This window comes from Rhincodon typus, chromosome 7 (genome assembly GCF_021869965.1).
Source record: "Rhincodon typus isolate 14 chromosome 7, sRhiTyp1.1, whole genome shotgun sequence".
Classification (NCBI taxonomy): domain Eukaryota; kingdom Metazoa; phylum Chordata; class Chondrichthyes; order Orectolobiformes; family Rhincodontidae; genus Rhincodon; species Rhincodon typus.
The window spans coordinates 31,897,830-31,969,918 of NC_063338.1; the positions used below are offsets into that span (position 1 = coordinate 31,897,830).

Below are 72,089 nucleotides of genomic sequence, written 5' to 3' on the forward strand. Positions count from 1 at the left end.
TACGGGATGATCTAAATTCTAGACAATAAAGGCCTAATTATTTAATCTCTCTTCCTAATTTAACCCTGAAGTCTAGGTATCATCCTTGTACACTTGTGTTGAACACCTTCTAGGGCCAAAACATCCTTCCTAAGGTGTGGTGCCGAGATCTGCTCACTGGGGTCTAACTAGGGTTTTGTATAACTGCAGCATAATGTCCCTATATACCAGTTCTTTAGATATAAAGGCCAGCATTCTATTAGCCTTCTTGACTATTTTCTGCACCTGTTGATGGCATTTTAAAGGGCTACACACCTGAACACCCAAATCTTGTTGGACATCCACTGTACTTAACTTGGTGCCTTCGAAAAAATAACCCGATCCATCCCTTTTCAGTCTGAAATGGATAACCTCAGACAAGCTTACATTAAAATCCATCTGCCACAGATTTGCCCATTCACCTAATGTATCAACATCCTGTTGTAATTTTATGCTGTTGTCAACACTGTCTACAATGATGCCCAAATCTGTGTCATTGATTTGGATATTTGATGTTTTTTTTATCGTTATCCAAGTAATTAATGAATATTGTGAATAATTGAGGCCCCAACTCTCATCCCTGCGGGACACCACTGGTCATGTCTTACCGATTTGAGTACTTCCCCATTAATTCAACTCTCTGTTTCCTACCATTCAACCAATTTTCTATCTATTTCAATAATTTGCCCTCAATTCCATGGGTTTCTGCCTTAATTCACAGTCTCTTGTGTCGGATTTTATCAAAAGCCTTCTGAAAGTCCATATAAACAGTCTCCATCGACTTACTGCTGTCTATCACCTTTGTCACCGTTTCCAAAAACTCTGAAGTTTGTCAGGCATAACCTATCCTTTATGAATCCATGCTGCCTCTCCCTGATGAACCAAAACTTTTCAAGATGATCAGTACCCGATCCTTGATTATGGACTCCAACAACTTCGCCACCACAAATGTTATTCTAACTGGTCTGTAATTCCCTGGTTTCCCTCTTGTCGTAGCAGAGTGACATAAGCAAGTTGCCAATCCAGAAACACAGCTCCTGAATCCAGGAACTCTAAAAGATTATGGTTAGGATATCGACAATGTGCTCCCCTACCTACGTTAGCACATGTGAATGGAACCTTACAGGTCCTGTGGATTTGTCACTCTTCAGTTCCATTAATTTCCCCCTTACTGATGATTTATTTAAGCTAATTTTATTTAGACCATGTCACTGATCGTATTTTAATTTCTTTGGGACTTGCAGCAAGCTATCCTCCTTTTCTGCTGTGAATACTAAAGCAAAATAATTTTGCAGGCCCATCATTTCCCCATGGTCATTGACAATATCCCCTCTATCAGCCTTCAGTAGACCAATAGTACTCTTAACCAGCTGCTTTCCCTTTATATAACTGTAAAATCTCTTCTTATTGTCTTTCATGTCCATTGCAAATTTACTTTCATAATCCTTTTTAGCTGCTCTTACAAGCTGCTTTGTGGCCCTTTGTTGCTCTTTGTATTTGTCCCATTCTGTGGGATTTATACTGTTCTTTGCATTTTTATAAGGCCTTTTAATTTTATGCTGTCCCTTATGATGTCCTTTTATTTGTGAGGTGGAACTTCTCTTTCTCATTAGGTACTAACTTCTTCTGAATATTCTGTTCCTACTCACGCCCCATCCCAACTCACTTGTCCTGTGCTGGATTTCTGTTCACTTCTTTGAAGTGGCAATGAAAATTGTCCAAAGAAGTCGGTCTTGCCGTTTGACTGGAATAGTGTGATGACATTAGGTGTTTAATTTTCCAATCCTTTATGAAGGAGCTGAATTATCCATTTGTGAACTGAGAGCTATTGCCACTCATCACAATATCTGGAATGCTGTAATAACCAAAGTGTGTTTTCAAGCATTCTACAATCTCACCAAGTCATTGCAGTCAGCTAGTCTAATTCAGAGTAGATAGAATAGTGATCTATGATATCAAGATAATCCATTCCTTTGAGAGTGGAGAGGTCTACTCCCAATTTCATCCATGGTCCATCTGGACATCAATGTCATTTGACCACAAGCCATAAGAGCATAAGTAGGACCTTCAACCCATCAAGTGTGCTCTACCATTCAATAAAATCAAGACTGATCTAATAATCCTTAACTCTGTTTTCTTGCCTTTCCCCCAAAACCTTTAATTCCCTTACTGCATAAAAAGCTGTCTATCTCAGCCTTGAATATACTTAATGACACAGCCTTTATAGCCTTCTGTGGTAAATAAGTCCACAGATTCAGCACCCTCAGAGAGTAGAAATTTCTCTATCCCTGTCTTAAGTAGGCAATTCCTTACTCTGAGAGAATCCCCTAGATTCTCTCAGAAAGAGCAGCAGCTGTCAGAATCTACTCTGTCAAAGCCACTAAGAATGTTACTTGCCTCAATAATGCCCTCTCATTCTTTGACACTCTAATGAATACAGATCCAGCTACTCAACCTGTGATAAGAAAATCCCTTCACACCCAGCAACAAAAACAGGAGTTGTTGTAAAAGCTCAGTAGGTCTGGGAGCATCTGTGGAGGGTGCAGTGACCCTTCCTCAGAGCTCATACACAGGATCAACTGAGTGAACCTTCCGCAATGGGACTGTCTCCAATGCAAGGATAACTTGCATCTGGTAAAAGTCCAAAAATTTTCACAGCAATCAAGGTGTGAGTTAGCAAGGATTAGTAAGATTTCCCTGTTTTTATATTCCATTCCCTTTGCATAAAGGCTTGATTATTTTCCTAAACACAAGTAATCCATTATAAATTTTTCTATTATCTGGTGCAATTTGTGAATCCTACTCAAATAGGCACAAAGATGTTTAATTATGAAATGCAGTTCCCTAATTAATTTAATATCCTCTGCTAACTTATCTACTGTTACCTTAAACCTCTCATTAACATAAGAATATGCATAAAGAAGATGTAACTAAAATAAAAATGCATACGATCAAAGCCAAATTATTCACCTGTGATGGAAGACAACAAATAGGTAACGTAGTCAAGCACAGTATCCAATTTGTTCATAGCAAACTCTCAGAATTAACAATGGATAAATGATGGATTTTGTCTTGGAGTTGTTAGTTGGCAGATAAAAACTGCTCAGGGAAACTTGCTCTTCAAATCAAACCACAGAAATTTTCATGAGCACATGAGCAGCTAGGTGGAGTAAGTCTCAGCCAATCACCTCATCTGAAAAGCAACTCCTTCAGCCATGTCACACTCCTGTGGCACAGCATTTATCTCAATTGTTGGGCTGAATATTCCCATCTTTTTGACGTTTTGATTTTTTTTTGAGTGAGATTCATGGTGCCAGTTCTAAGTCACATGTTGATATTTTTCATTAAATCTTCCACTCTTCATCTGACAAATTATTCTATCCGTCTCTGGCACCTATCCCGTAGAAGGCAGGAGAGTCACTGTAATGCTCACTGCTGCCGGGACTTTGCAACATCTGTGCTGCTGATGCCGTATTTTAAAAACCTATGCCATAGCAATTTAGGTACTGCAAGCCACAAGCTGCGCTTCTGGAACTCCATCATCATTACCAAAGACATGGCTCACAAAGAGACATGGGCATCTAGCTAGGCCACCAAGAATTTTGAGGTGCTGCAATGTGGAGAGGAGGGCCAGCTTCCTGCTGATTGGCAAAGTAGGCAATGCCACCTGATTCAGACAGCCTGGGTTGTGATAGCGGGTCAGTAAGGTGTCTCAGGTGAAATGGAACAGCCAATAGCACAGGAAGAAGATTCATGATCTTGTGTCCTCCACAAGGATAAGCACCACCATTCTTTCTCTGCTACCTCACACTTCAAGAGTCACCCCTCACTCTAACTGATCCACTGTACATGCCTCTCATTAAGGCTCATGGAGTGTAACTCTCACTATTCCATGCAGCATGTCCACATGGGCTCTCACCCAACTTATCCTCCCAAACTACTAATCCTTCCTGCTCTCTGTCCTTCGTACTCACTGACAGGGGATACTTCACCAGCTCTCCTGCTCCTACATCACTACCTACAGCAATTCCATTCAGTTCCATCATGCTTAACCCTCCTTTATCTCATTCCAATAAAAGAAATCTCACAATAAGGCCTAGATGGCCATGACCAGCAAGAGAGTGGAAGACATAAGGCTCCGCACACTATAGAGTCACCATAGAGTCATACAGCATGGAAACAGACTCTCAGGTCCAACTTGTCCACACCAACCAGACACCCCAATCTGACCTGGTCCCATTTACGAGCATTTGGCCCATATCCCTCTGAATCCTTCCTATTCATATACCCATCCAGATGCCTTTTACATCTGGTAATTGTACCAGCCTCTATCACTTCCTCTGGCAGCTCATTCCATACACGCACCACACTCTGCACGAAAAAGTTACCCCTCGGGTCCTTTTTAAATGTTTTCCCCTCTCACCTTAAACATGCCCTCTAGCATGACCTACCCACCCCAGGAAAAAGACCTTGGCCGTTCACCCTATCTGTGTATACGAGGAGAAAATGCTTGATTTGGCTGGAGAAGAGTATGACAATTCATGTGGGGACAAGGAGACCTTCGTGGCCAAACAACCCAGTTATAGAGACGTAGAGTCATACAGCATGGAAACAGACCATTCAGTCCAACCAGTCCACGCTGAACATAATCCCAAACTAAACTAGTCCCACCTGCCTGCTAATGGCCCGTATCCCTCCAAACCATGCCTATTCGTGTACTTATCTAAGTGTCTTTTAAATGTTGTAACTGTGCCCACATCCACCAGTTCCTCTGGAAGTTCATTCTACACATGAACCACATTCTGCGTAAAACAAAAATCACTGCTGATGTCTTTTTAAATCTCTCTCTTCTCACCTTACAAATTTTTAAAAAATTAAAAATAAGTTAGCTTCATTGTGCTGTGCCTCACTGCTTTCCCATTAATGCCAGTGCTATCTCAATCTTAACCTTACACAAAGCTTTATCCCTTTTACACTTCTGTCCTTGTACAGCACTCAGCAAATCTCTGCCAAGAAGAGGGAAACAGCAGGGATCCTCAGCTCCATCTCCACCACTGAGGATAAAGTCACTCAACTTGCAGTCACAAGAACAGCAGGCAGAGACAGTCAGTAAACTGGAGTGAAAGATGGAGGAGACCACCAACATTATTAGTGCCATGCTGGCTCTGACAGGTATGCACCTGGCAGTTTCCATGGACAGGCCAGCTGCTGCCCTGGAGACTCAGGTCCAGCATGCTTAGTCCCTGTCCAATATGCACACAAACCTACATTCCATCGTTGTAGCCATCAGGTGCTCAGTATCAATGGCAAGATGAGGTGAGTCAGGGACCTCAACCTTACTTCAGGCACACTTACCTCAGGAAGACAGGATGGTTCCAGCAGGTACCCATAAGTAGAAGAAGACACAGACATGGCCATCTCAAGCTTCCTCTCAATACACTCCAGAGTCATCTGGCCACTCCACTGCCAAGCTACCTGGGATACCAAAGGCTGCAGAAGTCCAAGTCAATCTGGGTTCATCTTCATCTGGGCAGAACATTGAGCTTGGATTTCTAGGCCTGAGTGGCTCTGGGGATCATCACCTAAGACTTCCAGGCAAACAGGACCAAACATAGAGCAGTATCCCTGCACCCCAGCTGTGGAATTTGGGACTGCACTTTGACTAGTTGGAGGGAAAGGAAGAAAAAACTTACTGAGGGCACACACGTGGGATGGGTGACACCTCATTGGCAATAATCCTGCACTTTTCTAAATTTATGTTCCCCTGCATTGTTAAAAAAAATCTGCTCTTGTATCTTCGTCACTGTCAGACCTGCTGAAGTCTCACCCATTTGAGAGATGAGCGTCCTCTTCAGATATCGCAAGAATGAAAGAAGTTGTAATGGCCAAGTATTGCTCATCTGTAACAAACAACTCCTTGACTGTAGGTAGCTTCAGATGTTGAACTGTGATGTCAATAACTGCAGCCAAGTCTTTGCACATTAATGTGGACAACACTAGGACTAAAAAGAATGTGCAGGGTTTGTGGTAGGGCCTTTCTTGAACAAAGCATTCACACACCTTGTAAATGACAGCACAGAATCTGTCATGATTCCACACCCCGCTGGAGGCAAGGATTTATTCCATCTTTCAGCTTTTCAAGGGAGCACACTGCATTCAAGGCTGGGATATCTACAATGGGATGTTCATATTTCCGCTCTTATATTGCATTGGCCTGTCAAGAGAAGTTGCACAAAGCCCTGCTTGTTTCAGGTTAAATGCTCTCGTCTAGAATGTTCAGGTAATTCAGGGCAATTTAGAAGCTTATGTGAACTCTGGAGCATTGAAGGCTAACTGATGATGGAAGGCTGATTAGTGATTGCTCCCACCCCACTGCCTATCACGAGCAATGGCACTGCATAATATGCATATCATGTGCTGACAGAAGTCTTAAGATATCTAACTTCAGTTTTACACAAAATTACTCCCTTGTTTCACTGAATGCTGCTTTTTCCTTTCATGGCAAGGCAATCCTGACAAAAGCATGGGAGTTATAACTGAATTCCAAAGTGGTGTTCTGAAGGACTGAAGTGGTATATGGTATGGTCCAAAAGCAGCCATGATGATACAGTGAGCCTGGTGGTTTTGTGATGCCCCCTTGCGTGGATGGAGGTTGGAAGAAGGGTGGCATCCATGGAGCCTGCAGGGGATTGTGGCAAATGTGGACCTGTCCGAAGGCCTGGAAAAGCAAATGGTGAGGTATCATGTCTGACTTTCATGTTGGGAATTGGAATCATCTAGTTTCTCAGGGAATGAGGGGAGATTTAGGAGCTGCATAGAAATGAGGGGAGTTTAGCCAATAATGAGATTCACATGCATGAAAATAAAGTAGTCATTGCTCATTAGAAAGATTCAGAATTTGCCATTTAAACCCTATGAGTTAAAACAGAACTTCACAACATCGAGAATCTGATTCTTTTCCACCTTCCTCATGTTGTAGAAAATGCTCAAGGAAGTGGGAAAGTCAGCCCATAGTTCAAGCAGTAACACAATGTCGTGAAATGGGACTTGAACTTACAAATTTTTGATGTAGGGAGAAGTGCTTCCCAAACAGTACCACAAAACAACAAAAACATTGCCAGAAAGAGTGATAACTTGATACCATAGGAAATTGCTTTAACAGTTCATTTTAAGCATTGGTTAGAGCTGCTAAATAATCAACAACATCATTATCTTTGTTTTTGTGAATTGGTTTTATCACAGAAAGTGAAACCATAGCTTTAAGTAAGCAGCAGAAAGAATCTGAAATGTAAATTTTAGCAGCACAGGAAATGAAAGATAGAGGAAGAATGACAGAAAACAATACAAAAGAGCACTAAAACAATAGCAGTAGAGTAAATTAAGAGGAAAATATGAGATAGAAAGGAATACATAAAATGTGAAAAGAGAAGCAAAAATTGAAATAGCAGGGTGGGGGGGGGGGTGACAAAAACTAAACAATTAAAAATGGATAGAAGCTTACAGTCAGAAATGGAGGAACTTATAATGGCGAACAAAGAAATGACCGATGAACTAAATTTATACTTTGTTTCTGTCTTCGCAAAACGACGACACAAATCACATACCAGAAATGATGGGGAACACAAGGCTAAGTGAGAGGGAGGAACTGAAGCAAATCCATATTGGTGGAGAAATACTGTTAGAGAAATTGATGGGATTGAAGGCTGATAAATCCCTAGGGCCTGATATTCTACAACCCAGAGTATTTAAGAAAGTGGCCCAAGAAATAGTGGATGCATTGGTGGTAATCTTCCAAGATTCTTTAGACTTTGTAACAGTTCCTACTGATTGAATGGTAAATAACGTAACCCCAGTATTTAAAAAAGGAGGTAGAGAGAAACAAATTATAGACTAGTAATTCTGACAACGGTAGTGGGAGAAAAGCTAGAGTCCAATATCAAGGATTTTATAGCAGAACAGGAAGAAAACAGTGGTGGAATCATAACTAATCAGCAGGCCTGATGTATGAGGAGAGATTGAGTCAGTTGGGATTGTATGCACTGGAATTCGGAAGAATAAGAAGTATCTCACAGAAACCTATAAAATTCTAACTGGATTAGACAGGGTAGATGCAGGAAGGATGTACCCAATGGTGGCAGAGTCCACAACCAGGGCTCATATTTAAGGCTAATGGGTAAAACTTTTAGGACTGAAATCACACGACACCAGGTTACCGTCCAACAGGTTTATTTGAAGACACAAGCTTTTGGAGTGTTGCTCCTTCTTCAGGTGTCAGTGAGAGAAGTGGCATCAGACACAGAATTTATAAGCAAAAGCTCAAAGGGTCACAGAACTGATGTGAATGTGTTGAACAAACCTAACATGGCTGTTAAATCTTTAATCAGCTAGTACGGATTAATATGCAAATTCCAGAATTTCTTTCAAGTCACTGTCCTGAGATAACTAAAGGTTTTATCAGTTCCCTCAGTACAACAGAGGTGATATCCCAGGACAGACAATGCATTTTAGGTGTGAGGCCTTGTTTAGAATCTGGCTGTGTATCAATTTGGTTTTATTTCCAAAACAGGAATTTATAAAATGCCACACTGACTATCTACAAATTGTGTGCTTTTTGAACAAAGTAGAGTGCATCTGCCATTACAAATCTGCAAATGCAAGTTCACTCCATAGATTTTGTGTATGTGTGTGTGTATGTGTGTGTGCATGTAGAGAGTGTGTTTGTGTGTGTGAGAGAGAGAGAGTGTGTGTCTGTGAGAGAGTGTGTGTATATGAGAGAGGGTCTGTGTGAGTGTGTGCTTATATGAGTGCGAGTATGTTTGTGTGAGAGATTGTTTGTCTATGTGTGCGTGTGTGAGAGTGTATAGAATGGAGGGGTCACCTGTAATGTGACATGAACCCAAGATCCCAGTTGAGGCCATCCTCATGGATATTGAATTTGGCTATCAGCCTCTGCTTGCCGATTCTGCGTTGTTGTGTATGCCGAAGTCCACCTTGGAGGACATCTACCTGAAGATCTGAGGCCGAATGTCCTTGACCACTGAAGTGTTCCCCCACTGGGAGGGAACATCCCTGTCTGGTGACTGTTGTGCGGTGTCCATTCATCTGTTGTCTTAGCACCTTCATGGTCTCGCCAATACTCTATGCCTCGGAGCATTCTTGTCCGCAGCATATGAGATAAATAACTTTGGCTGAGTCATATGAGTATCTGCCATGCATGTGATGGGTGCTGTTCCCACTTGTGATGGTAGGATCCATGTCGATGATCTGACATGTCTTGCAGAGGTTGCCATGGCAGGGTTGTGTGGTGTTGTGGTCGATGTTGCCCTGAAGGCTGGGTAGTTTGCTGTGAACAATGCTCTGTTTAAGGTTCAGCATTTGTTTGATGGCGAGAAGTGAAGGCATAGGGAAGATCTTGGTGAGGTGCTCATTGTCATCGATGATGTGTTGAAGGTTGTAAAGAACACGACATAGTTTCTCTGCTCCCAGGAAGTACTGGATGACGACAGGTACCCTATCAGTTGTATCCCGTGTCTATCTTCTGAGGAGGTTACAGTTTTTCGGTGTGTCACATCAGAACTGGCGATCGATGAATTGAGCATCGTATTCCGTTCTTGTGAGGGCATCCCTTGGCACCTTCAGTTGTCCATTGCATTCCTCCTCATCTGAACAAATCCTGTGTATGCACAGGACTTGTCCGTAAGGGGTGACTTTTTTTAATGTGTTTAGGATGGAAGCTAGAGAAGTGCAGCGTCAAGAGGTTATCCATGGGCTTGCGGTAGAGTGAGATGTTCAGATGTTCATCCTTGATGGAGATGCGTGTGTCCAAGAATGAGACTGATTCTGAAGAGTTGACCATGGTAAATCTGATGGTGGGATGCAACTTGTTGATATCGCTATGCAGGTGTTTCAGTGATTCCTCGCCATGAGTCCTAAGGAAGAAAATGTTGTCACTGTATCTGGTGTATAGAGTTGGTTGGAGGTCGTGTGCAGCAAAGAAGTCTTACTTGAACTTGTGCATGAAAATGTTGGCATTTTGGGTGCAAATCTGGTTCCCATGGCTGTTCCATGTGTCTGGAAGCAGAACTGGCTGTCGCAGGTGAAGATGTTGTAGTCGAGGATGAAGCGGAATGGCCTTTTACTGCTCCAATCTTCAATGTTATGTTAAAGACAAAATATCAGTGGTTCAATATCTACAATTTCATTGCAGACTTCCGTTGTTCAAGCAAAAAATAAACTGGCAATGAAGCTCTACAATTGGACTCAGTTGCTTTGGGCTAAGAACAGGAAAAGTTATAAGGGTTCCTGCTCCTCACTATTATCCAATTATTGCTCTTGGAAAATGTGCATATTTGACTGACATGACTGTACTTCATTGTTATGCCTTTTATTCATTTTATCCTATCCCATTAGCTCTTCATTCTAAATTTAATATCACTTTTTTAAGGGCAATTAGGAACAGGACAGTGACACACACCACATGAACAATTAGAGGAAGTGTAAACTTCTTTTGGACACTTGCAACCAGAGTTCTCTAAAGTAATGTAAATGTGTATATGTGAATCTCCACTTTGTTAGGCACTAAAAAACAGTGCAATACTTATGATATAGCTCAGTTCTTACAGCTCCAGATTATCAATTTGTTATAAAACAGAGAATTATTTTTATATCTCAGCTCATTGAATTCAGATTTCCTCTGGAATCCATGAGGGCTAATATTATCAAATCCAATTCCTTTTCCTGGTTGGCACACTGTAGATTCTGTTTTCACAGAAGGCATTAGTGCATGGCTACTATTATGTTTGAACCCATTTAAAACAATGTGATAGAAAAGACAAACAATAAACTGTGCTAGAAGTCAAGATCCAAAAGCGAAACGGAAAGTCGTATAATTACTCAGCTGGTGAAGCAATATTTTCTGTTTGTTTCTAAGATTAATGTAATAATAGGACAATTATAATTATGCATCAAAAATGTTGAATTCATGTTAGAAAGTGTAATGACGTAAAACCACAAGCAACTGCTTATGTAGTTTGCTTTAAAGCTTTGTCTAATCTGCTCAATAGTGCTGCTCTGGCAGAGTCTGTGGAGATTGAAACAAAGGTTATGTTTCAAGTCCAGTCTGACTCTTGTTCAGAAGAATATGAAACTTGGAAAACCCCCAGCAAAGCAAGTGACGTGCAAGAGCGATTAGGAACAATATAAGATATTGAAACTTTGGAGGAAAAGATAGAATTCAGGAAAAGATGCTGGAAGAGAACAATGAGTATGAGAAAGAATAGTGGGATCATAGTGCTTGGTATATTATTAAAAACTGAACCCCACGTTTCAACTTTAAAATGGAGAATTCTGTCTGATTTTTATGGATTCACATGAATGTTCGATGCCAAATGTAGATGACAAACAGCACATACATCCAATAGCATGTTTTCCTGTCACTAACTCAGTACAAATAAGATCATAAGACATAGGAGCATAAGTTAGGCCATTCAGCCCATCAAGTCTGCTCTGCCATTCAATCATGGCTGATAAGTTTCTCAACCCCATTCTCCCACTTTCTCCTCGTAACCCTTGATCACCTTGACAATCAAGAACTTATCTGTCTCTGTCTTAAATATACCCAATGACCTGACCTCCACAGCCTTCTGTGGCAGTGAATTCCATAGATTCACCACTCTCTGACTGAAGAAGTTACTCCTTATCTCTGTTCTAATAGGTCTTCCCTTTAGACTAAGGCTGTGCCCTCAGGTCCTAAGTCTTTCCTATGAATGGAAACATCTTCCAACATCCAATCTGCCCAGGTCATTCAGTATTCTGTAAGTTTTAATTAGATCCCCCCTCATCCTTCTAAACTCCATTGTGTATAGACCCAGAGTCCACAAACGTTCCTCATATGTTAAGCTTTTCATTCCTGGGACCATTCTCGTGAACTTCCTCTGAACCCGCTCCAGGGCCAGTACATCTTTCCTGAGATATGGGGCCCAAAACTGTGCACAATTCTCCAAATGTGGCCTGACCAGAGCCTTACTGAGCCTCAGAAGTATATCCCTGCTTTTATATTCAAGTCCTCTCAAAATAAATGCCAAAGTTGCATTTGCCTTCCTAACTACTGACTCAACCTGCAAGTTTACACTGAGAGAATCCTAGACTTCACAATATACTTGAGCTTAATCTTTGCAATGTGTGGGTAACTTATATGCTCAAGTAACAAGCTACAGGAATACTTGTGAAGAATAACTGTCCAAATGATTTGGCATTTTAAACTAAACTACCATGGCAGGAGTTTGAAAGAACTTAAAAAGATGTATGCTATTAAAACAAAAGTATACTAATTTGTACTATACCAGGGATACAAAGACCATCACAGTTAAGTAATTTTGCCATAAAATTCATGCAAGTCAAATGCGATTCTACATTGTTTAATCCATCATGGCTGTGTTCTCTCTTTATTTCAAAACACAAAACATGTTGTCTACATTGATAATTTGCTTTAATTTGCCAAGTTATACACAGAAACAGTTTAAACTGAGTTCAAACTGTTTTGTATTTTATACTTTATATTCTACCACAAGTATTTGTCAGAAATGATTGTAATTTAATTTTGAATTGAATGTCAAACCTGAAGCAAGATGTATCTTTAAGCTACTAAATTGCTGCAGCACAACCAAACTTATTTTTAAAAAAATCATTCATACTAATCAATTCCCAAAGATTTTTCAGTGCCAATAACTAAGCAAGTATTTCTGGGCTGTGCTTTATCTGTGCCTTTATTTAGTTTTGCACTATATTTTTTTTGTTGTGGTGCTCAAATTATGAAATAAAATCTCCTTCTAATTTTTTTTTGAAGTTTCCAATTCTTTTCAGAGACACTATTAGTGTTAAAACTAAAGAAAAATGGAACTTAACATTAGAATTAAAATAGTTTTGAGTAATTCTAAGCATGAAATATTTAGTGATTACTGAGATAGTCAAAAAATGTTTATTATCAACCATTTTGGAGGAGAGATAACTTCAATAACAGGCATTTAAATTTTGACATTTTAACCAATCTTTCTCTCAATGACTTATCAGATAGGTTTGCACACCCAATATTTAAAAATAATGTCTTTTTTAATTCATTCATGGTATGTGGGCATTGCTAGCTGGCAAGTATTCATTGCCTGTCCCTAGTTGAAACTAGAGAAAATGGCAGTGATAACAAGGTGTAGAGCTGGATGAACACAGCAGGCCAGGCAGCATCAGAAGAGCAGGAAAGCTGATGTTTCGGGTCTGGATCCTTCTTCAGAAAAATTTCAGAAAAAGCTTTCCTGCTCCTCTGATGCTGCCTGGCCTGCTGTGTTCATCCAGCTCTACACCTTGTTATCTCAGACTCCAGCATCGGCAGTTCCTACTATCTCAAAATGGCGGTGAACTGCTTTCTTGAACCGCTGCAGTCCACTTTTTGTAGGTTGACCCACAGTGCTCTTAGGGAGGGAATTCCAGGATTTTGACACAGCGACAGTGAAGGAATGGTGATATATTTCCAAGTCAGGATAGTGAGTGGCTTGGGGGGTACTTGCAAGTGATGGTGTTCCCATATATCTGTTGCACTTGTTTTTCTAGATGGAAGTGGTCATGGTTTTGGAAGGTTTTACCTAAGACTCATGGGTGAATTTCTGTAGTGTATCTTGTAGATAGTGCTACTGAGCATCGATAGTAGAGGGAGTGGATGCTTGTGGATGTGATGCCAATCAAGCAGGCAGCTTTGTTCTGAATGATGTCAAGCTTCTTCAGTATTGTTGGAGCTACAGCCATCCAGGAAAGTGGGGAGCAGAAGCCTACTTTACTCAATGTCTTTTGCAGACCAAAACCAAAACATGGCAGTTACTTTCTACCAATGTCCTTATAATTTAAATGTGAAATCTACTGATTATCATGCATAAATTCCTCCAATAAGAAAAGCAAAGTACTGCAGATGCTGGAAGAAACTCAGTAGGTCTGTGTGTGAGCGAGAAACAGTTAGTGCTTCATTCCATCTGTCTTTCTGGATTGTGCTGCCAGATCTGCTGAATTTCTTCAGCATTCTCTGTGTTTGTTTATAAAATCAACATACTAAGTGCAAATCATTTAAATTTACACCGTTGTTTTGAAGATGGAGTAATGTAAAATATAAATTTTCCTTTCTGCTAAGTTATATCAATATACTTTCAGGAATTGCAGTTTTCTTTTGAAATCTGAACAGATTGTGGGACATTGTTACCTCCCCGCAGAAATTCCCCTCATCAGAGAAGATAGACAACCTGAAGGAATTGCCGCTTCAGAACGTGCAGTTCCAGTTTTGGGGGGTTGGTGTCAGGAAGATTGCAGACAGGAAGGATTCAGTGATGTTAGCGATGGCGTTTGTTTAACGGATTGAATGTCATGAGTAGCATTGGATGCTTGGCACCTTGTCTAAAATGTGTATAAATACTGGGGCTAAAAAAAACACCAGAAGAAGGGTCCCAAGCCAAACTGTCAACTTTCCTGCTCCTCTGATGCTGCCTGGCCTACTGTGTTCCTCCAGCTCCATACCGTGTTGTCACCTTTAATCCCAACTCTCCCTCATGAAGAACCTCATGTGTAGGACAATCCTATCCTGCCAGGTGGAATTTTTCGTTAACAAATGTCTCTGAGAGCTCGGCTGGGAACATATAGGACACAACTTAAACAGTGTCATTCCATCCTGTGGAATCTCCAATCCCTCAACTTCCATACAGACACCTCTAGGTATTCTGCATGCTGATCTTTGCTCATCCAGTTAAGAGAGGTGATTTTTTTCTGTACATCTACCTCTAGCCCTGTGAAAGATGATTAATAACATACTCAGGATGGGCACAGCCAAGACAGAGAGTCACTGTGACTGCTTGAACCTTTTCGCGATTGAATCCATCCTCAGGCGGATCTGGAGAGGGAGTACTCAGTCTCAAATTGTACCTTCGGACGTCCATGAATACTGGGCAACACAAGGTGCAGACTTGAATTGTTAACTTTTTGTTCCCCTCTCCACAGTACAGGTACTGCCTGCACCTGCTGAGTACTTCCAGCACATTCTGCTTTTTAACTTACAAGGGATAGACACCAAAACGAAAATCTTACTTAAACGACACTTAGATGAGCGGATTATCACATTAGTCAGAAATTTGTTTTGCTGGTGCTAGACTCGTGCCAACCTTACAGGAAAAATGAAAAGATATTAATATGCAACACGTCGTTAAGTTGTAATCTTTACAGCCCCATGCCACCTAGCCCTCCCTTAAGAACTTATTCCATCTTCCATATAGCACAGATAAAAAGAATAAAGTTGACCCAAGGGGAAGAAAAGATGTATGAGTGGTAATGAACAATCTATTCTGGGTGTGTTAGAACTATCTCTGCTCGAACCAGCTGCGCCTTGTGCAATGACTAACATTAGCTACCTTCTTCTGCCCAGCAACTTTGCTATTCCTCCAGCGCCGTCAGTGCATTAGTTTCGATTCTCGCTTTCCTGCCACCAATGTAGCGCTTCTCGCTCAATCACTTCTCGGAAACCACGTGCCGCTCTTCCGTGCACCCTCCCTCCCCTCTCACCTCTCTCCGGAGGGTGGCCAGTGCCCGAGCCGGAACAGCCGGCCACGCCCACTGCCCCTTTGGCTGAACCCCCGCCCACCGTCACCGAAGCGGCCGGCGATTGGCGGAGGGTCGCGTTCATCAGTGTGACCGTCCGCGGGTAGGCGGGGCTACCCCGGGGCCCGCCCGCCCTCTCTGCGTGCTGGCGACTCCGCCCACCTCCTGGTCGCCAGGCTTCTCCGATTCTGATGGGAAGCGAGTAGTTTGCTGCCGGAGTGTGATCTGGTGCTTTTGCAGGCGGACGGGTTCCCTGGGCTTCGCTGTTTGGGTTTGCAGCTGCTGGATTTGTAGCCTCCTTTGTCGTGCAGGTGAGTGTGGAGCTCAGGTGGGCCTCAAGCAGTGTTCCGGACCCGGAACATTAACTCTGCTAAGTCTCCGCAGGGGCACCACCCCTGTGTCACAAGGTGCCCCTTCAAATTTTTAAAGCGATTTCTATTTTTGTTTTGGTTCGCGATCACTTCGCTCTTTGGGGCTCGGGGGGTACAGAGACAGCGGTTAGTATGTGGAATGAACTTCCAAATGAAGTAGTGGATGTGGGTACATTTACAACGTTTAGAAGACATTTGGATGGAAATATGAATAGGGAAGGTTTGGAGGGATATGGGCCAGGAGCAGGCAGATGGGACTAATTTAGTTTGGGATTGTGTTTGGCATGGACTGGTTGGAACGAAAGGTCTGTTTCCGTGCTGTATGATTCTATAACTCTTGGTCTGGAAGCATCTGTGGAAAGAGAAACAGTGTTCAGTATGATTCTTCTTCAGAGCAGTTCTTAAGAGTCATGCTGGACTCGAAACGTTAACTCTGTTTCACTTTTCACAGATGCAGCCAGACCTGCTGAGTTTCTGTAGCACTTTCTGTATTTATTTCAGGTTTGCAGCATCTCCCAGTTTGTCAGCTCAGACAGCTTGAGGAACCAAAATAAAGGGGGACACATCCCACAGTGCACAGACGTAATTGGAGTACTGAGTTTTCCCTGATGATCAGCTAGGCTTTAGTGTGATGGAGTTGGTGGGAGTGATTCACTAAATTAAATAATTTTTGCAGTACAGAAGGAGACCATTCAGCCAGTTAAGTGTGTGCAGGCTCTCTGACTCCCAATTCCTGGACCTCAACCTTCTTCCCAAAGCCAAAAATGAATAGTCACCACCATCCTTTCAGGCAGTATATTCGAGATCAGAGCTACTTGCCTTGTGTCACCTTTGTTTCTTTCAGCAATCTCTTTAAATTTATAATGTTTGGTGTTGGACTGTTCCAAACACATGAATAGTTTCTTCATATTGACTATGTCTAGACACCATTGTTTTGAACACCTTTATCTTTCTCAAACCAGATTGTATTTTAGGAAATTTGTGGATTGTTTAAAATAAAATGTGAAGCTTTATCTGACCTTGGTTTTTTTTAGATGTTTGTGGGATGTGGTCTTCATTGGCTGGGTCAGTAATTATTGTTCATTCCCAATTGCCCAAGTGAAGATGGTGACGGATTGCCTTCTTGAGGCACTGCAGTCCTTGAGATGCAGAAATGGCAGGTGTTGTTAGGAAGGGAGCATCAGGACTTTGGCCCAGTGATGCTGAAGGAGCAATGATGTAGTTCCAAGTAAGGATGGTATGTGGCTTGGGAATGTGTGCTTAAAATTGTTGAAAATATGATATTTGTATATTCTCTTAGTGAGCTAACCTCTGTTTGCAACAGGGCATGATGAAAAACAAGACAGTCAATTTTCATGTGATGGACTTCTTGGGAATTAGCGATGGACTTCTTGGGAAAACAGTACTGACCATTCAGTGTATTTTCTACGTAAGATCAATAAACTGATATTCAAAATGGTGAATTTTAGATAACCCAAGAGTTATAGATGATGTCAAGCTTCTTGAATGTTGTTAGAGCTGTACTCATCCAGGCAAGTGGGGCTCATTCCATGACAGTCCTGATTGGTGCCTTGTAGATGGTAGGCAGGTTTTGAGGAGTCAAGAGGTAAATTATTTCCAGTTCTTATAGCCACAGTATTTACAGTGTATGGCTCATGTTTCTGGTTAATTGTAACTCCTCAGGATGTCGCTAAGAGCAGGATTCAGTAGTGGTAATGCCATTAAATGTCATGAAGCAATGGTTGCATCCTGTTATTGGAGATGGTCATTGCCAGGCACTTGTGTTGCACAAATATTACTTGTAGCTTATAACCAAAGCTTGAATGTTGTCCACGTCTTGCTGCATATTGACATGGACTGCTTCAGTGGTTAATAAGACAGGAACGCTACTGAACATTGTGCGCTCGTCAGTAAACATCCCCAACTCATCCTACGATGAAGGGAACGTCAGTGATGAAGCAAATGAAGATGGATGGTCTGGGACACTACCATATGCATCTCAATTCCTTTAGAGACATGGGTACTGAAGGGGATACAGTGCTTTATTTCCCCTTCCAATCGACCCCTCCTGCTCTCTCTAACGCCCTCCCTTCACTTTTGAAGGTTTGCATTGTCCTTGATGGACTTTGGTTATAAATATCCAATTGGCAATGCAGGTGATTTACTGGTGGTGACTAGTTGTTTAATTAAAAAAAAACCATGAGCCTCTCTGCAGTAATGTTCAGTGGCTGAGATGATTGTCTCCCAGCAATCTCAAATATCTTTGTTTTGTGTGAGTGTGACTCGAACTGGAGAGCGATTATTCCCCTCCCCCCAACACTGTTTGAAGAGTTCCCATTGACTCCAGTTTTGTTAGGAGAGCATTCATTGGACATTTCAGAGTCATTGGGCTCCTTTTGTTGAAGAATCTATCACATCTGTTTGCAACATCTGTCAGAAGTGGCATAAAGCCCCATCCACCCCTGTAAGTTTCTGCTGGCTCACCTGCAAGCAAATGAGAAGTGCCTCCTCATCAGGTTCAGGTTGGTTGGCCTCCCCTGTTCCTCCACATTCTTGGCATTCTGTGCAATTTTAGCCTGTTTGAGCACTGTATAGCAGGAGGAGTTGCTGCGACTATGGCTTCTGTCATTAACTCCCATACTTCCTTCATTATCAACATTGTCTCTAGAACAACTGGGTTGTTCTCCTGCTAGTTATCAGTAGTCTTGATAACCTGACAGTTCAGCTGACATCAATAGTGGCTTTACTAGTTCCTGATCACTCCTGATACATTGGCTGAAGCTTAGCAAGTGATGTGGTGGGTAAACATGTCAGCTTGACACTGTTTTGATGCCAGTGATGTTAGGGTGCGCAGGGCTATAATATCTATGAGTTTTCTTTCACTGGTACATTTTGTCCAGATACTTCATCCATGCTTCCAAAAATACTGGAGGACATTCTGGCTGTGCTTTTTTTTTTGCCTTATACTAAACATTTCTAAACATTTGCCAAGTAACAAGACTTACTATCACAGGCCGAAATCATTTTGGTCCTAAACTGGCACAGACCGCAGCAGTGACACATTCCTTGCTCTGCTTTTCACCATTACATAGTTCATCTATTAGAAACAAAGAGCAGTATGACAAGAGAGTAAAATGGTCTTGCTTATGTGCTAAAAATGTGTCTTGTCGTACTCATTCAGATTTTGGAGCAAGTCATTGTACTGCCACTGTAAACGTTATGTCTTCACCATTCCTCATGGCCCATTATATTGCATCTGTTGTAAGGGGAATTTGGATGAGGTGATGTTTGCATGTAAATACCAACTTAGTCCTTCTGGGTGGTAAACATAGAGTCATAGAAAATAGGAGCAGAAGTAGGCCATCTGGCTGTTCGAATCTGCTCCACTCACTAAATAATCATAGCTGCTCATCCAACTCAGTACCATATGGCTGCTTTCTGCATACTTTTTGATCCCTTTAGGCCCAAGAGCTATATTAACACCCTGTTGTTGAAAGCATTCAATGTGTTGGCTTCAACTGCTTTCTGCAGCAGAGAAGGACTCTCCAGGTGAAGAAATTTATCCTCATCCCTGTCCTAAAATGCCTACCTGTAGCTTTAGACTGTGATCCCCGGTTCTGGAAACCCCAGTCATTGAGAACGTCCTCCCTGCATTTACCCAGTCTAGCCTTGTTAGAATATTATAGGCTTCTACAACATTAACTCCTTTCTGTTGTGAATATAGTCCCAAGTAAGGTAGTCTCTTTTTATACATCTTCAAAGACGGAACTAAAGTCTAGGCCCAAAGCGTCAGCTTTCCTGCTCCTCTGATGCTGCTTGGCCTGCTGTGTTCATCCAGCTCTACACCTTGTTATCTCAGATTCTCCAGCATCTGCAGTTCCTACTATCTCTAAAGTGTATATTTATTTGGTGTGCTGTTTATTTGTTCTGCTGCTTGTGGGTAATGTAGAGTTTTGGGGTTGGAAGGTGCTGTTGAAGAACTTTGGTGAGTCGTTGTCCTCACCACATTTTGCAGACAATTTACACAATTCTTATGTGCCTATGATGGAAGGAATGTATATTTAAGTTAATGGATAGGATGACATTTTTGACTATGCCCTAGAATGTCAATCAACATTATCTCTTTGAATTCTAAAGTGTGACCCGAATGCAGAACCTAGTAAGCTGTAGATGACATCCTGATTAAGCCTGACACTTGGCCATCTTTTAATACCATACATGTAAGGGGTTTGGCTGAGCAGCTGTTTTGCGATGCAGAGTGACACCAACAATATGGACCTAATTTCTTAACCAGCTGAGGTCACCACGAAAGTCCAGCCTTCTCAACCTTGCCCCTCACCTGAGTAGGGGTGACACTCGAGTTACACTACCCACCAGCCATCTCTCTCCATTGAGAGCGGCACTATGGACATCTGGGACCAAGGCAACTTTATCTTTACCTTTACTATACACTTCAGTTTTAGGATTCATATATATTTTGTTTAGATCAAGATGTAGTTGTCTTTATATATTCTGAATTTACACAATTTACACTATTGGCAGAAATTTTAAGACTGCTGCAAACGTCTTTCTGAAGGAACACGGGGATTAGGGTGTGGGGAGGAAAGCATGCATTGAACAGGAGGTAGACAAATGTGCCATGTTACTCTAATTAATAAACAGTCTGATTTGTTGTTGAGAGAGATAGTAGGAACTGCAGATGCTGGAGAATCCGAGACAACAAGGTGCAGGGCTGGATGAACACAGCAGGCCAAGCAGCATCATAGGAGCAGAGAGGCTGACGTTTCGGGCCTAGACCCTTCATCAGAAAAGGGGGAGGGGAAGGGGGTTTTGAAATAAATAGGGAGAGAGTGGGAGGCGGATAGAAGAGGGATAGAGGAGAGGATAGGTGGAGAGGAAACAAACAGGTCGAAGAGGCGGGGATGGGGCCAGGAAAGGTGAGTGTAGGTAGGGAGTTAGGAAGGGATGCAGGGTTCCCAAGCGGAATATGAGTTGCTGTTCCTGCAACCTTCGGGTGGCATCGTTGTGGCACTGCAGGAGGCCCAGGATGGACATGTCATCTGAGGAATGGGAGGGGTAGTTGAAATGGTTCGCGACTGGGAGGTGCAGTTGTTTGTTGCAAACCGAGCGTAGGTGTTCTGCAAAGCGGTCCCCGAGTCTCCGCTTGGTTTCCCCGATGTAGAGGAAGCCACACCGGGTACAGCGGATGCAGTATACCACATTGGCAGATGTGCAGGTGAACATCTGCTTGATGTGGAAAGTCTTCTTGGGGCCTGGGATGGGGGTGAGGGAGGAGGTATGGGGGCAGGTGTAGCACTTCCTGCGGTTGCAGGGAAAAGTGCCAGGTGTGGTGGAGCTGGAGGGGAGTGTGGAGCGGACAAGGGAGTCACGGAAACCTCATCCCGCCCCCTTGACCTGTCCGTCCTCCCTGGACTGACCTATCCCCTTCCTAACTCCCTACCTACACTCACCTTTCCTGGCCCCATCCCCGCCTCTTCGACTTGTTTGTTTCCTCTCCACCTATCCTCTCCTCTATCCCTCTTCTATCCGCCTCCCACTCTCTCCCTATTTATTTCAAAACCCCCTTCCCCTCCCCCTTTTCTGATGAAGGGTCTAGGCCCGAAACGTCAGCCTCTCTGCTCCTATGATGCTGTTTGGCCTGATTTGTTGTTGAGCTGTCTGCTAGCTATGTAGGTGGTGATATCCAGATTTCTTTCCAATGCATTAGTTTATTGCATAGCAACTTCTGAGGTAAATTATTTTCCATTAATATATGGCAGGGTGGCATAGTGCCACAGTGGTTAATGCTGCTGCCTCACAGCGCCAGGTACCCAGGTTCGATTCCAGCCTTGGGCGACTACGTGGAGTTTGCACGTTCTCCTTTTCTGTGTGGGTTTCCTCTGGGTGCTCTGATTTCTTCCCACATTTAGGGATGAATGATTATTTCTGCCTCAGCTTTGAGGTTTTCAGGAGCATTGTAAAGGCAGTGAGAGAAGTGGAGAGTTTAAGGAGAGTATTTTAGACCTTGGGACTAAGAGCACTGATAGTAGATCTACCAATGATGAGTGGTTAAATAGGGGATAGAAAAGGCTGGAATTGGAGCAGCACAGAAATCTTAGCAGCAGGTGTTGAAGGTATAGGAAGTATTGAAGTCAGGCAAGGATATTTCTGCTAATGTTTTTCCACTTTATACTTGAAGTGTGGTTATTGTTATAAAATATTTCAAATCTATGTTGCATGTATATATTTCATGAATTTAATATAAATGTAAGTGACTTTGCTTAAAATATTTGTGCAATTTCTTTGCAGAATGTCACAGTGGTACCAGCTACAACAGTTAGACTCCAAATTTCTGGAGCAAGTAGATCAGCTCTATGATGATAACTTTCCAATGGAAATCAGGCAGTACCTTGGACAATGGCTGGAGACTAAAGACTGGTAAGAATTCCTTCAATTCTAATTTAGAAAGCTAATTGAAGATTAACACTAAGATTGGAGTCAGGGAATGAAGTTGATATTTGATAACCGTGCAAAACAGATGATTGCAAATTGACCCAATTTGTAGTTCTCTCATTTCTTTTGCAATAGATAATGGGCTGCAGAGGTCTTAAGACTACTTGTGTGCTATTGACTATTTTGAGTTATTACTGAAATGCAATTTCATTCTCTCTTCTTCATCCCTCCTGCCCCATCCAAATACACCTGCAAATCACTGTTGGCTACACAAGCTGAGATGTTTGATCTTTCACTTACTGTTTGTGTTGGTTAGGGACCATGCTGCCATCAATGATTCATTGGCCATAGTCTTGTTCCATGAACTTCTGGTGCAGTTAGATGACCAATACAGTCGGTTTTCTCTGGAGAACAACTTTCTGCTTCAGCACAACATCAGAAAAATCAAACGCAACCTTCAGGTATGAATACGAGATTCCACACATGAATACATGTGGGAATGAATCGGTTTCTTAACCCAGATGCTTAAGTACACCTCCCATCAGGACTGAAGTAAAAGGCAAATTATCCAAGTTAAAATCAATCCTTTTGATTATTGTTTCTAGCGTTCATGAATTATCCTCCATATTTTGAAGTACCTGTATGTATAATGTATGATGTGGAGATGTCGGTGTTGGACTGGGGTGGACAAAGTCAGAAGTCACATGACACCAGGTTATAGTCCAGCAGGTTTATTCAAGAGCACAAGCTTTTGGATTGCTGCCCATTTGTCAGGTGAAGTGGATATATATATTCTGTGCCTGTGCACCTCCCTCCACTTCACCTGATGGACTCTAAAATAATGTGTGGAGTAAGTTTTTTTTTATATACTGACCTCCACACTAACGTTTACTAAAGAATAAATCAGATGTTTACTGAGCCAATTCAGTAAATCTAGATGTAATGCAGTTAAGTAATTCAGTTTTTGTTTCTAGGACTTAAATGATAAGTTTGAGATTTAAAAAATCCTCAACACATATTGAGTCTATAAGCCGATTCTTACATTTGACAGACTAACTTACATTGTAAAATATACACTAAATTTAGTATATGCTTTATATGTAAACATTCTGCTGAAGTGATTGCCATGTAACTTCAACATGTTAGATAATAGGCAGTAAATTCAGGTGTAAGTTGACAGTTGGAGGGCTATTTTAGCAGTAGGAGGAATTATTATGGGGGGACATTTCAGACATGTAAATTTTAATATAATAAGCTTTAAGTGATTTTGTGAGAGAGACTGACTTAAAGTCAAATTGTTCATGCAAACATTTATTGGGTTTACATTTGTAAAGCACATTGTAATTGATTAAAGATTATTCTGAGAACTTACCACATATGCTTGTGTAAGAGTCAAATCTCGAAGACTACTTTTTTTTGGTTAGAAAGTAAGAGGTTGACTTTTACATGAGTAACAATTTAAAGTGGTTGAAATCCACCCTCTTCCATCATTGTGCCATCACAAAACTACTCGGATTGGGACTGTTCCCATCCCAAAAATAGCTTAAAAGGAGCCAAAAAGTATTCTTATTGTTAGATTTAATAGCAGCCTGCAATGGTGTGAGATTTTATAATGAGTAAGTTTGAATTAGGTTGAGTTTGTACTTGGCACCCATTCACCACTAAAGTAGGAGTTCAGATTTCTTGGCTAAAAGTCAGGGTGGGGTTATAGTGAAATTGACAACTGCTCTGGTATATAGACAGATTACAGTATACTAACTACTTCTAGAATGTTTGGTAGAAATTTACTTTTCAAGTATAAGCATTTTTAAGTACGCTTCTTCAATTTGTAGCTATCTCTTTTATTTGTATAGGTTAACTTCCAGGAAGATCCTACTTTTATGGCACTCACAATATCTAAATGCCTGAAGGAAGAAAAGAAAATCCTGGAAAATGCACTAAAAGCTGAACAGGTATTTTTTTTCATTCATTTTATTTCAATTCATTCTTAAAACAATTTTTTCACCTTTATGCGAAGTGAATATTCCGGCTTCTTAGGATCTAAAGCTAGTAATGACCTGCAGTAGTCCACATTGAAAATACAATTTTGCTGGTTTATTATGCACTTCTATCTCTTCAAAAGGAAACACAATTACGTCAGATTTGTATGGAGTTGGGTAGCTGGAGAGCCACTCTGGTATGAATTTCAAAAAGAAATGTTTGCTTATTCAAGCAACTAGAAACAATAGGTGAGCATTTTCTCCCAGCTCTGCTGAAAGAACAGGGAATAAGACTTTGTGAGGCCCAGCTCTTTGGAACTAGTTATCGTTATTGGGAAGTCCTGATCGTTATTGCATGGAGTTTTGTGACTGTCATCAGGCGGTTACTTCCATTCCACTTTGCACATTATCTGCATTCCACTGTCTTCCCTACCGATTGTGGACCAGTCAGAAACTTGCATCTGATCTCTCACAGAGGAAGTTCAGATAACTGACACGTAGACTCTGTGTTTCACAACTAAAAGATTAATGGAACGGAGTAAACTGGAGCTTTGAGAGAGTCCATTGTCATCTTGCACTTTTTGTTGCAGATCAGTAGGAACACTGAGACCCAGTTCCCAAGATATCAGCAGGAAATGATTGCCTCTTTTAGACATCAAGTAATATCCATCATGGTGTCAGCTGAAGGCACACAGTTTTGGCAGAAACCAAGATCTTGCAGCCCAGCCTCCTGAGTGTAACCACCCAGAAGTCATTGCCAGACTATCTCCAGTTTCCACACATGAGAAGCAACAACCTTCACCCAGTGTCCCTGAGGCTGCCAAGACAGCAATTGAGAAATAATTGAGTTAGGCAGGAACATTTTAAGGAAAAGGTTAATTACTTAGTTAAATGGAAAGTGTAAATGATAATTACTGTTAAATGCAATAAAACAGATTGACTTGATATTTTTGTTTATGGTTAAACAGAAGCTTTGAGTCTGCATTGTTAATATTGTCATTAACCGAGAGTAAGCTCATGGGAAACATACAAACTGTAAAAATTATGTGAAGATAAAATGATTAGTTAAAGCAAATGTTTTAAAGTCAGGAAACAGGGGAAGTCATAATAGGGAACAAGAAGATGGCAGACCAAACAAATAAATATTTTGATTCTGTCTTGACAATGGAGGACAGGAATACTATTTCAAAAATGTTTGGGAACACAGAATCTAGAGAGAGGGAGGAATGGAAGGAAATCAGTATTTAGTAGGGAAATGCTGTAGGGGACATTGATGGGATTAAAGGTCAATAAATCCCCAGGCCCTGATAATCCATATCCCAGAGCAAGGAAGGAAGTGGGAAGCAACAGATGGATTTGTGGTCAACTTCCAAGATTCTGGAACAATTCCTTTGGGTTGGAGGGTAGCTAACATAACCCCACTCCTTTAAAAAAGGAGGTTGAGTGAAAACATGGAATTAAGGACTGGTTGGCCTGATATTGGTTGTGGGGAAAATACTAGAGTTCATAATAAAAGATTTAGTAACAGAGCACTTATAAAATCATGACAGAATCACATAGAATTAGCATGGATTTACAAAAGGGGAAACATGCCTGATAAATCTATCAAAATATTTTAAAATGCAACTAGTAGAGTTGCAGAGGTGGAGCCAGTGGATGTGATTTACTTGACTTTTGAGAAGGCTTTCAAAAGGCCCCACATAAGAGATTAGCATTGTAAAATTAAAATGCATGGGATTAGGGTTGTGTCCTAACATGAATAGAGAGCTGGTTGGCTGACAGGAATAACTGGGTCTTTTTCCGAGAAACAGGCACTGAGTAATGAGGTACCAAGCTTAGAACCCAGATATTCACAATACATTTTAATGAGTTAGATGAGGGAGCTAAATGTAATATCTTTGAAGTTTGAAGATGACACAAAGCTGGGTGGGAGAGTGAAGCATAAAGACAATGCAGAGATGCTTCTGTCTGATTATGACAAGTTGAGTGAGTGGGCAAATGCTTGGCAGATGTGGATAAAGGTGAAGTTATTTACTTGGTAGCAAAAACAAGGAGGCAAATTGTTATCTGAGTGGTGTTAGATTGGGAAAGGGGGAGGTGCAATGACACCTGGGTGTCCTTGTACGCCAGTTTTTGTTATTTGTTTGTGGGACGTGGGCTTTGCTGGTTTGCCAGCATTTATTGCCCATCCCTAGTGGCCCTTGAGAAGGTGGTAGTAGAACCAGTTGCTGAAATTAAGCATGCAGGTACAGCAGGCAGTGAGAAGACAAATAGTATTTTGGCCTTCAAAGTAAGAACATTTGAGTAGAGGTGCAGGGATGTCATGCTGGGTTAGTGCAGCACCTGAGTGAGACCACTTTTGGAATATTGTGTGCAGCTTTGGTGCTCTTATCTGAGGAAGGATGTCTGACTGTGGATAGAGTGCAACAAAGGTTACCAGATGGATTCCTGGGATGGCAGGACTGATGTGTGCGGAGAGACTAGCCTGGTTAGGACTATACTCGCTGGAGTTTAGAAATACGAGAGGGAATTTCACAGAAGCTTCTAAAATTGTAGCAGAACTAGACAGAGTAAATGCAGGAAGGATGTGACTAATGTAGGGTAGGACTGAGATGAGGAGAAATTTCTTCACCCAGAGGAGGGAGCCTGTGGAATTTTCTGCGGCAGAAAGTGGTTGAGGCCAAAACATTGAATGTATTTAAGAAGACATTAGATATAGTTCTTGAGGCTAAAGGGATCAAAGGCAATGTGGAGAAAGCAGGAGCAGGGTAATGATTTGCATGATCAGCCACCATCTTATGAAATGACTGGGGGCAGCGTGGTGATTTGGTGAGAGGGTGTCTAAATGGGTGCCTAAGCAGTTTAGCAGAATAGTTAGAAGCTAGCCTTGGATCTTGATTGAAGTTTTGAGAGAGCCCTCCTTCTGCTTCTCCTCTGTTATCTAGTCAGTCTTGTCCCAGGTGGAATACTGCTGCTGCTTTTCCACTTCTAAGTTCATTTGCGATGTCACGCTTGTCATGGGGAACATTTGAAGAAGTGTCCTGAAATGTTTAAGTGAACTGAACCCTTTATCAATATTGTTATGGTGTGTTCTACAATAATACTTGTTGTCCCATCTGTTCAAATTTGTGCTGCTCAAATGCAGTGGGTTTGTGCACGTGTCATGAATGATGTAAGACACTCATTTTTGCTGAACATCAGCAGCCATCCTGTCCCCTCCTTCATGAGGTTGAAATTTGGGGCGAGGTTGTAGGTGGTGGACTGTCTTGTTATAATTGTATTGTGGCAGCATTCTGGTTTTCTGTTCTTGGCTGATTTTCCTGAGATGACATCTCTCCTGAATTTAAAAATAAAATCATCACTAAATATTCAGGAATGGCTTGATACATACCTAGTCAAGGTCTTTATGAGTTGTTTCTGCTGGTGGATTTGATTTACATTTGTACCTTCTGATTTAAAATCTGTTACATGATCTGATGGACTTAGAAAGAAGACACAGTTCCTCTCCAGTATAGAAATGTAGGATTCACACACACCGTGCCCCTTATCTTTTATCTAGAGACGGTTTTCCAATCCCAGCTAACATTTTCTTTCTGACTTAGCTCTGAGTTAGTGCTACAGTTCCACTAGCGGAAGCATAAGTTTGGAAAATGAGTCAGAGAAACCACAGGAAGGAGAAGTTAAATCTGATTTGTGGAGCTGGTTATCTCAAATAAGTCACTAGGAGAGCAGTAGCTATTAACATTTTTGCTCATTTTCAAATTTGCCAAAGGACTTATTGTCAGCAGTAGTTTTTGTGATCCTGAAATTTTCAACTCTGCACTTTCGCTGGCAGAACTGTAGCACTGACTCAGAAACCTGACCTAATATCAGAATTGTGGAAATCACTCGAATATTTGAGTTAGTTGCACTTTTGTTTTAATTTGTAGAATCATGTTGGTCCTGTCCAGAACACTGTAATTCAGGATAAGCAGAAACAGCTGGATCAGAAAGTGAAGAACATAAAGAGCAATGTTCAAGTATGTATTGTAGTCACAACTGAATAGCTTTCTTACTTTTATCTACCACTGTGATACAGTAGAATGCATGTTAAGTTGAAATGTGGCATTCTTCCGAATCTACTTTTGAATTGCTTGTGAAGTTTGTGCAGAAATAAACAAAATCTAGGTTGGCGGGTACTTGGAAATGCAGGGGAACCCCTTGGTTGGATCATTTGCAGCCGTTCTTTATTGTAGCCCTGCTGGTTCCCAAAGATGGAGCCTCAGCCTCCGATGAACCATCAACCTATGGTAGGGAAATCCTTCATTGAGCTGTCAGGCTCTGCATGTTGTGTGGGGATGTCTTTACTGGTGGCAAAATGTCAGCATGGCCATCTATTCAAACCTATATAAGGCATTAACAAAGCTAACTGATTGCCCACTTCCCTGGAGCAGGCAACAGATCCGATTCCCAGCCTGTTCTCTGGAAGAATTCCTTGATGATCATAATGGTTTAGGAACTGTCCTGAAGCAGTCTTACCCCTACCTCTAAGCCCACAGTCAAATGGCTGAGAAATTTCAGCCCATAATTATCTCAGGTTTACCTGGGGATCAGACTGGAAGGAAATTAAATAAACAAGATGGATAGAGGACCCAAAAAGGCCCAGAATTCTAAGGTTATTAAGAGATGATGATTTAGGATCATTATCATATTCTGCATTCGGATATAGAACTTTAATATGAAGTTGCTTAATATCCAAATCTTTGTAAAATACCTATGATGATTCTTTTAGAATTGTTTGCTTCAAATGTCAACGTTTTACACTTCAGGAGCTTTTCTGCATCTCTAATTCAGTTCCTAATTGTGAATGTTGGAAGCTGTGTTGTGTGCATCGTACTTTATTACAGTTTTAAATGGAAACTGAGAGAATTAAAGACATGTAAAATCTAATCATCCAAGGTTATTTTGTGAATGAATAACCTGTATTTATTACATTGGATGGGGCTATCACCTACAACAAACTTTGATAAATAGTTCATTTGCAACATAAAAGAAGTTCACAATTTTTCAATCATTCTTTGATCCATGCCAAATGTTGGGTAGGGTGAGTCCCACTGTAGCTTGAATGTTAGATGGTCACTACTTCAAGCTTTTTTCCAGTGGGCTGAGAAATGGCAAATGGATTTTAATATAGATAAGTGTGAGGTGTTGCATTTTGGAAAGTCAAATCAAGGTAGAATTTTCACGGTGAATAGAACATAGAACATAGAACATAACAGCGCAGTACAGGCCCTTCGGTCCTTGATGTTGCGCCGACCTGTGAAACCAATCTGAAGCCCATCTAACCTAAACTATTCCATTATCATCCATATGTTTATCCAATGACCATTTAAATGCCCTTAAAGTTGGCGAGTCTACTACTTTTGCAGGCAGGGCATTCCACACCCTTACTACTCTCTGAGTAAAGAACCTACCTCTGACATCTGTCCTATATCTATCACCCCTCAATTTAAAGCTATGTCCCCTCGTGCTAGCCGTCACCATCGGAGGAAAAAGGCTCCCACTGTCCACCCTATCTAATCCTCTGATCATCTTGTATATCTCTATTAAGTCACCTCTTAACCTCCTTCTCTCTAACGAAAACAGCCTCAAGTCCCTCAGCCTTTCCTCATAAGACCTTCCCTCCATACCAGGCAACATCCTGGTAAATCTCCTCTGCACCCTTTCCAATGCTTCCATATCCTTCCTATAATGCGGTGACCAGAACTGTACGCAATACTCCAAGTGCGGCCGCACCAGAGTTTTGTACAGCTGCAACATGACCTCATGGCTCCGAAACTCAATCCGTCTACCAATAAAACCTAACAGACCGTACGCCTTCTTAACAACGCTATCAACCTGGGTGGCAACTTTCAGTGATCTATGCACATGGACACTGAGATCTCTCTGCTCATCCACACTACCAAGAATCTTACCATTAGCCCAGTACTCTGTATTCCTGTTACTCCTTCCAAAGTGAATCACTTCACACTTTTCTGCATTAAACTCCATTTGCCACCTCTCAGCCCAGCTCTGCAGCTTATCTATGTCCCTCTGTAACCTGCAACATCCTTCCGCACTATCCACAACTCCACCGACTTTGGTGTCATCCGCAAGTTTACTAACCCATCCTTCTACGCCCTCATCCAGGTCATTTATAAAAATGACAAACAGCAGTGGCCCCAAAACAAATCCTTAAGGTACACCACTAGTAACTGAACTCCAGGATGAACATTTCCCATCAACTACCACCCTCTGTCTTCTTACAGCTAGCCTTCTGATCCAAACCGCTAAATCACCCTCAATCCCATGCCTCCATATTTTCTGCAATAGCCTACCATGGGGAACCTTATCAAACGCTTTACTGAAGTCCATATACACCACATCAACCGCTTTTACCCTCATCCACCTGTTTGGTCACCTTCTCGAAGAACTCAATAAGGTTTGTGAGGCATGACCTACCCTTCACAAAACCGTGTTGACTATCCCTAATCAAATTATTCCTTTCTAGATGATTATAAATCCTATCTCTTATAATCCTTTCCAACACTTTACCCACAACCGAAGTAAGGCTCACTGGTCTATAATTACCAGGGTTGTCTCTACTCCCCTTCTTGAACAAGGGGACAACATTTGCTATTCTCCAGTCTTCTGGCACTATTCCTGTAGACAATGACGACATAAAGATCAAAGCCAAAGGCTCTGCAATCTCCTCTCTAGCTTCCCAGAGAATCCTAGGATAAATCCCATCCGGCCCAGGAGACTTATCTATTTTCACACCTTCCAGAATTGCTAACACCTCCTCCTTATGAACCTCAATCCCGTCTAGTCTAATAGCCTGTATCTCAGTATTCTCCTCGACAACATTGTCTTTTTCCTGTGTGAATAAGGTAGGACCTTAAGGAGTGTAGTGGAACAGAGGGACCTTGGAGTTCAGGTGCACGGTTCTCTGAAAGTGAAGTGACAGGTTGGCAGGTCAGCGAAGAAGGCTTTCAGCACACTGGCCTTTATCAGTCTGTGTATTGAGTATAGAAGTTGGGAAGTTGTGTTGCAGTTGTACAGTACATTGATGAGGCTGCAGTTGGAGTATTGTGTTCAGTTTTGGTCACCTTGCTATAGGAAGGATGCTATTAAACTGGAAAGAGTGCAGAAGAAATTTACAAGGATTTTGCCAGGAATCGAGGGACTGAGTTCTCGGGACAGTTTGGACTGGCTAGGACCTTTCTCTTTAGAGCTTAGGAGACTGAGGGGGTAATCTTATAGAAGTGTATAAGATCCTGAGAGGCATGGATAGGGTAAATGACTCAGGCTTTTTCCCAGGGTTGGGGAATTGAGGACTAGAGGGCATCAGTTTAAGGTAATGAGGGGAAAGCGCACATGGGCAGTTGAGGGGCAATTTTTTTACACAGGGTGGTAGGCATATGGAATGAGCTGCCAGCGGAAGTGGTTGACGCAGGTACATTAACAACGTTTAAAAGGCATTTGGACAAATTCATTGATAGGAAAGCGTTAGAAGGATATGGGCCATGCAGGAAAATGGGGTTAGCATGGATGGACATTTTAGTTGGCATTGACCAGTTTGGGCCGAAGGGCCTGTCTCTATGCTGTAGGACTCTGACTCTGTGACTAGAAGACACAATCTAGATTATTTTGAGGAAGTACTGCATGATCTGAAATGACATCATTTGGATGAGTTATTAAACTTTGTCCAACTGAATACAAGCAATCCTGTTTTTAGAGTCGTAGAGAAACAGACCCTTTGGTCCAGCTCGTCCATGCTGACCAGGTTTCCCAAACTAAACTAGTCCTATTTGCCTGTTTGTGTTCCATATCCCTCTTAAACCTTTCCTATTCATGTACCTGTCCAAATGTGTTTTAAATAATCTAACTGTACCAGCATCTACCACTTCCTCTAGTGGTTCATTCCGTAAACCCCCCTGTGAAAATGTTGTCCTTCAGGTCCCTTTTAAATCTTTCTCTTCTCACCTTAAAATTATGCCCTGTGGTTTTGAACTTCCTCACCCTCGGGAAAAGACATTGGCTATTGACCTATTAATGCCCCTCATGATTTTATAAACCTCTATAAGGTCACCCCTCAACCTCGTGCAATTCCAGGGAGAAAAGACCCAGCTATCCAACTTCTTTTAACTCAAACCCTCCAGTCCCAGTAACGTCCTTGTAAATCTTTTCTGCATCCTTTCCAATTTAATAATATCCTTCCTATAGCAGGGTGACCAGAACTGTATGCAGTATTCCAAAAGTGCTCTCACCAACATCCTATACAACTGCAACAGGGAATTCTCTCGCATAACATCATCCCCGATCAAAATAACTGAAACAAAGCTGATGATTTGTTTTTTTAGGATTATACTGTGTGCAAATTAACTAGCCTTCCCCACCCCTATATAAATGATGACTACACTTCAAAATGTAGTTCATTTTTGTTGAAACATTTTGGGACATGAGGTTATGAAAAGCACCATATGTAACAAAATAAAACAAAGAACTGCGGATGCTGGAGATCTGAAACAAAAACGGAAATTGTGGGTGAAACTCAGCAGATCTGGCAGCATATGTGGGGGGAAAGCAGAGTTAACATTTTGAGTCTGGACTCAACGTTAACTCTTTCTCATCACAGATACCATATAATGTACTTTTGTTCTACTTGATATTTGTTTTGTGATTATAGGAGATTGAACAGGAAATCAAGTCTCTTGAAGATCTTCAAGATGAATTTGATTTCCGATCTAAAACTTTGCAAAGTCGAGGTAAGAAGTACATTTTATATTCGTGTATACCCTGAGGATGCTGGTGAAATAAGTTGTGTAAATTGCTATTCTTTTACTGTACTTTGCAGTCATATGAAGGATTTGTTATCTTACAAATTAACTGTTTGGTGTTTTATATTCCATTCTCATTTTGTATTTAGAACATGAAGTGAATGGTTTGGCTCAAAATGAAATTAAACAAGAAAAAGTCCTTCTTCACAATATGATGCTCAAGTTGGATTTGAAACGAAAGGTAAACAATGTTTAAGGTGCTTAGGCTATTGCCAATGCATTATTAATTGCCATCATATTATGCTTATAGGTAGCCATCTGATTCACAGCTTTTATATTTCCAAATCCAAAATTTAAGATGAAACCGAAATTTATCATAAGCAAAAACATATCGAACGGTGAGGGGCCAAATGGCCTACTCCTGCTCGAGGATCAGTCCACAATTGTGACATTCTGATTTGAACCTTTTGAAATACAGGCTTGGATTGTTTATTTTGATGAATGTTCAAACTTGATTGCATTCTAAAACAACCATATATTCAATTCATTGAAAAAATTTAATCTTTTAAATGGGCATTTGTGTATTTTAGATACATTGTCATGTGTACATGTGCACATGCTCTAGAACGAGGTATTATATGACTTTCTTGCACACTTTGTAGATATAGAATTCACTAACACACTGAGCTGTTGTTTGTAGGATGTAATCAATAAAACTGCTTCCCTGCTGAATGAAACAGAGAAAATTGAGGGAATTTTGATCAATGAAGAGTTGGTGGAATGGAAACGGAGACAACAGATTGCATGCATTGGTGGACCACCAAACACCTGTCTTGACCAGCTGCAACAATGGTTAGTAGGCTTTTTCTTTTCATCAAGTTGTCGCATCTTTCTCTGAGATTTGCTGATAGTACAGACTATTGATTTTAACATCCAGGGAATACCAAGAAGTCAGTTGAGTGACATGGTCATTTAGAAGCTGTGATTATATCAAACACTGATAATTATAACCCAATAAAGAAATATTAATAAGAGGGCAGCTAACCAATCCCAGAGCCCTTGTCAACAGAGAGTTTGGAAAGTCACCTTATTTCTTTCTGTCCTCTCCATTCTGCCAACTTTCCAGGCAGTATTGGGTGCTTGTAAAGGGTAACTTGAACCATCTTCCATCCTCCCTTCAACAATCCATTTGTCTTGCAGTATTACCCAATCTATTAGTCACATTTAACAGTAGTTTCAGATACTGTAAAAACTATAAATTAGGGATTTCAAAATGGTCTTTATTTGTACTGTAAATAGGATAAACCAAATATTTGGGAATTAGCTATATCTCCTGATGTGTTCCATACTTGTGTCATCACCTGGGATCATGCCTAATTCACCAGCCTGTCAGGAGTGTTTTCAGTTCATTTTCTGTTTGCTGGGTCTACTTTGGATTCCCATTCCAGAGTGTTTTTTCCCTTCCCCGTTGAAAGTGGGATGTTCTTCTTTTGAATCTACTACAATTGTAGCTCGCACAGGACAAGGTGGTTTCTGTCGGGGCCAAGTATTTTGGAGAATTTGGCCACATTGTCTGGGCTCGAGTGGCTTGGGGCACTTGATGTCCAACATACTGGGCCCCTTTTTTCCATGTGTTGTTAGTACAATACTTCCCAAACATTTTTTTCCACTGTGACCAGATTTTGAGGCTTAAAAATTGTTGTGACCCATTCTGGGACTTGGGACTGGGAAGGTCTATGAGAACAGGGGCCTGGAGACAGGACCCCTGAGAGTGAAGAGGAAGGGGCCAGGCCAAATGCCAGCCATTGGTGCCTCTGACCTCGCAACTCCAAAATTTCAACTTTGTGTCCTGACCCCACTCTGGAAAGTCCTGCATTTGCAGCTTATCAGTACATTGACACAGCAGTGGAGTAGACCTGCTGCATGCATCTGGCTCTGAGTCATGGCATCTGGTGTGATATTGCATAACTTCCATAAATGATATTGGGTAAATGTTATAAAGATGGAGTCTGTTGCAGCTGTTGAATCTTTATTTTTGGTTTTATGCCTACAACTGAGAAGTTCTAAGAATCAAGGCCACCTAAAACCAGGAAATAAAGGGTACAGAAAGGAACATGTTCTCTATCACCTACTGTGAGGTAGTTAGGAACGTGCAACAAATGCTGGCTATGCCAGCGATACTCAGCTCCCACGAAAGAAAAAAAATACTTGAAGGCTGTCTGTAGTTCGCAATATCTATAGTTTAAAGGGGCAGTTTGTATCTATTGTAGTGCAATTTGTTCGGGTCTGAAGCAAGTTTACAGGTTTCAGTTTGCGCTGGGTACACCGTTGTTTATTGGGAAAATATGTTAATTGAAAATGTTAAATTTTAAGATTATATAGTTTCATTGGAAAATGAAAAAAATAAGTGAGAGCTGTAACTTCTGGATAGTTTCATTGATGGTTGTACTTTCAGGTTCACGTTGCTGGCTGAGAGTTTGCAGCAGGTTCGGCAACAGTTAAAGAAATTAGAAGAGCTTGAGCAGAAATATTCATATGATGGAGACCCCATTACTCACAACAAGCAATTTCTGGAGGAAAGGAACAACAATTTGTTTTGCAATCTTATTAAAAGGTAACAATCTTTCAAAGAAAGCTTGAAGAAACATGACTTTAATAAAAAAAAATTAATCTGAATTCCCTCCAATTTAAACCTTGTAAGAGCCATTTCTCTCCTTTCTGATGTTCCACAGCCCCAAACAAAATGGAAAATAGGACCCGGAGATTGCTAAATTGCTGTGAGCTTATTTCACACTAGTGACAAAGATCAATTTATGCCTATTGATCTTTCCTAGAGTTCAGTTCCATAAGTGTTGGCAATGATCTAGTAATGTGGCACATGGCCTTTGTTCAGCTATCACCTGAGATGGTGTGTTTTAACTGTGACCTTGCCGAAAAAATTAAGCAAAATCAAACTTACCATTACTATTTGTCCCCAATAATCACTTTTCAACAATGTAGACATTTTGCAGAAATAGTTATTTGTACACTGTATACTTCTGTAGACTTTCCCAGTATCTGACCTAAAAGAGCTTGGTTAAAGTGAAAATAAACTTGTTTCTTCCTCTAATTTGAGAGGCACCTTCAACTCGGCCAACATCTTCACTGATGTTTGTGCATACTCTTCCATGTGAATAATCGCTAAATTCTTTTCAGATCATCAACTCATTAACCTTGGTTACCCTTCAGACTGTCTCTGGGTATATTGTATTGCCTTTCTTTTAAAAGGAATACTTCATTTGATGATTTACATTAAACTGAATGTATTTATGTTCCACTCTGTACTCCAGTTCCTTTGTGGTGGAGAGACAACCTTGCATGCCAACTCATCCTCAGAGACCAATGGTCCTCAAAACTGGTGTGCAGTTTACTGTTAAGTTAAGGTTAGTGATTTTTTTTTTAAACCTTTGAGTAGAAGTAACCTCCATACTGGAAAATATTAAGTCTTGGGGTTGGTGTGGTATAAGACCATGGATTGATGGTTTTGATTGATGGTTTTCTCAAAACCGTCTAGTTGTCTACAGCTAAATTAGCCTTGTCCCTGAACTTAAATCTCATTTCTTATCAGATCGATTTGAATGAGCTTTTGGGAAGCTTTATGATATGTTATTATTTTGATTGCTCCGAATAGGCCCCAACATTTTATTAAGTAAGAGCTTAAGACCATGCAGTCTATAATGAGAAACTGAAGGCATTAAACAGACTGAAGTAGCTGTAGACTGTAGCTGGAAAGTGTGATGTTTTAAAGGAATAATTTTTCATCATAGCACTTAATGATTACTCTGCAGATATTACTCTGCAGTATTGTTGATGTGACAATGTTTTATAACATTCAAAAAAAAAACTGTGTTAAGGTTCACAAAAAGCAATGGTAAGATGTGTGTCTTAATAAAATAGCATCCATCATTTTTATAAATGAAAATTAATTTGTAGCCTTGTAGCCCTTTTCAGTCATGATGCATTGTGTGATGAACATCAGACTTTACACAGAAATTTCTGTTTCTGAATAGAATGGTTTTGAGTCCATCTATTTCCTTTCACTATCAAAGATGGTGATTTCTTGTCTGTGGAGGGTTATTTGTTATGCATTCCAGCATGGCCGTGGAGACCAACTTGCAGACTGTATGACTTCCACAATGTAGGCAAGGATGAATTTTTTTTTTATTTTTCAGGTTTAACAGTCATTCTAATTCTAGCTTGCTTCTTCCTGTATCCTTCCTTTTTTGAAGGAAGCAAAATAACTACTGGAAATTGCTCCCCAGGTTGTTCATTCTTGTCCACTTTTTTTGTCTCAATCTGCACTGGGCAAGCTTTCAAGGCGTCCTGAACTTTAATCTCAGTTTACCTTGCAGGTGATGTCCAGGCTTAAGTAGTGAATATATGACTCCCTTAATAATTTTATCATTCATCAAACATCCACGCTATCTGAGCTAAGCTCTGATTTGTGCTTCAATTTCAGACATTTCTGCTCTTTGAAGTACTTTGACATTAAGGATCAAGTGAGAGGATAAAATGCCTGTGATGAACTAGATGTATCTTAAGTGGAACCTGTCCAACTGCTTAATACATCTGAGTTGGTGGACCTTCTCTTAGGATAAAGCTGGGGACTACCAAGGGTTTGAGCATTGCAGATTTTGTTGCAAATTTGATGCATCAACTGCTACAGAGTCTCTATGTGAATGGGCAAATTTGCTCTGACATTTCTCTTTCCCACCTCTATGTCAAAGCATACTTTTCTGACATTGTCTTTCCAAAATCAGTGCCATTACCTATAACTTTCAGAGTTGTGTTATTGATGGTTTTAGAGGGTAGATTGTAGTCAGTCACTTTAGAAAATTGTTACCACTCATTCAGTAATCGTCAGCAACCCTGTTCGTAATTCCGTTGTGAAACTGCTGTGTTGGATTTATAGCTCTATCAAGAACACCAGTGTTTGGCTCTGTCTTTCCACGAGCACCCTCTATTTACTGTCAAAGGCGTTTGACAGGATGGCAATGGCACAGTGAGTCCCGTTAATGCAGCATTTCACTCATACTTGCTGAAAGGGTTGCAAACATTTGTAAATTTCTCTTGGGACCCCATCTGAGCTTGGAACCACTCTTGAAATTGACTATCTGACAGCTTTGTTGACTTCCACAGGCTTGCTGTCAAGTTTTCTATTTTTGGGTCAGCCTTTAAAACCTGTCTATAGCTGCCCTGTTTATGTTGGCTGAACAGTTGAGCATGTCCATTAGGCGTTCATTTCATGCTTTTCGATAATGCTCTGTCCATCAGGAGAGATTCCTTGCAGGCATGATGAAATAGTGAGTCATGTGAGAAAGGACAATATTCCAGCTTCATGGCTTTATAGAAGTTCCTCGCTTCGTGCTGATCAGTTTAGGATGAAGCTTGTGTTCTATGCAGCATCTCTTGGCGGTTCCTTTAGCTGTCCTGGAGTAATATCTTAGGGGCAGATGTATGTTTGATTCCCAGCCATGCTGCATTTTTCTCCTGTAACAGTGCCTTAATTTGATCATCGTTTTCATCAAACCAATCTTGGTGGACTCTTTGCTGTTCTCAGGATAGCATTAGCAGCCTCCTGAATTATTGATTTGAAATTTGACTATACCACTTCAGAAAAAACCCAAATGATGATTTAGAGGACAAGTCTGAGCCCTCGTCTGAACCTGAATTGTTCACAGGACTTTCTAGCCACTAGTTTCTCACATCTCACTTACTTAGTGTTTTAATGCATGTAGGTCATCTTTTTGGTGATGGTGAATTTCATCTTGAGTGGAACATCCACTCTTCTCGTAACCTTGGTGGTCATAACATCTTTTGTGTTGCTCTGTTTTTGTATTTTGCCTGCTGTCTAAAAACGGTGTTACTGATTGATGTTTTCCTGTGACCGCAAAGGCCAGCAGGAGTACATTTGCTGCTACATTTTCCCGTACCTTGATGCCCTAAGACATTTTACCTTAACCTTCATAGTGAAGTCTTTATACAGTAAATGTCTCGTTGTATGAAGTATTTGCGGTAGCTTTATCCAGGTCCTCATAGAGTTTATCCTTGATACCATTATTGGGACATTTGTATGGATGATTGTTGCAAACTTGTTGACGCGAGGTAGGTGTACCCAGGGAAAGTATGTTGTTGCACAGTCCGACTTGATAGCATCACTCACATCTAGCTCTCATGCTTAGTTTTAAGCCTATAGATCACCAAAATAGGGATTAAGAGTGGAAGCGGCAAATGGGAAGAATTGGAACCACTGCTAATTAATAACAATAAAATGTTATTATTTGTCACAAGGCTGTGATTTTCTGTTTAATCAGCTATAGGGTGCCTCTTTCTTACTTTTTTCCAATTTTGTTACAGGCTCCTGGTAAGGCTACCAGAACTAAATTACCAATTGCGTGTAAAAGCATCCTTTGACAAGTATGTAACATTATAATACTTGTATGTGTGTTTTGTTGCAAATTGTAAGAGTCACCTTATTTGCAAAAGTAATAATTTAACATTAAGGCCAGTTAATATTCATTGTATACAACCATGAGTCAATATGTCTAGTTCAGATCCATATTGGTTTCATAGTAGGATTAGAAAATATAATAATGCATCCTAATTTCTCAGTTGATTTTTAAGACAGTTGCTATTTCGTCATTAAATCTGCTATTTTAAGGGTTTTGCATTAGAAATAGGATTTAATACTGTAATTTATTTTCAGAGATGTAGCTGAAAAGTGTGCGATAAAGGGGTAAGTACGGCCAATTATTTTCTGATTTTTTTTTTTATAATTTTGCCTTTTCTCATGCATGCGATTTACTTTATCCCTTATTTTCTCGTAGATTTCGAAAATTCAATATACTAGGAACTAACACAAAAGTGATGAACATGGAGGAGTCAACAAATGGAAGTTTAGCTGCTGAATTCAGGCATCTGGTAGGCAGCTGAAAATCAAACACTTGGTTGAGTTCAGTCACCAACTATTTCACTGGAATTGTTCATAGTTCAGTTCAGTAGTGAAATTTACAAAACAGTACATATTTTTAAACTTAATGTAATTTCCAATATATGGTCTGTTCCTATATTATAGCAACTGAAGGAACAGAAGAATGCAGGGAGCCGAACAACAGAAGTAAGCGTTATGATATGATTACCCCTAAGCTCAACTTCTCCTTCAACATCTCCTCTTTAAGTTTCAAATCACCAATTCCTGCTTGCCTATCATTCTAGTTATTGCTGACCACCTCACCTCTCACCACTGATACATTGAAAGCATAATCTTTTTGGCAGAGTTGCTTTTTTTCAAACTACTTTTGTATTGTTTTAAAACCAAAATTAGTATTCTAATCTGCTGTAACAGGGTCCTCTTATTGTGACTGAGGAACTTCACTCCATCAGCTTCGAAACTCAGTGCTGTCACCAAAATCTGATAATTGATCTAGAGGTGAGTTTTCAGTACAAAAAAAAACATTTCTATAAATTAATGTGGAATCTTGGAGCAATTTTAAGTCAAATTCCATGCTTTTGTGGGTTCAAAATGTAAATCTTGGGACGCAAGTATCCCTGGCAAGTCTGGCATCAATTGTCAATTACTCGTTACTGAGACAATGGTGATGGGATCATCATCTTTAAACAAAGTAAGTTTAATATAGTTGAATTTGAAACTAAATCTCATGACTTTTGTTTTTAGTGCCTGTTTGTTTATTTTTACAAAATTAAGAGAGATTAAGTAGATTAATAGCCTCTTCAATGGAACTTTCACTACTTACATCTCACAGTATTAAGAGTGAGTTTTGAATTCTTTGAAATCTTTAACTATTTGATATGCTTCTGACTTCTCTTTTCTCCTCCAATTGTGCAGACTACATCTTTACCATTGGTGGTGATATCCAATGTTAGCCAGCTCCCCAGTGGCTGGGCTTCTATTTTGTGGTACAACATGCTCGTAAGCGAGACTAAGGTACACTTTCTGTCATATTTTGACTGGCATTGTTGGATAACTTTGCAAAGGGTCACTTTTTGTGTAGGTTGAGGCTATAATGTGTTTACATTATTGGGATACCTCTCCAACTTTCCATTTAAGTATGATAAGTCTTGCCAGTTAATTGTGCATATCAGAAGTTTAGATGCTGTGATAAATGTCAAATTTTAACGTATGCAATGTGGACAATGCTCCTTACCAAGAGCAGTGTACAGAAAGTTATTATGCATTAATTTTATAGATTCTTCCAGGGACTTAATACTAAATAATTAAATTATCTCAGGCACCACCTTAAATATTCACTCCTTCCATCACTTAGCACAGATAGGGACCAACTATAAATTGCACTGCAGAAACTCTTCAAGACTCATTTGACAGTATGTTGCAAACTTGCAGTCTGTACCACCTAGAAGAATAAAGACAATAGCTAGATGGAAACATGATTATCTGTTAGTTCTCCTTCAAGTGACACAACACTTCAGACATGTTCCTCACTCTGGCTGCAGGTATACATACACCACACAGACTGCAGCAGTTCAGGAAGGTAGCTCATTACCACCTTTACAAGGACATTAGAGATTGACATTAAATTCTGACCTCGCTAATAACACCTAAATCCCATGAATGAGTTTTTCTCTATTTTTAAATTACTGATGTTTATCTGTGCTTATTTATTTGCATGGTTTTAACTATTAAAATGCCCAAAGTGGAGTTATTAGATACTTGAATATTCGATAATCTGTTTCATAGTTTTCTGAATGGAGATTTACTTTTCAATAAGTTACTGTTGTGCAAACTTTGGAACTTATTCCTGTTTCACCAACCATGAGTTGATTCTCCAGTATATTGACATGCAAACTCTGTACCAGTGAAAAGATGGTATCTCTTAGATAATCACCTGCAACTTAACTATATTTGTGAAATTTGGAAAAACAACTTGAGGCAAGATTTGCAACATGTAATCATGTGTAGGATTTAAACAGTCCAGTGTATTTTAGTTGAGCAATCCTAAAGTATGTTGTTTATTTTAAACAAGGTTTTTTTCCCCTCTCTCTTCAGACCTTGGCTTTTTTCTCCAATCCCCCAGCTGCCAAGTGGTGTCACCTGTCTGAGGTACTGAGTTGGCAATTTTCCTCTATCACCAAACGAGGCCTTAATGCTGAACAGCTCAGCATGCTGGGAGAGAAGTTACTAGGTAGGATCTTGGAAAAATCAAAAACCTGTTTAGTTGAAAAGGAAAAGTGCTGCAGTTCTCATTGTATGTTACATTTGGAGTTAGTCCCAGGAAAAATGCACCCTGGTTGTCCTCAAAAGCTTTGAAAGGGACATCATTTAACTGGAGAGTTGTTCTTGTGTATTGAATCCACATGTAATGTATTTTGTTTAACCTATTTTTCCTTTGAATGAGTGAGCCAGAACATGGGTTGCTGAGAGCAAACCTTTGTGGTCCCCCTTAGAGTTCAATTATTTCAATATGAATGTTTGGTATTTACAGCTCCTCCCAGTGAGTGCATGGTTGAAGCACTTTTTAATGACATTTTGTCTAAAGAATTTTAATATTTAATTTTTCAGTTGATATGTAATACCATACTTATTGTTGATATGCTTTATAATATATGCACTGACTGTCCATACAAAACATGCAAATGTATGTCATTTTCCATTTTAAAATTCTGCAAAACTATTTGAACATAATGGTCATCAAGAAACATGCATGCAGCTGAGAAAGTTATTTACCTGTTTTTCTCTCTATATGACGTGTTGATGATTCTTAATGTTGTGGGATAAGATCAATGTTTTAAAAGAAAGCAATTCCCCCTGAAAGAGCTCTGTTATAATTTTGAAGAATGCATGTTCCGTAGAGCAAAATAAATGATGGCTCATGCACCTTCATCAAAGTGACACACTATATACTACACAAAAAACAAGAATTGTTACCAGTAGAAGAATTGGAACTTTTCAAATGTACCTGCTTCTGAAAAATGCATTTTTTAAAAAAAAAACCTGTTAGTGAGAATCATTTGGTAAAATGTGAAAACTGTTGAACTTACAAAATTTGATCTATCTTTATATAGGTACAAATAACTGCTTCAATGACAGTACCATTCCATGGACACGATTCTGCAAGGTAACTAGTTAATTCTAAATCAGTGTTATTGCTAAAAGTCTAATTTTAAACTTGAATATTTTGTTTGATTATGCTTTACAATATTGCAGGAGAACCTGAACGAAAAGCCTTTCTCATTCTGGCTGTGGATCGAAGGGATTTTGGAGTTGATCAAAAAGCATCTCCTGCCTCTCTGGAATGATGGGTAGGTAACATAACATTCAGCATAATAACCATGTAAATTAATGCAGTAGATGTTCATCCGTATCTCTGATTTTAGCAACATTAATTTACAAATGTGAGGAAACTAACACAAGTTTGATCTGTTTCAGGTGGATCATGGGATTTGTGAGTAAGGAAAAAGAACGTGCTTTGCTGAAGGGTAGGCAGCCAGGTACATTTTTACTGAGGTTCAGCGAGAGCAGTCGAGAAGGTGCCATTACTTTTACCTGGGTGGAAATATCTCCAAGTGGTAAGTGGCTTGAATTCTTCGGTATACAAGTCTCTTGGTTGGTTAGCAATATAAATTGGTCAGAATTTATTAGTTCTTGAAAGGCAGATTTTATTTTTTAAAAAATGCAAATTGTGCTTTTCTGTTGGGGGTCAAGATTTTTAAAGGCAAATTATTAATCATTATCCCAATAAATCAAGAACAAAATATCCATCTAAACAAGGCTTCCTAAATTTATCACATTTTTGAAGATGGAGGTGATTAACAACCTGAATATGCAGATTTACATAAAAATATATAAATTAATAGCATATTGAGTTTTTTTGTTGTGCCATTAACTGAATAGTAATGTGCTTAATGAGCTGCATGTCATGCTGGGACCCAGTTACTCAATATCAAGATTTCTGTTGGGCCCTGTTGGGGGGTGGGGTTGGCCTTCATTCACCTCACTTGATAAGAAGAGGGACACCTATTCCCTCCCAGATAGCGGTAACCTACCTTCCATCCAAACAGTATCCTGCACTGCTGGGCTGGCAGTACTTGCAAAAGCAGTCCCATACTGGTGTGTAATTTTAAACATCTGACATACAAACATTTCCTGTACTTATGAATGACTGCTTTATATTGTCCTGCATTGTGCTCTGACTAGTGTACACATTGTGTTCTATTTGCAATTCAGGGATCACCTGTACATTTTAATGGGATTTTAAAAGAAAATGCTAGTTTTTAAAGAAACCTCACTTATGTGTCACAGTCCATTGTGTTGAGAATGTCCCTTTAGTGGCATATCACTTGCTAGTGCCAGCACCACATCAGGCACATCTAGGGTGCAAATAACTTTTTTTTATTTTCATAGCTGAAATTGAACTTCTTTATTCCCCTCCTTCAGATGAATCTCAATTTCACTCAGTGGAGCCATACACAAAGCATCAACTGTCAGCAGTAACTTTCCCAGATATCATCCGCAATTACAAAGTTATGGCAGCTGAAAATATTCCAGAAAATCCATTGAAGTATTTGTATCCCGAGGTCCCAAAAGATCAGGCATTTGGAAAGTATTACTCCAGGCCAAAAGATCGTAAGTATAGCTGCTAATGAAGTAAGATTTTCTGTTTGTAAGTTTAAATAATGATTGGTGCAATAGAATTAGACATCTTGATTAGACTTATTGAGAAGGTTAAAGCACATGGAATTGAGGGAAACTTGGTGAGATGGATCAGAAACTGGTTCAGTAATAGAACACAAAGGGTAGTGATAGAAGGCTGTTTGAGTGACTGGAGGCTGGTATCCAGTGGTGTACTAGAAGGATCAATTTTAGGACCCTTATTGTTTGTTATATACATAAATGACAATATTCTCTCCACATTGTCATCTATAAGCAAATTTGCAAACGACACCAAGGTTGTTAGACTGGTTAATAGCGAAGAAGATGCTTGTAGGTTATAGAAAGATATAGATGGGTTGGTCAGAAGAGCAGAAGTGGCAGATAACCCTGATAAGAGCAACATGATGGACTTTGGAAGAAGAAACAAGATGGACTTTGTAATGAATGGCATGACACTGGGTAGCTGAAAGAAATAGAGGGATCTTGGGGTGAGTATTCAGATCTCTAAAGTCTGCAGAGCAAGTGAATAGGATAATTAAGAAGGCATATGGGACACATGCTTTCATCAGTCGTGGCATAGAGTACAAGGACAAGGAGGTAGTGTTGGGGTTATACAGAGCATTGGTCAGGCCACAACTGGAGTGCTGGTCACCTCACTATAGGAAGGATGTGATGGCACTAGAGGGGTACAGAGGAAGTTCAGCAGGATGTTGCCTGGGATGAAATTGAGCTATAAGGAGAGACTAGATACATTTGGATTGTTTTCTTTAGAGCAAAGAAGACCGAGGAGGGACATGATTGAGGTGTATAAGATTGAGGGATATGGAAGGGGTGAATAGAGAGCAGCTATTCCCCTTGGTTGAGGGGATCAATCATGTGAGGACATAGTTTTGGGGTAAAGGGCAGGAGATTCAGAGGGGATTTGGGGGAAAAAAAAACTTTTCCCACTCAGTGGGTGTGGGAATCTGGAATGCATTGTCTGATAAGATAGTGGAGGCAAGATATCTAACAATGCTTAAAAATATTTGGATGAGTACTTCAAACATCATAACACTGAAGGTAATGGGACAAATGCAGGAAATTGGGATTAGCACACTTTTAGTGGTAGTTATGTAGGTACAGCCTCGATGGACTTGAAGGGCCTTTTCTAGCTGTATGGATTTGGTTCGATTTAATTTGATTTATTATTGTCACATGTACCTAGGTGCAGTGAAAAGTTTTGTTTTGCGTGCAGTGCAGGCAGATCATGCCTTCCAATTGCATAGGGTAATAGAGCAGAGTGAGGAATACAATATTACAGCTGCAGAGAAGGTGCACAGAGAGCAAGGTCAACATTAACTGTAAAATTTGAGAGGTCCAATCAGAGTTCTAATAATAGTAGGGGAAAAGCTGTGCTTGAATCTTTTTGTACATGTAGACAAACTTTTATATCTTCTGCCCAATGGTAGAGTGTGGAAGAGAGTATAACCAGGGTGGGAGGGATCTTTTATTATGGTGGTTGCTTTCTCCAGGCAGTGGGAAGTGTAGATGGAGTCAATTGATGGAAGGTTGGTTTGTGATGGACTGGGCTGAATCTATGAATCTTGAAGATCTGAGAAGTTAAATGAATACAGTATAGTTAAAATGGTTGTGACTTTGCACCCATTTGAATGTTGTTGTTACAGTTCCATCATTCTTTATATTTACAAAAACTTGTACGTTGTGACGTCTTTGAAAATTAAACCTCTTATTTTATCATTAAAATGGGTGAATATTTTTAACGAAAAGGTGAACTGTTAACAGAAGTTCTTTGACCCAAAGTTCTTTTGTGGTTTGAAGTGTTAGGCTGGTTGTAACCAAGGTCTTTTTGGGGATGGGGTGGATGATGAATTCTGGAACGTGTTTGGAAAAATAAACATCTCCCAAATATCCCAGTTTCTTTTCAGCTCAACAATTGCTCAATTTCACCACAAAGTGGGGAAAAAAATTCAGATTTGAAAATAGTACGTGACGTTTTGTGAGAATCTCCTGTTCCTTTCCATTTCTCGTTTTTGTTTTTCCACAAATTTGTGTGGTTGAGCAGAACTGTTCATTTCTTAAGAGCGTGAGTATGAGGGAGAGAGTAAGTAGCTAAGACTCTTCTGCTAGAAGGAGCCCCCAACAGGCTTATTAGTCAGACTGCAGCTAAGGTGATTTTGAATGCACCCTGGTATTACAAGATTTCTCTGGTGTATTAATAGGGATGTGTGAATAGGCTATTCGGCTCATCAAGCTTTATTGCTAATCAATATCATCATGACTGATCCTCTATCTCAAAACCACTGTCTCCCTGCTCTAATTCCCTTGTCATCTAGCACTTCTAGAAGTCTATTTCTATTTCTTTCTTGTATATAATCAGTGACTTCCTTTCCACAGCTTTGTGGGGGAACAGCACGGAGACTCCATGGTTAGCACTGCTATCTCACAGTACCAGTTCCTGGGTTCGGTTCCAGCCTCGGGCTGTCTGTATGGTGTTTGCACATGCTCCTCTTGTCTGCATGGGTTTCCTCCCACAGTCCAAAGATGTGCAGGTTAGGTAAATTGGCCATGCTAAATTGCCCTGTAGTGTCCAGGGATGTGCAGGGTTACAGGGTGGGGGCAGGGTTTGGGCGGGATGCTCTTCAGAGGATTGTTGTGAACTTGATAGGCTGAATGGCCTACTTTCCACATTCTAGGGATTCTGTTCTATGAATTCTATAGGTTCACCAGCCCCGTGAAGAAATCTCTCCTCCTCCTAGTCTGACATGGTCAAGCACATGTACTGAGACTGTAACCCCCCCTTGTCTGGGCTCTCAACCAGGGGAAACATCATCCCTACATTCAATTTGTCCAGCTCTGTCAGAATTTTATACATTTCAGTGACATCCCATTATCCCTCATTCTTCATTCTTGTAACTGCCAGTGAATACAGGCTTGGTCAACCCCCCATGTTACAAATCACAGGAGTTGGTTTAATGAACCTTTGCAATTTTTTGCTCTAGGGCAAGTATGTCTTTTCTTTGATAAGAAGCCCACAACATGTCTCAACACTCCAGGTATAGGCTCAGCAAAACCCTGTACAGCTGCAACAAGTTTTCCTTGCTATTATATTCATATCCTCTTAGAAGAGGGCCAACATCATTTGCCTTCCTTCCTAACTGCTTGTTGCACCTGTATGCTTGCTTTCAGTGACCATTGCACAAGAACATGTAAGCCCTTTGTAAATAAATAGTTCCCAATCTATCATCATTAAATAATTTGACATTATTTTCCTACTGAAGTAGATAACTTCACATTTGTCCACACTTTACTGCATTTGCCACACATTTTCTGCTGTATCAACTCATCTAAATTTGCTCTGAAGGCCCTCTCTTCATCACTCCCACCCTAGTTTTGTGTTGACAGCAAACATGGAAATATTACATTTGATTTCCTTGTCCTCAGTAGTTGAAAGTTCCATAACCACCTGTTAGTTATTTTGCTATCTCGATGCTTTATTTAGCTGCATCTCTGATGTTTAATATTAAACAGTACAATTTCTCCTTTGCCTTTGGAACCGCTATTTGTCGGCCAGAGGTGCTATCCAATCAGGGACCACATTCCGTTCTGATTTAGGTCATTTGGTACAGTTTGACGCTGATGACCATGCTGTCCCGAAGTATGTTAAACTGGTATAGTTGGAGTGGTCCACATGACTTGGCCTGACTATGTATGTAACTTGACAGTCTCTTATCACCAGCAAGTATAAAGTAAAGTAAAGATCATTGTTCCTTCTCTCCTTTAGCTTCAGAGCCTATGGATGTAGATGACTCCAAGACTAGTGGTTATATAAAGACTGAACTGATCTCCGTGTCTGAAGTGTAAGTAAGCTCTTAAGTCATCTTTTCCTCAAAATTGTTTTAATATATGCATATGTATATTTTCTTTATTGCCTTTCCTATACAAGACCACAAGACAGGATTATAATTAGGCCATTTGAACATGGTTGATATGATTCTCAACTCCATTCTCCTGCCTTCTATCTGTAACCCTTGATTCCCTTACTAATCAAGAACTTATCTATTTCTGCCTTTAATACACTCAATGACTTGGCCCTTACAGCATTCTGAGTGGGTGAGTTCCACAGATTCACCAACTTATGACTGAAGAAATTCCTTCTCATCTCAAATCTAAAGTTACCTACACTCTGAGGCTGTCCCCTCAATTCTTAGTCTGTCCCACTGGTGGAAACATCTTCTCCATGTCCACCGTATTAGGCCCCTCAGTGTACTGTAAGTTTTAATCAGATTCTCTAATTCTTAACTCCATCGAGAACAGACCCAGAGTCCTCAAGAACTCATGTGACAAACCCTTCATCTCTGGAATCTTTGGTGTGAACCTGTCTGGACACACTCTACTCCAAGAAAATCCTTCCTTCGATATGGGGCCCAAAGGTGCCCACAATATTCTAAACGCGGTCTGGCCAGAGCCTTCTACAGCCACAGCAGTACACTTCTGATTTTGTATTATAGCTTCCTTGAAATTAATGCTAACATTTCATTTGCCTTCCTAACTGCCAACTGAACTTGCATGTTAACCTTAAGAGAATCCTGAACTAGGACTCCCAAGTCCCTTTATGTTTCAGATTTCCGAAGCCTTCCCCCATTTGGAAAATAATCTATGCATCTATTCTTCCTACCACAGTGCATAACCTCACATTTTCCCACACTGTATTCCATCTGACACTTTTTTGCTCACTGTCTTAGCCTGTCCAAGTCCTACTGCAGCCTCCCTACTTACTGAACACTTCCTGTGCTTTCATCTGTTTTTGTGTCATCTGCAAACTTGGTAACAATGCGCTACATTTCTTTGTCCAGATCATTAATGTATTAATATGAATAGTTGTGATCCTGACACTGACCCCTGCAGAACTCCACCACTGATTGGCTGCCATTCTGAAAAAAACCCCTTTTTCCCTACTCTCTTTCCGTCAGCCAGTCCCATGTGGGCCTAACATGTGGGCTTTTGTTTAGCAGCCTCCTATGTGCCACCTTGTCAAAGGCCTCTATAAATCCAAACAAATCACGTCTAAACTGCTCATTTAATCCTCAAAGAATTCTAACATTTGTCAGGCATGGCCTCCCCTTAACAAAGCCATGCTGACTCTGCCCTATTTTACTATGCGTTTCCTAATACTCTACAATTTCATCCTTAATTGCAGACTAAAATCTTACCGGTTAGTCAGGCTAACCTGCCTATAGTTTCCTTCTGCCTCCTTGCCTTTAATAGAGGTGTTACGTTATCCATTTTCCAGTCCTCTGGGACCCTCTTTAATTAGTGTTTCCTGAAAGATCACCACCAATGCCTCTACAATATCCTCAGCTATCTCCTTCAGAACCCTGGGGTACATCTGGTCCACCTTCAGTCTTTTCAGCTTCCCAGCACCTTCTCTTTAGTGATGGTCAGCACATTCACCTCTACCGCCTGACTCTCTCCGAAATTCTGTTATGCTGCTGGTGTCTTCCACTGTGAAAACTGATGCAAAGTACCAGTTCAGTTCCTCTGCCATTTCTTTGTTTTCCATTACTACTTCGCCAGCCTCATCTTCCAGTGGTCCGATGTCCACTTTTGTCCCTATTACCTTTTAAATATCTAAAAAATTCTTGTAATCTTCTTTCATATTACTAGCTATCTTACTGTCACATTTCATCATCTCTTTCCCCTCCCCCACCCCCACTGCTTTAGTTATTCTCTGCTGGCTTTTAAAGGCTACCCACATCTAATGCTGCATCTTTTGTTTTTATCCTATCCCTGACTTCCCTTGTCAGCCATAGTTGCCTCATCCTCCCGATAGCATGTTTCTTCTTCCCTGGGAAGACTTTCTGCTTTTCCTCCTGAATTATCCTCAAAAGCTCCTGCCATTGCTGCTGTATGTCTTCCCTGTTAGGCTTCCCTTCCAGTCAACTCTGGCCAATTCATCCCTAATGTCTTCGTAGTTACCTTTTACTCAATTGTAATACCGTTACATCTGATTCCAGCTTCTCCCTTTCAAACTGCAGGGTGAATTCTATAAAATTATGGTCACTGCCCCTCTAAGAGTTCCTTCACTTTAAGCTCCCTAATTAAGTTTGCAAATACACAAATTTTATAATAATTCTAAAGTGCAAGTTCTTGGAGCAATATAAAAAACTAAAATTGGTGGCCCTGTGATTTTTTTTTTTAGGAAAATCAGATGGTGGTTGTTCAATTTTTAAACTAGCTCTTTGTTGGTCATTTAGAACAAAGTAATTAACGGTGGAGGAAGTGAAACATTTAATTGAATGGATGCCTTAGATCTTTTGCAATTATGTGTACGAAGATTCTCATTCACAGGCATGAATTTTCTTTTTGTTGCATTCTACCAATTCTCATGGTACATTTACAAAATAAAGGATAATTTTCTAAAGTAACCAGCCTAGTTAGACATTTCATTGCTACTAAGTAGTGGATGTAATCAAATACTTAGATTTTCTAATAACAATTGTATTAATATCTAATGAGTCACTCCCTATTACTAATTGAGCTGCCAGCACAAAGTGATTTCAAATTACACCGATTAAAAATCTGCATATTTTATATTTCTTACTGGCCTATCTTTTAAATCATACTTGGTGTTTTGTACTCAACAAGTTACCTTATCATGGGTAAAGTTAATTGTATAATAACAAAAAAAATGATGCTCAAAGTCGGGTAACAGTTGTGGAGAGAAGAATCGTTTTGAATTGTCAACCTTTTTAAAAAAAAAAAATGTCAGAACCAGAAGTTAGAGGTGAAAAGTCTTTTAAATCAATTCAGAAGCAAGGAAAGATGGAAGGATAGACTAAAAGGAAAGGTCTATGAGTAGAAAAAGTCCAAAAGTTTTGTAATTTGTTTTCTTTGTAATTTCATTAAATGTGGGCATGACTAGAAAGGGGTTCCATTTCATTTGTTGTAAAAACCATGATTTGATCTGAAGTTTTTGAAATTAAAATTGTGTCTGGAAGGTTGGAACATACCGATTTAAAAGATGAGTAGAGTTTTCTGAACTTCATTAGAATAGTGTGTGATATTGAGGACAGAAGGGCTGAGAAATAGTGTTCAGCACAGCTCAGGGTCAATCTTGTGGACTAAATGGAGTTGTTTAGCAAAACGTTTGGTTACACAGAGGTAGTGGAGACCAGATTGTGAGCAGAATATAGTATATTAAATTGAAAGCCATACAAGTAAATTGCTTGTTTCAGTGTTTGCAGTTGAAATGCAGGAGGTGAAGGAGACGGTATCATCCCATCTTCTCTGCTTGCTCAGAAGGCCCTGTGGAAGATTGAAAGGGTATCATAGAGGGAACTGTCCCTTTAAAATGCTAAAATGGGAAAGGATGATGCATTTGCACTGGAGGATGATTCGTTGAACGTGGAGGACGAGGTATGGTCTGGTATGGAGCCAGAAATAGTGAGGATGTAGTTGAAGGCCTGTTGGTCACTGGGACAAGGAATCCTTGATTGAGAAAAAAGAAAAATATAGGAAGAGGATAATAATATTATTACACTTCCTATAACAATTGAAATCTAGTAATCAAACTTCAACCTTGCCTTATTTTAATCCTTTCACTGTAGGTGGTGCTATTGTACAAGTCACTGGTTGAGTGTTCTGTATTAGCTACATGCAGAGCTACATCTGCCCACGCTGCAGCTAGAAGTCAATGACAACCAAGTTTCTTTTGTATACTGGTCTTAGAATATTAAGGTTGGGAGCAATAGTGATAGTTTTGTATAAAAGATTTGACATTTTTCCTCTATAGATTTGAATTCAAGAAGGGTGTTGATATTAATAATTTAGAATTTCCAATGACTCACTGGTTAAACCTCAAGAATTTTATTTGTGTAAATTTTTGATAATAAGATATTGTTATGTTTTATAAACCATGTTTATATTTTACAAAACAATATGACTTTGCAAATTAGGACAGCTGGGTATGTTTAGGTAAAAGGCAGAAAGGATTTTAGGAAGAAATTCCAGAGCCAAGGGCCTAGCCAGCTGAAGACATAGCAACAAAGGAAAGAACAATTGCAATTATAGATGCTCAAGTGGCCGGAATTAGAAAAGCAGAAATGTCTTGAGGATTGAGATAAGAAAAGTACTGGGCACTCAGCAGGTGTGGCAGCATCTGCAGTACTTGTCTTTAATTTAGATGTCTGAAGGTTGTTGGATTGAAGGATATTAGAGATGGTGGAAGAGTCAGCATGTGGATGGATTTGAAAACAAGGATAAGAATTTATAATCAGACTTGTTTTATAATCAGACTTGTTTTATAATCAGACTTGTTTTATAATCAACACAGGTGATGGGTGAATTGGATTTGGTTTGAATTAGGACACAGACAGTGGAGTTTTAGATGGCCTCAAGTTTACAGAGGTTAGAGTATGGGATTGTTAACTCTATAAAGGTACCAAAAGTATGGATGAGGGCTTGAGCAGCAGATCAAATCAGTCAAGGGCAGAGTTGGGTGAAGTTAAAGTGATTAAAAATGTGTGGTCTTTTAACAATAAACAGCATAACAGGTCCTTCAGCCCATGAATAGTGTACCAAACAAATGACGCCTTTCTAAACAAAACAAAAATGCCTCTCTATGTTCCATACTTCCCCAATAATATCTATTAAGATGCCTGTTAAATGTTGTTATTGTATCTGCCTCTGCCTCTACCACTTCCTCTGGCAGTGCATTCCAGGTATTTAATGTGCTCTGTGTGTAATAAAAACTTGCCTCTCATGTGTCCTTTAAACTTACCCCCTTTTACCTTAAACATGTATCTCCCAGTAATTGACATTTCTACTCTTGGGGAAAAAAAGACACCGACTATGTATTCTATCCATGCTTCATAATTTTGGTAGTTTCTACCAGGAGTCTATGAAAGGGTTGTAAACCATGGGTAACCTTGTGTAGAAATGCTGCTGGATATTTAAGTAAAACACCTGCTCAGTAATTTATAAATCCCAGGAGGTTTAGAAAAAGAACTTGGTTGTTTTTGTATATACCATGTTTTGCTGTTCCATTTTATTTTAAATGTGATTTTAAAAAAATGCTTGACTTAAGTCTGCTGGTGATCCTGAATTTTTAGTACATTGACATTTTGCTTTTCACATTTATGATGATTATTTAGTCTTATAGCTCTACCTGAGCAAGAAGGTAGAGAGCGAGATGGATATTACAATAGCAATGATTTTTGTTTTTGCGATGAACATAATGGATAAAGTTTTGGCAAAGATCTGTAGCTCGGGTTGTGGATGAGGTTGTTGACTTGCTCGCCGAGCTGGCTTGTTTTTGTTTACACGTTTCATCACGATGCTAGGCGACATAATCAGTGGAGCCTCCGATGAAGCCTTCATCAGAGGCTCCACTGATGGTGTCACCTAGCATGGTGACGAAACGTCTGAACAAAAGCAAGTCAGTTCGGGGAGCAAGTCAACAACCTCAAATATATGGGATTCTGTGTCAGGAGAGAAGCAGGGGCTGCAGTAAGAAAAGTGGCCAAAAGAGACTGAAGTTGTGCTTCTGGTCTGAATGATAACAACCAGGAAGGGCGAGAAGAGATCAGTGCATTCATACAGATGTTGTTTGTACTCTTTCAAATAGTTTACATTACAAAATGAATAAAGAAAAATATTTTCATAATCACTGTGGCTGTAATATGCTGACAAACTGAATTTTAAAAAAAATTATAAAAGGATTTAGGACAATACAACAGGGGAAACTATTAGCTACAGAGTCCTGACGGTGGAATATCCTCTTTCCAGAGATTCCTTCACCACTTTGGAACAGGTTAAGGAAATTAGTTTTTTTTTAAAAATGGAAAAGATTTTGTAAAGTCAGAAATTTGGTATGGTAACAGTTTTTCCTTGTTCGAAACCTTCCATTAGTGCACATGCATCTGTCCACAACAATATTGGTACTGTCTTTAGTGAGAATACGCTCTGTAGTGCCACACAACACAACCACCATAGCGACTGGGCATCCATGAGATGTTAGGAGCCATTAACAGTAGCAGAATTATATTCTAGCACAATCTGCAACCTCATGGCCCAGCATATCCTCCACTCAACCGTTACCATCAAGCCAGGGGATCAACCCTGGTTCAGTGTACAGTGCAGGAGGGCATACCTGAAGATGAGCTATCACCCTGGTGAAACCACCAAAACAGGACTATTTGCACACCAAACAGCATTAGCAGCAAGTGATAAACAGAGCTAAGTGATCCCACAGCCAAAGGATCAGATCTAAGCTCTGCAGTCCTGCCACATCCAGTCGTGAATGGTGGTGGACGATTAAGCAACTCACTGAAGGAGAATGTTCTACAAATATTCCCATCCTTAATGATGGGGGAGCCCAACACATCAGAGCAAAAGATGAGGCTGAAGCATTCACAGCAATCTTCAGCCAGAAGTACCACGTGGATGATCCATCTCAGTGTCCTTCAGTGGCCCCCACTATCACAATACTAGTCTTCAGCCAATTCAGTTCCCTCCACATGATATCAAGAAACAGTTGGAGGCACTGGATATTGCATTAAATATTTCCTTTCCCTCTTAAGATGCACCTTTTGAGTGAAAATAATTATCTATATTGGTGTTTCCAGTCATCCCTCAAGACTGCAGTCAACAGAAAATCTTCTGCCTATGTCTGTGGAGGATTTTGGTGAATTGGAGCGCCACTTAAGTCCCTCAGAAATTGACACAGTGGTAAGTTAGTTTAGAATCCAAGTGCTTATAACTTCCACTTTGTAAAAATTGTTAGAATTGTTGATGCATATTATTGAATGCAACAAGTTTACTGTACATCTATCATGTGTCCTTAATCACTACTGTTATATAGTAAATGCAAGCAGAACTTGTCACCTAATTTTCTACAAATGGAACTTGTACACTTATGTTAATGATTTTAAAGTGTGTGGAACAGTGATAGAAAAGTGAAGTAACTTAATAGGGGGCCAATAGTGATTTGTGTTTGTCTAGACTCCATAGTAATCATCACCATTATGCATTCCACAAGTTGATGGGGGTTGGGAAGAACGTTTCCAAGAACAATCCTGAAAGTAGCCTTTGTCTCCATGTTCTGCTTTTGCAGGGTGAAGAAATTCCAGTTTCCATTCTTTTCCATCCCCTTAATCTCACATGCTTCAAAAAGATCATTTCTCAACAAGCTCTCTCTAGGGTATACTCGGGTTTTGGAGAAGTATAGCTGCAGTGATAATGAATGTATTGTGAATTCGAGCGTTCTTTTGCTTCTAGAACAGTTCCCAAGAGTTGGAAGGAAGACCTCCCTGCCCTTTTATACCACACCCCCTCTCCCTCCTGCGGTCACTTTTCCTTAACCCAGGGATCTTGTTCTATTTGCCTCCTTTTCAAGTCTCCAGACCAGTTCCTTAACCGGGGGCTTTGTGTACCATCAGCAGTGCTCTTATATCCTAATGGTACTGTTAGTACTGAAAAGCTGGCCAGATGACATACCTGCAGAAATCAGGAACCCTCTAGTTGTGTGACTAAATGCCTGAGTTGATTTGAAACTATGCTAAAGGTTCTTGGGAATAATTAATGGGGAACAATCAACTCTTCTCTTAAGGACACTAAGACTCATAAATACTTCTTTCAAAAAGCATTTGTATATTTTGTGGAGCAATGTTGATATTTAAAAATATTTAATTGTTGCAGTGAAACAGTTCAGTCTCTGAATACTAATTATTGTGTTTTTTTAAAGATGTGTTCAACGTATCCAAATTAACCAAGGTCCTCTTCGTGACTGTGAATCGACAAGTTCTGGCAGTGGTGTTTGGAAGCTGCTACAGTAACCCAAAACTGATAGTTCAATGTAAATAATGACATTTTTCACATAAACATTGCAAAGATAAAGTAGCTACAGCATGAAATGTTTTATTTACGTTTTGAGTATTTGTATCATTTTCATATTTTCTTGAACTTAAATACTAACCATACCATTAAATTTGGCTGTTTCATTGTGAATTTTTTTTTAAGGAAACCAACCAATTTCCTTTTGTTTATCAAGACTTGAAAGATGGCTCTTGGGCTTGGAGTTCTTAAAGCTCCTGTCCTGCCTAACTTTATCCTAGGTTGCCTATTAGGAGCCTTTGCCCTTTCTCCTCCTCAGCTTCATTGCTGAAGATACCCGGTTCTAATGGATACATTCTAGACGAAATTCAGAATTTGAATAGGTACTTAGTTCTTTGTACAGAGCCCACTGGCAGTGTGTGCATGTGTGTGTTCGTTCTAGCACTTGTGCTAATTTATTATGTTAACAATCCCCTTTTAAGTACAATTTCCATCCTTTTGAAATCAACTGTCAAACACTGGCTCCCATCTTTAAGACTGCTTATTGTCTCACTCATTGCCATCTGCTTCCACTCACCCGTTAGTGAAAGCTTCAGTTCTCGCTTTTGTAACCGTTAGCCTTGATTATTGCAGTAGCTCCTACAAGCTTCCCAGTTCCCATCCTCAAAATTACAGCACATTCAATATTCTACTTATTGTATCCCACATCAAGCTGTCCTTCCACCGTTCTCGTTCACTGACCTGATTCTCCAACACAAGTTAAAAATTCTCGAGCTCATATTCCAAAGCTTTATTCCCTCTCTGTAACAACCTTCAGCACATCAAGAATATTAGATTACTCCAACTCTGAACTCTTGTGCATTTCCCACTTGGACTGGTAGCAGCTGTGCCCTTAATTTTCTAAGTCCTTAACTTTAAATCTGACATACTTTTTCCCATTGACCTTTTAAGGCACTACTTAAAAACTTACCTTTCTGCCCAATTTTCAGGTCATGTCTGAATACCTCCTTCAGCACAGTGGTCAATTTTGGGCTAGGGGTGCCATTGTTAACTGTCTTAAGATGTTTCCCAATGCTAAAAATGGTATTTAAAAGGGAATTGTTGCACTGTTTATATACAGTCAAATGACAAAATACCTCTTCCCATAATTTTCTGATTTGAAACAGCACCAGAATACTTGTTTGAAACAGGTTCAGTTTTAATGAAAATGGATAGTTGCATTAATTATCCTATTATGTTTCTAACCAAACTTAATATCACTTGCCTGAACATTTCCATGTTTTACTGATATTGAGCAATTCTTTGCAGATCTGTGGCACTGGCAGAACATTTTAACAAAAATCTTGGATTTCCAAACTAGGTGATTATTTTGTATCCATATTGAGCAGTGAAACCATGGTTTTTCAATACGCCAACCCCACCACACAAATGTCACGCCCATGTCACATCTCAAACAAGTCAGCACACTTTAAAACAACTGCCACCATTACTTGCTCAAATGTGAAAAAAATGTTCATCCTCTTAAGAGCTGTTTGCTTTACCGCACTTCAGCATTCTTATCTCAATAAATCAATTAATAAAGTGTGCATTGTAATGGGTATTCATTTTCAATTCGGCATTACAACCAAGTGATCTCATAATCGTTTTGGTTCAACACTTAGTCCTATCACTAAACTCCCAGGTAAACTATAGTAATTAAAAAGCAACCTCAGACAGATTGGGTAAATTTAAAAGGAGATTTGATACCCTTGACAAATCTTGGAAGTCAAATGCATGAAAACAAAGCAAGTGAAATAACGAACTAGCCCAGCTCCTGAACTACATTAAGGCAAAGGAGTAAAATGAGACACAAGACTAACTTGAAATTAATTGAGATGTGCATTTCTGACAGGAAAAAAAACTGATGTATTTTAGACATTTGTGGGAGCATGTGGAATGAAGAGCAACTGCAATTTCAAAGATTGTTCTGTATTAGCCAGTAAGATAGTAGCAATCCAAACTTGCATTGCATTGCAGCATATGGAACAGAGAAAGCTGATTACAGCCACATTCTACACTTCAGTACTTGTGTTTGTAATATTTGTACTCAGGATATATGCAGTGGATGATCACCATCTTTGTAATGCCTAGAATTCTGAGTGTAACAGAAAAATAGGTGCAGGAGTAGGCATTAAGCCCTTCGAGTCTGCACCACCATTCAAGATGATCGTGGTTGATCATGCAATCTCAGTATCCAATTTCCATTTCTCTCCATACTCCCTGAACGCTTTAGCCGCAAGGGCCATATCCAGTTCCCACTTGAATATATCCAATAGCCCCAACAGCTTCCTGTGGGAGAGAATTCCACAGGTTCACAACTCGTGTGAAGAAACTTTTCCTCACCGCAGTCCTGAATGGCTTACCCCTTATTCTTAGACTGTGACCCCCCCTAGTTCTGGACTTCCCCACTGTCAGGATTCTATATGTTACTATGAAAGCCTCCCTCATTCTTCTAAATTCCAGTGAGTACAAGCCCAGCCAATCCAGTCTTTCCTGCCATCCCGGGAATCAGTCTGGTAAATCATCACTGGACTCTCTCAATAATAAGAATGTCCCTCCCCAGAGTAGGAGGCCAAAACTGCACACAGTACTCAAGGTGTGGCCTCACCAAGGCCCTGTATAACTGCAGCAAGACATCCTTACTCCGATACTCAAATCTTCTCACTTACAAGGAGAGCATGCCATTAGCTTTCCTCACTGCCTGCTGCACCTGCATGCCAACCTTCAGCGACTGTGCCACCATGACACCCAGGTCTCGTTGCACCTCACCTTTTCCTAAACTGCCACCATTCAGGTAATAATCTGCCTTCCTGTTTTTGCGACCCAAGTGGATAACCTCACATTTATCCATATTGTATTTCATTTGCTAAGTATTCACCAACTCGGCCAGTTTCCCTGCAGCCTCTTAGCATCCTCCGCACAGCACACAATGCCACCCAGCTGAATGTCATCATCTGCAAATTTGGACAGATTGCATTCAATTCCTTCCACCAAATCGTTAATGTATATTGTGAACAGCTGAGATCCCAACACCACACCCTGTGGTACCCCACTCGTCACTGCCTGCCACTCTGAAAAAGGACCCATTTATTCAAACTCTCTGCTTCCTGTCTGACAACTAGTATTGAATCGGATAGAAAACATTACCTCTGATACCATGAGCTTTACTTTTCCTTACTAATCTCAGGTGGAACCTTGTCAAAGCCTCTTGAAAGTCCAGGTACACCATCTACTGATTCATCCTTGTCCACTCTACGGGTCACATCCTCAAAGTTCAGAGGATTTCTCAAGCATGACTTCCCTTTAGTGAATCCATGCTGACTAGAATGACTGTCACTACTTTCCAAATGCTCAGTTATTATATCCTTAATAGTTGACTCCAGCATTTTCCCCATATAGGCTAACCGGCCTATAATTCCCTGTTTTCTCTTTCCCTTCTTTTTTAAAGAGTGGGGCTACATTAGCTACCCTCTAGTCCATTAGAACTCTTCCAGAGTTTACAGAATGCTAGAAAATGATCACTAACGTATCTGTTATTTTTAGGGCCACTTCCCTTAAGTAATCTGGGTCGCACAGCATTCCGTCCTGGGGTTTAAATCCCATCTATTTCCCCAATACCATTTCCTGACTGATAAGGATTTCCTTCAGTTCCCGAGCATTTCCCGAAGGTTATTTGCGTAAAAATATTACTCACTTTTGCCCAAATCTGCTAACAATCTCAAGCCCAGCTGTATCTGAAGACTTCAGTTTTAGAATTCAGCACTGGAAAAACAGGCTCCTGATTGAAAATCTTGCCTGCTTAAAGAGGATCTTTGGTCAAATTGACTAAAGTATTTAAAAAACTTATACCTGCAAGGAAACACTAGTGAAAAAAAGCTTGTTTTTTGTTTTTCTCATGCAGGATTAGAAGAGTAATATTCAGTGTTCAGGAAAGCACAGAATAAATACAAATATGCAAAATTTCACAGGAAGTTCAGACATCATCACTATTGCTTCAAAATTTCAAGGCAATGAAACAACACTTCAGTATTTTAAAACAAATTATACTACTAAAGAACAAAAGGTATTATTTGAGTAGTGAAGGAACAGAGCAGACATGCAATTTTACAGTCAAAAAATTACTAGAAATCACCCTACCAGTGGCTTACTTCACATCCCATCAAATAGCCGGTGACATGCAGAGTAAAACAAAGGTCCAAATCTTTGGATGTGGGTTGGTAACACTATTTCCCATCAGAATATGATGAAGTTTTAATTGCTTACCTCCAATCTTTTGGACCAGATGGAGAATCTGACAGAATGCTCACAATCTGGGAATCCTTATAGGGAGCAGCACAGAGAATTTTCATAGAAGATTCCTTTTTCTGGCACTACCTGCTAAGTAAATAGTTCAAATGTCCAAAATCTATTGGAGTGAAGTATGTAAGTCACAGTGGTGAGGGGGTAGGTGGTGGGCGTGTATTGGAGTAACTGGGTTGGGGGTAGTTGGACAGTCAAAGAGTAGGGTCAGTAGTATAGGTACCCTGAGGTCATAATTGGCTTTTATGCACCTAAATTACCAGAGTGATTATCTAGTTAAGTCTGAACCCTTGGATTTGACTCAATGGTGATTCAGAGATTATTTTGGAGGATTCAGGAGACTGGGTAACTTCCCATGCAATTCTGCACAGTCAACGCTTAGGACTTGAGGGATCCCATTGCATTTCTTGAGGTATGTCCAGTTGATGAATATATAGAAAGTGGAAGATTCAAGCCAAAGTTTTTCTTTAGGTCTATTCACTGTTCAGGATGCTTCATTTGTACTGAAAAGGTGACTCAGAACTGAAGCTTCTCAAAGTTTACACTCTAGCAGCTGAAAAACACAAGACAAGATTTTTTGCAGTGATATCTGGAAATGAGAAAAGCCAAAGGCTCAATAGCTTGGTGAGTAGACATCACCTGTTGCAGGTCATGAAATCCCCAGGCTCAGTTTTACTTCAGTATTTAGTTGAAGTTAGCCAGGGTCCTAGGAAAATAATTTTACCTCATCTTAGTCTTTCTCCTCCAATTGGCCACTAAGAAAAATCAGCCAGTGTTCCTGGTTGAAATAACTGTCCACAGCAGAATAACCTAACACAGTATAGGGTTGTAAGTGTGGAAAATGCATTACTTTTGCACAATTGTATCAGAGATGCAAGTGAAACAGTCTTTCAGAGAATGTATTAAGAAGAAAATGAGGACAAAAGCTATTTTTCATAAAATAAATCTCTTACAGATGTACTCCAGATTGTTACTGACAAATGCCACCCAATAAAGCCATCAATAATAACTTGATGTGTGAGTGATTATGGAAAGTTGTGTTCCTTGTGGAAATTCTCTGTTTGTACGTGACACTACACTTGGTGCATGTGAGAAAGAAAACAGAATACAAAACTTTTGCGTTTTTATTTGTGTATTTAACACACTTGATTTGCTTCTTTTAGATAAATACTCTGCATTGCCAGCAACACTTCAAAAATAACATTTCAGATTGAAATATGGAACAATGCACTGAAAATAGATTGCTGTTAGCAAGTACATTAAACATCATCAATCTGCCATGCTTGAAAAGGCAGTCATGTCACAATGTGGAAAAATACAATTACGGTCACAGTCTGAATAGCAGTTTAAACATAAGCAGAGGCTAGTCCTGCCCTATAATGAGTAAGGCAGAAGCATAAGCAGGCTGTTTTGACTGTTGTAACAGAAATAGGTACACTTATTGAAAAGATCCATTTTATAGTGCAGCAACTCACAATGCAATTACAGCAATGGATAGAAATATATATTTTAAAATTTAAATGAACAAAAATATGCTGAAATGCTACCCATCCATCTAATACAATTCTAAGTATTCACATACACAGACACAGACAATTGCACCAAGCAAACTTAGGCAGTTCAGGTCATTCATCACAACATTAAGCATCAAATGCTACTATTAAACTGGAATCCTACACAAATACAAATGATTCATACAAAACATGGCAGAGAAAACTTTCTTGAATGCTCCAACTAGGTTATCAATTAAGAAATAACTCCAACTATATGGAAATAAAATGCAAATTTACTTTTGTACATGGTTCCACAGCCCTTGTAGCATCGTGCATTACTATCTGTACCCTTCATCAAGTTTTAAAAGGAGAAAAGAAAATCAAGTCAAATTCCCCAATAGAAATAGGATGATAAACATTCTAATTCTGCTCAATTATCTTTGGGTGTGCAGGTGTTACTTCAGATGATTAACTAGGTTAGTCTGTTCAAGTACATTGCATATGGTCCATGGAAGAAGTAGACTTTGAGGGTTCAAATGCCTTTTCCTGTTTTGTGTGATACATTTTAAAAGTTCTCCATAATAAATACTATTACAAGAAAAAATTGCATTTCCAGGTAATCATAATGATGTAAACTAACAAACTCAGCTAATGTAAACAGAAATTGCTGGAAACGCTCAGCAGGTCTGGCAGCATCTGTGAAGAGAAACCAGAGTCAACGTTTCAGATCCTTAACTCTGATTTCTCTTCACAGATGCTGCCAGATCTGCTGAGACTGTCCAGCAATTGCTGTCTTTGTAGCATCTGTAGTTCTCCCGGTTCAACTCCATTTATGCCTGTATTGTATGTAAAGCAATGTACCATGCAGTCTGGAACTATATATGCTTTTTGAAAGTTCACAGACTATTAACATGATCCAATGGAATTAGATTGTACAAAATAGTCAAGCCTTAATTCAAATAACAATCTAACAGCTCTGAAAAGCAGTAATGACAAGGGACTGCACATCTTAACTATATTTCTGAAGTACAGCACTAAGCATTACTATAAGTCATTGGACCAGTTCCAACACAAGAGAAAATTAAAAATCTTGCATTGTTACTTGAAAGAAAACTGTTCGAAAATGCCAGTAACTACTTATGTATTTGTAAAACAACTAAATTTTCAGGAATATTTATTCCAGACTTGCCGATAAGTATTCCTATTCCTGAGAAAGAATTGTGAACTTGATAGATAGTACAATATTTTTGATACTGAATCATTTACATTTGTTTGAAGCCTTTACTTACAAACAATTACAGTAATGAAACACGAAGCCTCTTCTGTTTAGTGGACCTTATAAGAGGTGGGGAAAAGTAAAAGTGAATGAAACAATATTTTAACAAGAAATTAAAAATAAGTTAATAAAATTATACTAAATGGGAAATGTCAAAGTAATAATTTACTGAAAGGCAACATAACAGTTACATAACCCATATGTAGAATCTGGACTTTTATACTTCTTGGCCATGATACTAATATTGAATGAGTTTTTAACAAATATTATACTGTTACTGTTGACTGAACTGTTGATTCACTGCTACACTTTTACACAATTGGAATAGTAGACATTTCAAAGGAGCAAGTAAAATAGCTTCTATTTGTAAAACATCTGGACAAAATCTTAATACTGAACACTAATATTCATTCACATTTTACAGGGATGCTTCAACAGGTTACTTACAGAACACACCAGCTATAATTTCCTTACATGTTTACTAAAGCTGGATATTTCCCAGTATTAATGGCCCGAGTATCTGATTGACTAAATTGCTTACTAGTATTAATAATAATTTATGACTTCGTGGCAATTTTATAATTGATTAGAAGACATATGAAATCTTAAAATTCCCATGGAGATTATTCTACCTTTCTTTGAAATTGTCATACAACTAACTCAATGCATCATGTTAACAGTCAGACCTCAGGCCCCAAACTGAATACTGGCAATCCTTTCTATTTTGCCTATAATTTTCTAAGACTACATCAAAAAAGTTCCAAGCAGAAAACACCAGAACAATTACTTGAAAAAAATACAACACTTTTACAAATCCCAAACTTCAGTTTAGTTTTGGTAATTCTGAACAAAATAACAGTTTGATAATGTTGAACTATACCATGCTGTCTAAGTTCTCTTTAGAGGGTTTTTCTTTTCCATTGTTCGAGTCCTCTGTGGGCATGTACTTGCTCTGGTATTCCTGAAGGATTGTTACAATATCATGGTGGCCAAAGTGAATTGCCTCATCTACTGGTGTATTGCCCCACCTAAAACGATTTTTAAAAAACACAAGTCAGAGAACCTGATGAGATACATCATAGGGTACTAAAGGAAGGACCAACAGAGGTTGAACTGGTAATAATCTTTCAAGAATCCTTAAATTTTGGAAAAAAATCCCAGAGGATTGGAAAACTGCCAACATAATACCTTTACTGAACAAGGGAGGAAGGGAGAAAAGCTGGTAACATCTGTTACTGGGTAGGTGTTTATTATATTGTAATATATTATAATGACCGCAACAGCACAGCATTTAGAAATACATAACATGTTCAAGCAGAGTCAGTATGCCTTCATACAGAGAAAACCACGCTTGACAAATTTACTTGTATTTTTTATTTTAATTCATTCATAGGATGTGGGCATCACTGACTGGCCAGCATTTATTACCCGTCCCTAGTTGCCCTTGAGAAGGTGGTGGTGAGCTGTCTTCTTGAACTGTTGCCTGGATATTGTCCAGATCTTGTTGCATGTAAACATGGACTGGTTCAGTGTTTATGAATGAGGAGTTTATGAATGGTTGCTGAACATTTTGCAATCATCAGCAAACATCCCCATGCCTGACCTTATGATGGACGTAAGCAACTAAAGATGGTTGGGCCTAGGACAGTACCCTGAGGAACTCCTGTAGAGCTGTCCTGGAGCTGAGATGACTGACCTCCAACAACCACAACCATTTATGTACCAGGTAGGACTCCAACCAGAGAGTTTGCCCCCGATACCCCCATTGATTCCAATTTTGCTAGGGCTCCTTGATAGCACTGTTGGTGACATCTTATGTCACTTGACTGATGATCAAGAGCTGACCAATTGGGCCACAATTAGCCAGGTTGGATTTGTCCTGCTTTTTATGTACAGGATATACACCTGGGTATCTGTATTGGAACAGCTTGGCTAGAGGAGCAGCAAGCTCTGGCTACAAGTCCTCAGTACTACTGCCAGAACACTGTCAGGGCCCATACACCTTTGCAGTATGGCAGAGCACTGATTCATTAGCCAAGGACGGGATGGTATGTGGTAATTAGCAGGAGATTTCCTTGACCATGTTTAACCTGAAGCCATGAGACTTCGTGGGATTCAGAGTTAATGTTGAGGACTCCCTGGGCAACTCCCAACTGACTAAACCATTGTGCTGCCACAACTGCCAGTGGGACAGGACATATTCAGGGATGGTGATGTCTGAGACATTGTCTGTAAAGTATGATTCCGTGAGTCTGCCTATGTTAAGATGACAGTCTGGCATGCCTGACATGTAAATCGAGGATTCCCCGCCACTTTAGTTGGCAGGGTCTCAACAACGTCTGACGCATTTCCAGCATTTGGGCCATCACCCCTGCCTCTACCAACAAGAACTACAATACAGTTCCCCAGTGCTCATTTTCCCACACCACCTGCCGCTATTTCTGCTACTGCACCACCAAACGCATCTTCACACCCTCTTCCCTGAAGGGAGTGTTCTCTCAGTAAGCCCTGTCCACTCCACTATCATCTCATCCGTCTCCTACAGCACCTTCCTGTGCAACACTTGCCCTTTTACCTCCTCTTGTCCCACTACCCAAAGCCCCAAAAAAAATCCTTCCAAAGTTGCAGTAATTGATTTGTACTTCTTTCAATCTAGTCTTCTGTAAACCACTGCTCGCAATGCTGTCTTCTCTATATCAGGGAGATAAAACACAAATTGGGTGACTGCTCTGTCAAATACCTCTGCTCGGTCCCCAAGCATAACCTTGATTTTCCAGGTACCTGCCATTTCAATACACACTCCAGCTCTCACATTCATATTTTTGTCCTAGGCCTGTTCCAGTGAAGACCAGTGTAAAATAGAGGAATAGCACTTTACAGCCTTCTCGACTCAATGGTAATTCAACAACTTTGGACCGTGAACAACGCCCCCACTTTGATTACACACCCCATTAACATCTTGTTTATGGTTTTGCTTACAGCAGAGCCAGCCAATATTCTGATATTAACACCTTTTCTGGATCTTTGTCTATTTTATAGAACCATTATGACTCCTTGTCCTTTGGTTTGCAACATCTTTTCCTGACCTAAGCTTCTGTTCTACTGGCTCCTCCTCACTTCTTCCAACAGTAATAACCTATCATTTTCACACCTCCCCCAACCCTCCCCTTCAGTTCTGAAGAAAAGACATTGGACTTGAAATGTTCACTTTGTTCCTCTCCACAGAAATTGCTGGAGAAGCTATGCAAGAAAGGCAGTTTCTAGTGGTTTTATATCAAGTTAGTGCGACTTAATTTAAAGGCTAGTCTTTGCACAATTTACTGCTTTTATGCAACTTAAATACCGTTAGATTATGACCAACTCACCTGTCTTTAGGAAATGGGTTTACTTTGCATGCTTCTAACAAAAACTGAACCACCTCCACGTGACCTATAAATCAAAACACAGCAATTACACTCTGAGCTAGATAACCTGACTCTTCAGGGCTTGTTACCTCTGCAAGTGAAAGTTACCTTCTGCAGCTGCTACATGCAGTGCTGTTCGTGAATCATAGTCTCTCTGCTCCATGTCCATGGCAGACAAAGCAAATCTGGAACAAAAATAAGGATAACTGTTTTTGATAGTTTCTTGGTCTAAAACAAAAACATTAAATTGCCTTATGTTTCTGTTTATATTAAATTAAAATAATCCACAAGATTTTATTTTAAATGCAAACTGTTAATGTATGTGGAACCTAAATGTTTTCTGGTTTCTCAGGCTGTGGTCACTTTTTCATGTGACCATCTATTCCTATAATTATTTCCACTTGGTTAATGTGGAAGAGCTAATTAACTTCATTTTATGTTAGAGGCCTTGTGAGACAGTCATTTTTATTTTGGCTTGTGGTTACTTTAGCAGTCTCATTTATTATAAAGCAACCCGATGTACATAATTAAATCTTGTTTTTGAAAAAGAACTTTCTTCTTACAAAAACACACCATCCTGAATTGGCAGTCTATTAAGTCAAGCTCATATAGAGAGAGAGAGGGCTGCAGTCTCTGAATATTATCCACAGACAGAGTGGCAGGTGTGCCATTGGCTGCAAATGAACCACAAGTTCCCTTTCAGTCAGTACAGAATGTTGGTCATTATTGGTTTGAGACAAATTCTGGGCTAATCAGAAGGCATTGCATGTATCCTCCATATTTGGAATTTTAAAATACAAGTTGAAGCTGAACAGATTAGTACATCAGCAGTTCTTACTATCTTTGAGTGAGCTACATTAGCGTGATGTTTAATCAAGTAACTGCAAAATAGGCATGTTTTAAAAATGCAATCGCATGTTTTGGGAAAGGAAAGACTATTTTAAAGTGATATTTTAAATTTGTAGTGGCGTATTGTTTCAACTGTACAAGAGAGATTGGTTATACAGCAGCAAGAGTACTATGTGCAGTTTGTGTCGCCATATCTCAGGGAAGATATTGCCACAGAGGAAGTGCAACAAAGGTTCACCCCGTGCATTTCCAGCGTGGCAAGACTGTCCCTAGAGGACAGGTTGGGTAAACTAAGCAGTGGACCCAGCACCAATCCTCATGGCACACTGCTGATCAAGGCCTCCAGTCTGAAAAACAACCCTTCACCACCACCCTCTGTCTTCTACCTTTGAGCCAGTTCTGTACTCAAATGGCTAGTTCTCCTTATGTTCCTTGTCGTCTAACCTTGCTAACCAGTCTACATGAGGAATCTTGTTGAATGCCTTACTGAAGTCCACATAGATCACATCCACCATTCTGCCCTCAATCCTCTTTGTTATTTCTTCAAAAAACTGAATCAAGTTAGTGAGACATGATTTCCCACGCACAAAACCTTGCTGACTATCCCTAATCAGTCCTTGCCTTTCCAAACACATGTAAATCCTGTCCCTCAGGATCTCCTCCAACAACTTGCCCACCACTGATATGAGGCTCACCAGTCTATTGTTCCTTGGCTTTTCCTTACCATCCACGGCTTGTTGTCATTTATATGAATAATTTGGATGTGAACATAGCAGGTATGGTTACAGATGACTCCAAAATTGGAGGTGTAGTGAACAGTGAAGAAGATTCAGAGTACAATGGGACCTTGATCAGATGGGCCAATGGGGTCAAGGAGTGGCAGATGGAGTTTAATTTAGATAAATGTGAGGTGCTGCATTTTGAAAGGCAAACCAGGGCAGGACTTATACACTTAATGGTAAGGTCCTGGGGAGTGTTGCTGAACAAAGAAACCTTGGAGTGCAGGTTCATAGTTCCTTGAAAGTGGAGTAACAGGTAGATAGGATAGTGAAGAAGGCATTTGGTATGCTTGCCTTTACTGGTCAGTGCATTGAGTGTAGGAGTTGGGAAGTCATGTTGCAGCTGTACAGGACATTGGTTAGGCCACTTTTGGAATACTGCATGCAATTCTGATCTCCCTGCTATAGGATGTTGCAAAACTTGAAAGGGCTCTGAAAAGATTTGCAAGGATGTTGCCAGGTTTAGAGGGTTTGAGCTATAGGGAGAGGCTGAATAGGCTGGGACTATTTTCGCTGAAGCATCGGAGGCTGAGGGGTGACCTTAATAGAGGTTTATAAAATCATGAGGGGCATGGATACGATGAATAGACAAGGTCTTTTCCCGGGGGTAAGGGAGTCCAAAACTAGAGGGCATAAGTTTAAGGTGAGAGGGGAAAGATTTAAAAGGGACCTAAGGAGCAACATTTTCATGCAGAGGTGGTGCATATATGGAACAAGATGCCAGAGGAAGTGGTGGAGGCTGGTACAATTATAAAATTTAAAAAGCATCTGGATGGGTACATGAATAGGAAGGATTTAGAGGGATATGTGCCGAATGGGACTAGATTTATTTAGGATATCTGACCACTATGGATGAGTTGGACTGAAAGGTCTGTTTCCATGCTGTACAGCTCTATGTCTCTATGCTTGTATTCTATCGAGTTTGAGGGGTGATCTCATTGAAAACCTACAAAATAGGATAGACAGAGTGGATACAGGTAAGAGTTTGTCCTGAATAGAGTCTAAAACCCGGGGGCACAATTTAAAAATAAGGGGATAGCTCTAAGGTCCAAAATGATGATAAGTTATTTTATTGAGAGTTGTGAACCTTTGCACTTCTCTACCACAGTTGACTATGGAGACTCAGTCTTTGAATATGTTTAAGGTAAAGATCAATAGATTTCTGATTACCATTGGCATATAGAGTTGTGTGGATGGGGCGAATAAAAGACAGTGAAGTCTGTGATCAGTCATGATTGTACTGGAACAGGCTTGATGGGTTGAATAGTCTACTAGGATTGGGATTTCAAGACGAGGGGGCACATGTTTAAGGTGACAGGAGAAAGATTTTTAAAATAATGAGGGGCAATTTTTTTTTGTTCACACAGAGGATGGTTTACTTATGGAATAGTCTTCCTGAGGAAATGGTGAATGTGGGTACAATTACAATGTTTGAAAGACATTTGGATAACTAGATGAATAGGAAAGGTTTGGAGGGATATTAGCCAGCAGCAGACAGGTGGGAATAGTTCAGTTTGGCATCATGTTTGGCATGGAGTGGTTGGACTGAAGGATCTGTTTCCATGCTGTATGACACTATGCTCCTACGTATGTCAGAATATTTTGTAAATACAGCACATGATACTCCAGCATTAAGAGATTAAAGTTACACTGCAGAAATTCATAGCTTTCAAATTACAATATTTGTAACTCACAATCAGCATTTTATTTTCTCAGTTATGACAGACTTGGTAAAAGAATAGAGCCAAAAACAAATGGATAGAGCTATGAATAAAAGATTTCAACAAATGAGAAAGTAGAAAAATACTCAACAAGGTTACAATGGTTTTAGTACACTAACAGCTCATTACATTCAACCATATCCACTTACAATGCTTAAGAAAACAACTTTTCACAAATACAGTAACTAAAATAGCACCAAAACATGAAGCTTAAAATTACACTCAAAGTGTGACCTCAACAGACAGGAACTACAGTTATTCAGTGATAGCATTTATTGCTATGGCAAACAAAACTCAATGTCTGCTATAATTCTCTTTAATCTACTGTAATCAGTGGGCCAAAATTGTTAATACAGTTGCAGTTCTACAGCTTAGCAGTTACATTGATTTGTGACCAAGAGACTGGATTTTGTAATAGCTCTTTGGTAATGATAATAATAACTGATTTATTAAATCCTTTTTTTGTTCTTCAACTGTCAACTGAGATTGGTTATTCACAAAGGGAAGGCTGAACATGCACAGAATTCAACAATTCTAGACAGAAGTAGTGGGTTTTCTGCCTATTGCGGATACTGAAAACTTATAGAATTTTGGGCTGTATTATACTGACAAAATAATTTAACATTCAGATTATTTTATAGAGGCATTTGCAAAAACAAGTCCATGCACTATTTCTATTTGGCTAAACACGACATGTAGCCTCATTTGTGAAGTAATCTTTGAAACTCTAAATATTACCTTCTGAGTGCAGACACATCTCCAGTATAAGCAGCAAAAAGAAGGTTGATCACGGACTTCACCTAAAAAAAAATATGGAAAATCACACAAAAAACAGGTTTTTATTTATATTTGCTTCACTACTGATTCATGCTTTTAAATATGCCCCATTTATTAAAATACTATGTACAGAGGAAGAGAAACCATAATGCCTTAGTTTCTGCCATTTTTAAAACTTGAGGATCTAGGTACTTAGTATAAGTTATAAATAGGATATATCATTCAGCCCCTCAAGATAGTTTCACTATTGTGTTCACAGTTGATTTGTATCTTGAAATCTTTTATTGTTGTCAATTTATTTCTCACCTCTGAAAAGTTTTCTGTACTTAAGTCTGAAGTCTTGATTTAAGATTCTCCTTTTCAAACATAGTATCAGAACGCAATCATTATTACCACTAATTATGCAATTCTCCTTCATCAGATTGTTAAATAATAATGGTTTTGTACTCAACACTAAATCCAATATACTATATTCCTTTGACACTTAAAATGTGCAGAAGTAAATTGTCTTTACCATTTCAGCTTTTCCAGCCTGTCTGTATGTTTAAATTTTCCATGATAACCACCTTTTTTGCTATTTGCTTCCCTGATCTCTGTATTAATACACCCTCATTATTTCTATCAGAACATTTGTAGACAATTCATACCAGGGTCTTTTTGTCCTTTACTGATCCTTAATTCTACCCATACTGTTTCCACCATTTACACATTCTTG

The 72,089-nt window shown here is 39.8% G+C and overlaps 2 protein-coding genes across 3 annotated transcripts in view; one reads left to right on the forward strand and one right to left on the reverse strand.

The window, feature by feature from the left end:
* Positions 1 to 15,764: 15,764 nt before the first annotated feature.
* Positions 15,765 to 58,319, forward strand: LOC109920367 (signal transducer and activator of transcription 1-alpha/beta). 2 transcript variants are annotated; one of them, XM_048599198.1, is made up of 25 exons: positions 15,765 to 15,947; positions 17,332 to 17,436; positions 22,317 to 22,445; positions 22,777 to 22,921; positions 24,314 to 24,412; positions 28,369 to 28,458; positions 33,147 to 33,225; positions 33,387 to 33,478; positions 33,938 to 34,089; positions 35,693 to 35,851; positions 36,567 to 36,659; positions 39,634 to 39,693; positions 39,983 to 40,012; positions 40,104 to 40,197; positions 40,352 to 40,393; positions 40,622 to 40,705; positions 41,123 to 41,221; positions 42,302 to 42,437; positions 43,318 to 43,370; positions 43,460 to 43,554; positions 43,682 to 43,821; positions 44,690 to 44,878; positions 48,687 to 48,762; positions 55,531 to 55,633; positions 56,649 to 58,319. In XM_048599198.1, the coding sequence occupies exons 3-25, from the start codon at positions 22,318 to 22,320 to the stop codon at positions 56,670 to 56,672; spliced, it is 2,262 nt and encodes a 753-aa protein (XP_048455155.1). In that variant the 5' UTR covers positions 15,765 to 15,947; positions 17,332 to 17,436; position 22,317; the 3' UTR covers positions 56,673 to 58,319. The 2 variants fall into 2 exon arrangements, with proteins under 2 accessions (XP_048455155.1, XP_020375997.1); XM_020520408.2 differs by lacking the exon at positions 17,332 to 17,436.
* Positions 58,320 to 62,189: 3,870 nt separating this feature from the next.
* glsb (glutaminase b) overlaps positions 62,190 to 72,089 on the reverse strand; it is a 57,117-nt gene continuing 47,217 nt past the window's right edge. The window contains exons 8-12 of the mRNA XM_048599199.1: positions 71,336 to 71,397; positions 67,357 to 67,433; positions 67,210 to 67,273; positions 64,725 to 64,872; positions 62,190 to 63,903 (exon numbers count right to left, since the gene is read on the reverse strand). Of these exons, the coding sequence (XP_048455156.1) occupies positions 63,895 to 63,903; positions 64,725 to 64,872; positions 67,210 to 67,273; positions 67,357 to 67,433; positions 71,336 to 71,397 (360 nt within the window). The 3' untranslated portion in view covers positions 62,190 to 63,894. The remainder of the gene's footprint in view (positions 63,904 to 64,724; positions 64,873 to 67,209; positions 67,274 to 67,356; positions 67,434 to 71,335; positions 71,398 to 72,089) is intronic.

Excerpts from the sequence above, each read along its gene's own strand:
- LOC109920367 (XM_048599198.1), top strand. The coding sequence starts at position 22,318 with ATGTCACAGTGGTACCAGCTACAACAGTTAGACTCCAAATTTCTGGAG. Across the intron at positions 40,013-40,103 it reads GAAAAGTGTGCGATAAAGGG|ATTTCGAAAATTCAATATAC; the intron begins GTAAGTACGGCC and ends ATTTTCTCGTAG. Across the intron at positions 41,222-42,301 it reads TGCTCGTAAGCGAGACTAAG|ACCTTGGCTTTTTTCTCCAA; the intron begins GTACACTTTCTG and ends CTCTCTCTTCAG.